Source organism: Peromyscus californicus, unplaced genomic scaffold (assembly GCF_007827085.1).
Source record: "Peromyscus californicus insignis strain IS unplaced genomic scaffold, ASM782708v3 Scaffold_6__1_contigs__length_162567912, whole genome shotgun sequence".
In the NCBI taxonomy this organism is placed as follows: Eukaryota; Metazoa; Chordata; class Mammalia; order Rodentia; family Cricetidae; genus Peromyscus; species Peromyscus californicus.
The window spans coordinates 21,707,297-21,779,385 of record NW_026294584.1 but is presented as its reverse complement, the minus strand read 5'-3'; the positions used below and the strand labels follow the sequence as shown (position 1 = coordinate 21,779,385).

The 72,089-nt window shown below is 40.8% G+C and overlaps 1 pseudogene; it reads right to left on the bottom strand.

Annotated features, from left to right (window-relative positions):
- Window positions 1-45,691: 45,691 nt before the first annotated feature.
- On the bottom strand, window positions 45,692-46,665 carry LOC128098701 (phosphoglycerate mutase 1-like; annotated as a pseudogene).
- Window positions 46,666-72,089: the final 25,424 nt, after the last annotated feature.

The window sequence follows — 72,089 nt, the reverse complement described above, 5'->3', positions numbered from 1 at the left end:
AAACACTTGCTCTGAATTGATTGAAATGATCATGATCATGTGTAATTTTAATCACTTATTTTGGTATTGTAACCCAGCTATGAGAACTCTAAAACTGTGAAACTCACAGAGACAGAGAGAAGACTCATAGTTTCTAGTAGAGGAGCAAGGAACAGGGAGGTACTTACCAATGGATATCAAGTTTTAATTACATAAAATGAATAAATCTGGAATATTCTGGACCACATCATGTCAATAGTAAATAATCTAAACAATCTAAAATTTGTTAAATGTTACTCAACAATGAATTACTGAATAATTATTTAATTACTTCATTTAAGTAATGGTCCGTTGCCTATGCAAGTAAATCTACCTCAGCAATTGAAGGACCTGACTGAACTCAGGGAGCATATTCTTGAGGGACAGAGTTATACTTCAGCATTCTGTCATAGCCAATCATCCCTGAGAAAAAGGTGAAATGCTTGTTTCTTTGTTTTTTATTTTTAGAAGATTTATTTATTTTATTTTATGTGTATTAATGTTTTACTTATGTACCACTTGCATGTCTGGTGCCCATGGAGGCCAGATGAGGGCATTGGATCCCTCAGAACTGTGGTTACAGATGGTTATGAATCACTATGTGGGTTCTAGAAATCAAACTCAGATCCTTTGCAAGAACAACAAGTGCTCTTTTTTTAAACATTCATAAATGTTTTTATTATCAATAGTAATTTCAATATTAATATTTTTTTTCTATTTTGCAATACAATTCAGTTCTACATATCAGCCACAGATTCCCTTGTTCTCCCCCCTCCCACCCTCCTCACCTTCCCCCCAGCCCACCCCCATTCCCACCTCCTCCAGGGCAAAGCCTCCCCCCGAGGACTGAGATCAACCTGGTAGACTCAGTCCAGGCAGGTCAAGTCCCCTCCTCCCAGGCCGAGCCAAGCGACCCTGCATAGGCCCCAGGTTTCAAACAGCCAACTCATGCAATGAGCACAGGACCCGGTCCCACTGCCTGGATGCCTCCCAAACAGATCAAGCCAATCAACTGTCTCATCCATTCAGAGGGCCTGATCCAGTTGGGGACCCCTCAGCCTTAACCACTGAATCATCTCTCCAGCCTTCTTCTTTGGTTTTAAGGAGGTACTTACAGGGGATGTCTTGTATAAGGAAATCTTTCATATACTTCCTGTAGGTTGAGTAATCATAGCCTTTAAAATTTTATGAAAAAAATTTCTAGTAGATTGTAGTAATTTGAATGTAATTGGCCACCTTAAGCTCATAGAGAGTGGCACTATTAGGAGGTGTTGCTTTGTTGGAGTAGATATGGCCTTGTTGGAGGAAGTGTGTCACTGTGGGGGTGGGCTTGGAGGTCTATATATGTTCAAGCCATGCTTGGTGACTCAGTTCACTTCCTGTTGCCTGCAAGATGTAAAACCCTCAGCTCCTTCTCCAGCACCATGTCTACCTGCACATTGCCATGTCCTGCCATGATGATAATGAACTAAACCTCTGAAACTATAAGCCACCCAATTAAATGATTTCCTTTATAAGAATTGCTGTGGTTATGGTGTCTCTTCATAGCAATGGAGACCCTAACTAAGGCAGAAGTATATCTTCATTGGTTCAAATCCCATTCCTGCTACCAACTTCTGTCTTAGAGTCTCTATTGCTGTGAAAAGACACCATGACCACAGCAACTCTTATAAAGGAAAACATTTAATTGGGTGGCTTACAATTTCAAAGGTTTAGTCCATTATCATCACAGCAGGGAGCATGATGGCATGCAGGCAGTCATGGTGCTGACTACATCTTGATCAGAAAGCAAGAGGAAATGGTCTCAGACACTGGGCAGTATCATGAGTATAGTAAACCTCAAAGCATGCCCCACCATGACATACTTCTTCTAACAAGGCCATATCTACTCCAACAAAGCCACACCTCCTACTACGCCACTCCTTATGGGCTTATGGGGGCCAATTACATTCAAACTACCACATAAATGCCCATATATTTGGGCCTGGACAATTGCTTGACTGTTTAAATTTCATTGACAAAAAAAAAATTTCTTAACACTATTATCTTTAGATTATATCAAAACTTGGTCAAACCAACTTAAAGTAACCAACCTAGAATAACCAAAATTGTTGAATTCCACTAAAAAATGAATGCTTAAGATAGGCGGTGGTGATGCCAGCCTTTAATCCTAGCACTTGGGAGGCAGAGCCAGGTGGATCTCTGTGAGTTCAAGGCCAGCCTGGACTACAGAGTGAGATCCAGGACAGGCACCAAAACTACACAGAGAAACCCTGTCTCGAAAAACCAAAAAAAAAAAAAAAAAAAAAAAAAAAGCCTAGTCACCACATTAGTAGTTGAATAATTGTTTAATGATAGCTTTTTGCAGGAGCAGCAGCTGTAACTAAATTGTAATGACATAATTAATTACATAACGATGAAAACATCAACATTTTGGAAAGGGTTTCTCTTTAAGGTTTTTTTTTTTAGTTCTTCCAGTGATGGCTTTATCTATTCTTTTATTATACCCCACCTGGAATGATTCTTGTTTCCTGCATTAGATCCAGAGATAAAGGTTCTCATGTGTGTGTGTGTGTGTGTGTGTGTGGTGTTGTATGCATGTGTATAGGCCAGGCGTGAACACTGGATGTCTTCCTCTGCCACTCTCAATCCTATATTTTTGAGACAGGGTCTCTCACTGAATCTCGAGTCCACCATTTGGGCTGAATTAGCTGATTAGAGAACCCTGGTGTCTACCTGTCTGTACTCCCCCAGCTCTGGAGTCACCTTGATGCATCCCTACAGTTGGCTTTTCCATGTGTGCTGGGCGTAAGAACTCAGGCCCTTATGTTTGCACAATAAGCACTCTACCCCCTGAAGGGTCTTCCCTGATCCCTCAAAAGTACCTTTACTCTATAGATAGATAGCCCTGAAGGTACTTCAATGGGGTGGTTACAAGCATAACTCTTCCTGTTTACAAACAGAAGTGAGTTTTTCTCTGCATTTCCACCCATTATGGATTTCTGTAATGGTCTCCATTTGCTTCAAAAAGAAGCTTTTTGGATGAGGGGCGAGAGCTGCATGTCTCTGAGGGGATAAGGATCAAGCCTTTAGAATGCAGTTAGGAATAATACTGGTTTAGCCAAGTGACAGTACTAGGTACTTCTCTAAGATCCACTACCTTGACAGCCACAGACAGTTGGCTGGGTTTATAGTACCAGACTTGGAATTCCTCCTGTTGGGGGGCCTTAAGTCTAATTAGACAGCTGTTGTTACCACTAAGACTTAAGTCCCACTATTGTATACCTTGGGTACATCTTACCAGGCCAGCCATTGTGGATCTCAGGCTTTACAACTGGGTAGGACTATTGATTGTTTTTCTTCCTTGGCAGCTGGCACAGCCCTTTCCAGTACTCTGAGAGCTATCTTCAGGGAGAAGGCTTCCAGGAGAGTGCCAGCTGGATTCCTCCAAGTCCTATGTCTGAAGTATGTGGTGTCTTTGGCAATAGGCTACCTTCAAGTCGTTGGGAGGCAACCAAGGGCAGCAGCAATAGCCTAGATTGTTTAGGAAATCTCTTGGATCCCTATGGCCAACAACTCAAATGGAGATTTCCCGTGTCTGGCACTGTGGTTTTTGTTAGATAGTCTATGACTCTTAGGGGAGCATTGTCCCACCAAGTGGTGTAAATTCATTTCAATTATATATATAATTGAATATATATATGTGTGTGTGTGATGTATGTGGATAATATATTATCAAGTATGTATATTTATACATCACTTATATATATATATATATATTATATTTTTATGCACAAAGGAAAGCAAGCTGGAATATTGTAAACATCAAAGAGTTAACATTCAAAGAGAGAGTAAAAACAAGCCACAGAAATTCCTCTCAGCTCTTTCTTTCTAATATTCTCCTCACACAATTTCCCGTTAGTCTCTCTGACTTTCCTGAGAGATATTATTTTCCTTTCCAGTACCAATTTCAGCAGTGATGGCCTAAAAGGTTCTGGTGCCCCAAGTGAGACTAGATTATAGGACTCCATATGGGGTCAAAGATAGGAGGGTTCTTAAGGATTTTTACCAACAAAATAAAAGCGGTGGGGTTTCACTTCACTTCAAAGTAAAGACACCAATACAAGCAAAATCTCTTCTTGTCATATTGATAAAGAAGTGAAAAGATCTCATGTCAGACAGTGGAAGCTGCCATCCTGGGTAGGAAGTTGAACTATGTGTTTATGAAAATCTGACATGTATCAGCTATGTGCATGTATATACAAGTAGAGGATGTGTATATGTGCATTATATGTATACACAGACACAGAAACACACGCAGTATTTGAAGATAAAGATTTTCATGTATTCAGAAATCCATATCTTTCCATTTGGTGGGTGTTTTTCTTTTCCTTTCCTTTCTTTTCTTTTCCCACATAATTTCTTTATTGATTCTTTGGGAGTTTCATGTCATGCACCCTAGTTCCACTCATCTCCTAGTCCCCCCATATCTGTCCCTCACTCTTTCAGCATGCCCTGAAAAGAAAATTAAAAAAAAAAAAAAATGAAAACCAACCAAGCCAAAACAGCAAAACAAACCACAAACCCTCTTCTCTCCTCTGTCTTTCCAGCCTCTCCAGCACTTCTTCATTCGTCTTAGTGGCATTGGGAGCCAAGGGGTGTCACACAACCAGCCTTACTTTCATATGTTCATTGCAAAGAGTCATCGGTCTGGTTCAAGGTCTCTGGCCTTTGGCACACCATCATCACTGTACACTCACCAAAACTCCACTCAGATATCCTGCGACTTCCCTGAGTCATGGAGATCCTGTGGGTATCATTCCACAGGACCAGTCTCTTCACAGGCTCCAACAGGTCATAGATGGGGTGGATGTTAGGGTGGGTCAATCCGAGGCCCTGGATGTGGGCCTAGGTGGCCACTGAGCTGGTCAGTCTGGGCCACTGGGGCCACCCCCCTCAGTAGAATGGTGGAGCCCGCTCTTCTATGCCCATGCCATCAGGGCCAGTTCTTCCATGCCTGTGCTGAGGGGTGGGGCCACCTATCCCGAGTGCAGGCAGGGGTGGGAAGTGGGGGCATGTTAAGCGGGTAGCTTTCATGTGAGGGCCAGCTCACTGTTGCCCAGCAAGGGGCAGAGCCAGCTTTCCCAGGGCCAGCAAAGGGTGAGGCGGCTCAGCATGGCCCTCTGATTTCATCACACGTGGTTCTTATGGCCCCTGGTGATAACACGGGCCACGGACATCAACACAAATCCCAGCTGCAGCAGGACCATAGACCCAGACATGGCCCTTGGCAGAAGCTTGGGGCCAGATGATACAATGGCTCTGGATAGCAGCACAGGCCATTCAGATCAGCATGGCCCCAGAGGCAGCATGGCCCTCAGACACCAACATGGCTCCAGGTGGTGGCCTGTGGTGGGTGTTTCTTTAACACCTTACATCTCCAGGTCTCTGGGAAGTGTATTACAAGCAGGAGGTTTTCGTACACAGCACACCTTGAGTTTCTCATTGTGCAGAGATCAAGAGCAAAGAGAAACATATTAGGTTCTGAACCTATTTCTTCTTGCAGTCATGCTCTCTGAGAGTCCTGTATTCTGCTGCCCAGGACTAGTGAGCAAAGGACTAGTGGACTTCTTGTGACTCCACTTATAAAGAACAGGAATTTCTTACAATGCCAGCACCTAGGAAAACCCAAGCTTGGGGGTCTAGTCATGGTCCTGTCTCTACGTCTATGAAGGTATCTTGGGATAGAATCCTCTTCAAGGGGTGAATGTCCCACCCACACCTGGCAGAAGGGAGAAAAGGACGCCAGTGCCCTGTTGGTTCCTTTGCAGCCGCATTATAACCACTCATCAGTATAGAGCTCTCATGACTTAGTCCCCAAATGCCCTACTTCTTAATGCTGATACAGCAGAGATTTCAGTTTGCACTCAAGACTTTTAGGAGACATTTAGATTGTTTCATCTTCCTGTGTAGATTTTAAAAATAAGGAAGGAGGTCAGCCAGGCAAGTTAATTATCTTTCTACTGAGTAGTCAGTGCAGGGAGATAATATGAAAAAAAATTATTACAATATTCTTATTCTGGGACCATTAAGGAATGCCAATCAATTATTAATTAATACTTCTATAGTCTTTTGCATTAATTAAAACAGACTTGTATATTCAGGACTAAGATTTGCATGTGTACATGATTTAAAGACTATCATAGTGCATCTTTTTCTGTTTATTTGTGTCTAATACCAGTGGTGACTAGAATCTGTTGAACCTAAAGATGTCAGACTCAACAGGGAGATGAGTCTTTTGTAAACTGACACACAGCCTCTTTTTAGGAATAGCTGCAGCTTCTCACCGGAGGGGAAACAGTGCCAGACTCCACTTCCTAATCCTGTGGATTTCTAATTAGCTGTAGAATTCTTTCCATTCCAAACGGCCCTAGGCACTGAACAACAGCAGTGATCCAAACTGGTTTTTAATTTTTGTAAAGTTATCTCAGTTGAATTCTTGTTATATTGTGAACCTTTGCCCAGCTGTTTGCCAGAAGCACTTAAGTGCTGCCTGTTACTTTTTGGGTGGTTAGTTCCTGAGGCAAAATGAAGGAAAAAAACATGAAAATTCTTGTACTACTTCAGGCTAATTGCCTGTGTCCTGAGGCTTCCTGTTCAGTTTTGATGGATCTGATCGTCTCATCCAGGTGGGTGTCACCTGAATGGAAGCTATGTTACGGTCAGTGGAGTTTTTGGACATAGACTTCTATGACTATGTACAGATGAATGTGAGTTCAGTTTATGATTTTATTTATTTAATAACACAGCAGTCAAGAAGTAGAACAGAGCCAGCAAAATCACATGTGGGTGAGAAAATCTTGAACTACCCTCAGTATGGTTAGGGTAATTTCCATGTCTCTGAAAAATAAAAAATCTAAATATTTTCTTAATATTGCTAATGTCTTATATTCAAGGAAACTATGGGAAAAATAACCACAATTTAAAGAGACTTTGCTCATAGTTCTTATAGGAGATATTTCTGTTTGGGGGGAATGACACTTCATAATTTTAAAATCAAAATAGCTACATGCTGGCTTTAGTACTGGGCCAGGAGCAAATAAATACACAGCTGGGTGTCTATGCAATCAATTTAAGATAACTTATCATGTTGTAGATAATTATGAAACCAATAGATATTTTCATAAAACAGATAGAGTTTATATTATCCTGTAGAGAGGGAAGCATTATAAGAAGGTTCTGAGCCATCTCTTCGGACATTATTAACCCTATCAGCCCAGAAATGCCCAGTCTGCTCTCCTGTTAGGATGAGAACTGAAGCAGGCAGATGATCACAGACTCTTGCCTCCCTGAGCGGACAGTCTACAGATAGAATAGCATTCAAGTGAAAGCTGCTATGAGCGACAGTGGTTCTTCAGGTCTCATAACTTTGCTGGAACTCAGTCAGTTTAGAATAAAATGGCTCAGCTATTGACTTCTTGAGGAAGTAAGCCATGGCAACAGAATAGACGGTAGTTTGGATTATGTTGAGCCTTTAGCGTTTGAAGGTTTCCACCAGGTGCGGGCCACTTCCTCGGGAGGGCTTGCGTGCCCTCTGAGCTGGATTTCACATGTGCATTTTGAGTATTCAGAATCCTCTTTAGTCTCCACGTAGGTAGTGAGGATGCCTCTGATTTGAGCCCCAGGCAGGTAAGCAGCAAGACCAGGGCCTGGTGCTGTAACTGCCCCATCTTTTGATATTTATTGCACATGTGAGCACTAGCTTCCTTTCTAAATAGGCGGGAGGATGGAGATCGTTTCCAGGACACCCCACTGCTCATCTCTGTGGACACTGGCATTGACAGAACATCACAGTGCTGTCAAAGCCACTGGGAAAACTGGCTGGCACTGCACAGGGAGCAGTAGGCACAGGAGAGTGTAATTGAATTTGTCCTTCGGTCTCCTGAAATCTCAGCTACCTGAGGTCTTCACTGTTCACTTTTCCCATTTCCTCTCTCAAGAAATCAAACCGGAGAACCACTTTAAAGATGTTCCTGTTAGTACCAATTCCTTTGGTGAAATGTGTAAGTTTTTCAGATATAGAACCTGCCCAGCATGGAACTGGGTGGTGGGGTAGGAAAAGGCAGAGAAATTATAAGGTATGTCTTCACCCTTCCTGAGTGTTGTGGATAGTCATTTGGGTAGAAAATAGTGACAGGCGAGTCTAGCAGAAACCCTGACTGAATCAAAAATTACACAGGAAAATACACAGGACCAGAATCAATTGTTTTTCTAGCATACGTGAAAAAGATGTGAAGTGAGACGTCACCCAGCTTGACTATTAAACAACAGCAAACACAAGAAAATCCACCTAAACCTATCCTTAAGAGTGAACTAAAAACAAAATACAGGAGGAACCCCACACATGAGTACAGAGTCCTCTCCTCCCCTTCTCTAAGCCTGTCCCAGTTTCCAGGAAAATCAGAGTAGCTTGTCTTTCAGTCAGTCCTACAGCCAAGCTTACAAGCTGGTCCACTCCACAAGAGGAAAGCCCCTCTGGTATGCGGTGGCAGCATTTAATCCCCTTAGAGGTGGAGCACAGCAGAGCCGACGGCTTGGCAAATTAACCGTCATCATTTGGTAGAGCTTTCTGAATACCGCCTGTCTGTCCATTGAGCCTCTACTGGGACTTTGGGAAAGGTCACCCTTCTGAAGATCTTTTGCTGTGGAGTAGGGATGCTGAGCATGTTGCTTCTAGAAAGTGAACTTGGAGCAGGGATGTACCATCAACTCAATCCCTTCTGCCTTTGTTTGTCCCATTGGGGGCTTACGGTTGTTGCCATTCTGCCCTAGAGTTAAGCTCTGTCCCAGATCTGCTTGGGTTCTAAAACAAACGAATCTCTTGGTCTTAAGATTCCTCTGAAGTCCTAGTTAAAAATATGGATTCCTTGGTTTTCCCATCCCTCTGGAGTTTCTCCCTCAATCACCAGGTCTAGTTGGAGCCCAGTTATCTGTAGTTTTCTGTGCCTCATTGATTCCTTTTGACTCAGTCATTTGTTTAGAATATATTTCTTAAGCATGTGATATTTACCGGTCACAGATCTAAATGCTGAGGTACCATTAGCAAACACAACAGACAGGATTTTCTGTCAGTAGGCATCAGGTCAGTTTGAGAAGCCTTTCACTGTACCAGAACAATGGTTCTATTTATTAAGTTGAAATTCAGATCAACTGTGTTCTCCTCCATCCTTCTACCACAGTTAGCTAGAGGCATGTGGACACATGAAAGAAGTTTCAGGATGTTCGCTCTTGAGGAGAAGCCAGAATGTTTAGAGTACAGAGTACAGAATTTTATTCCAGGCATAAAATGCCATGAATCCTCCCCTCATTCTCACTGAGAAAATGACAACACCCTGAGAACCTCAGAGAGAGAAAGATCCTCCTGGAAATGTTAGCTACCTGTGTATTACTCACATACGGGAGCTGGCAGAGGTCTGCTAAGATGGGGCTTCAGCCTCGCTGCTGGAGGGCTAGTCAGCCTCCCCCTGCCCCCGAGAGATTTCTTGAGTCCCCTTTTGAAGACCAGTTTCTATTTAATTATATTCAGATACTTTATCAAGACAATATAATATTTTAATTATCTATAATGCTCCTACAAATCATTTATTTCAATTTTTTAAACTATTGCACGGAGGGTCTTGATTACTATTGTTTCACACTCATTGGCTTCTTTTATTTTAAAAACATGAGTAGAAATTTCAGGCAGGTGAAGGAAGGGGCAAATGATTCCTGTGCTTTCAAGTGTCTGCTGCTTTAAAAACCTGTCTTTCCTTAAATAAGGAACCTGCATAATTGTTGTATTTTTAGTCCTTAAAAACCTGTTTTTGCAATTGAAATCTTCATGCAATCAGGATAATCAATTGCAAAATTAATAAGCTGAGGTGTTCTTCAACACAGCTTTTTCCTGCTTTGAGAAATGTGGCGAAAAATACCTCCATGTGTGGTTCAGTCCTAAAAGACTTGGGTAACAAATTCTGAATTGTGTGGCCTCACTTTGAAGTTGCTGATGACGCTCATTTTTCTGCCATTTTCTTAAATGTTTTCTGTGCCAAATTCAGCATTTAAGATGGGCAGAGGGAGAACTCAGGAAACTCTTCGGGAGGGAAAACAATTTCTGAAGGAATTTGCATAAAATTTCAGTATAAACTCTTCCTTCCTTAAAAAAAGAAAAAAAAAGAAATGCCAATGATGAGTTCAGGAAACACGAGGAGACTCAAGATGTTCACCCTTTACAAAAGAGACATGCTTCCTTTGTTCTAATATCGGAAAAAGGTAAAAGAGTTGTACAACAGATAGGAAATTCTGATCATCAAGGATTATAGCTTCCTGTGTGTTGTGTGAGCATGGGTACTGGCAGCTGGATTGCTGGAAGAAATGCAATTAGTTGTATCTGGGAAATGACTGTTTTGATCTTTTCCAGAATAACATGCTACATGGAATGTCATGAAAGGGACAAGAGAGGATTTTAGCCCTTTCTAGCAATGGCTTGAATATTTAATTTCTTTTTTATCATGTGATGTAAAGTGAGCCAGTATCCCTTCCTGGATATTCAACAGCCTTAACTCCCAGCATTTTGCTGGCATGCCCCTTGTAGGTGAGATCTCCCTGTCTGCAGTCATCCCAGGACTGCAGCCAGAGTCTACAGGGGAGAGGGTGTGTGTATACGACAAACCATGGTGTCAGATGGGACTTCCATGTTGCTGTCAAAGAGGACCCGTTTACTTCCATCTTTCTCTACATCAAAGCAACAGAACTCAAAAATGGTCAGGGGTGCACTTTCTGTTCCCCCTCAGTCTTCTTTTGCTGTTCACATCACTGACCTGATCGGGGTTAGATGGTTACAGGTAGAACAGTTTATAAAGGCAAATAGTACTGAACTGTGGAAAACCCAAGTCAAAACCGAGCATGCCTAGAAAAGCTGACTTTCATTTCTTCTTTGTTAGAAAAAGAGAGAGAGAAAAAAAAATCAACCTCAAGCTCAGTTTTTGTTAATGCAGACAATATAAAAATGTTCATTATCTAAGTAAATATTTGCAACAAATACATCTAGTTCTGTTTCATATAGTTGAAATCTAATATAAAATTATTTCTGTTTAATACCAAAGAAAACCCACCAATGGATAACACCTTTTAAGAAAATAGCCCTGTTCTTTTTTTGAAACTTAAATTTTTTTTTATTCAACAGTGTACACTTATCACCTTTTTGATCTACAAATCTTTCGTTTTCCTGATAAAATAAGTAAATCTGAGTATGGCTGCAGAGTGTAATTTTGCATTTTTAAAATACTGAACATTACATAAGACAGTGATAAAGGAAGGTCATCAGGCAGCTGATACTTCCTGGGAATCCATAACATCCAAAACAGCTTCAGTAAATGCCTAAGCAGTCAACTATTTAGCAAAATGGTAAATTTCTGGTCACTGTTCTTCTGTCGAGAAATACCTACTTTTATTATTTTTTAAACTGAGCAAAACAAATATTGAAACAATTTTCACAGGGAGAAGGGCCAACATTGTATTACCAACCAAAAACTATCTTTTGATGTCTTTCAAACTTATACACTTTATACCTTTTAGTGAGTTTCTTTCCTGAATTTGTTAACAAGGAAAACTATAACTATTTAGTCTTCAACTCCCTCAGAGACCCGAGAAGGAAATAATATTTACTGAGAAAGCAGGAAGTGTAAACAAGTAACTTCCAAAAAAATGTGAGAAATGACAGAAACAGCTGGCTGCCTGGACAGTCACCCAAGGTTCCTCTGCAATTGGGGCATCCATCTTCAGCCTACATGCCTAGCATATCTAACAGACTTATCTGTGAAGCAGGATTTTCTGAAGGGCCTTCCTACTCTGTCTTGGCAAAGTTTGGCAGTTCTTTCTTTTGTGTCTTGCTTGTCCATTTGGACAGCATACTGTCAGCAGTCAAGGCAAGGACACTTTCTTGCCCAGTGGCTAAATTTTGCCAAAAAGAGAGTAAACTCCATATGGAGTTTTCTTCAATGCCCACCATCTTCTCTGAAGTAGATTGGTGCTGCCAGAAGCAGACATGTCTCATTGTCATTAAAAAAAAAGAAGAAGAATCTATGATATTAAAACATCTTAAGTGCCATATTCTGTAGATCTCTGAAGTGTTTGAAGATGACCAGTCTATCTAAAATATACCTCTGTTTGACCTTGAAAACATACCAAACCTGACTACAAGTTTGATTGTAACAGGTGACTAACTACTAACCTGCATTTCTTTTTATTCTAATTAGTTGGTAATAATAGCTTTCAAGGGCTAGAAATTTGCATTACATCATTAAATGAACTGTATAGGTACAATACCTTGAACAAGATTAGAAATGTATGTGCAGTATGTTCTAACAAAAATAATCTCAAACTTGTATCAGTATACAAAATCTGTATATAATATATAAAAATCCAATCCAATGTAAAATATTTAAAACTAGTAGTTGCTTTTTAAAAGTAGATTCAATAATCTACCTTTTTATCTTATCATATCTATATTCTCCTTTTTTTCTTTTCAGAGTAGATTCAATAATCTACCCTTTTATCCTATTATTTTTATATCTTTTTTCAGAGTAGATTCAGTCATCTACCTTTTTATCTTATCATGTCCATATTCCCTTTTTTCCAGAGTAGATTCAATAATCTACCCTTTTGTTCTATCATTTCTATATAATACATTTCTATATCATATCCCCTTTTCTTCTTTTAGAAAGAGATTGACTATGACCATTAACAATTTTTAACCAACCCTTAAACAAAGACAAACATCCATTATCCCTTTTTTGGGAATGTGGGCATAGTTTTCTAGGTTATTTCCTACTGATTAGGGGCATTGATAGTCTTATGGGGACACAAAGAAAATTTAGGATTATGGTCAAATCCTGATTGGAGTAGTCTGTGAGGCTGTATCATCTCAGTTAGCCATCTCAATATTGTCCTGAGCAGTTTGTAATGCAAAGGCAATCTTTAGGTGTTGTTAGTCAGCTTAATGGCATTATCATTGTCCTGATGCCTGATGGACTCATTGTTGCTACCAGTATGTTGTAAGACTTTACATAAGTGAACTACTGACAGATACCACAGGGTACTCAAAACCATCCAAACTGTTTGTGACTACCTGAATTCATAAGGCTATGCAGTATAGACCCCATTTTGGATCTTTTACTAGATTTGGTTATTAACTTTCTCTACGAACAGAAGAATTTTTGCTGTCTTTTCAAAGTCATCAGCATACTGTTATTCTTTTTAATCTGTCCATTTAAGAGTTTCCTGTTTATTCCTCTGAAAACATCAGAGTAAAAATAATATTTCTCCCTTTCTATTTCCTTTCACATCCACGAGGCAGACTTGTTTTTCATGAGCAGTGAAGACACAGTATACAATGAAATCTAAGCACCGTGTAGACAGACATCCGAGTTTAACAACTAGCTGCTATAAAAATAAATTATACTGTATGACTCAGGGAAGTGGTTAATAATTCTACCTTGTTTACATTATGCTTAGAAAGCAGCCGAGCTTAATGAGATCAGATATTAAGGTGACGGTGTATCTTGGAATCATAATGTTTTTGAGCTCTGCCAAAACTGTGGGCAGGTTGAATGTGGGATAGTATGTTCAATAGAGGAAGTGAAGAGGGCCTTATGTGGTATAGAAGTTATGCATTTGTTATCTAAAAAGTAGTATTAGGTAGTAGTAAGTTCTTGAGCTGCCTCTGAGAGCACATAAGTTCAATATAAGTGAGGAGAGAATCTGTATCCATGGAGGTATATTTGAGAACTAGGAATAATAATAATAATCAACAAGCATCCAGGCCTATAATAACAAGTGACCAGATTAAAAAAAAAAAAAACATATTGTCACTTCCTCAAGGCAAGGAACAGTGTTTAACATTCTAATTTTCTGTACAGTGAAGTTTGTTCCTACTTCCTGAACTCTTTGGATAGCCTAGCTACAATGAATTGGGACACTTGGGTTTTTACTGAATGACTCACAAGCATTAAACTTTTTACCTTTGCAATTTTTCACAGTCACAGGGAAAGCTACAAAACTGATTGTTATTGGCTGATTTAGTTGCTACCAACCTAGATGTTGCTAACAACAAAGAGCATTTATTGAGCACCATTACCTCAGCACAACAGAACCTCTAATAGCAGATTCCTGGTGGAAACCTTTGCAGATTCAAAAAACTAACCACTTGGGAGGCAGAGACAGGTGGATCTCTGTGAGCTTGAGGCCAGCCTGGTCTACAGAGCGAGTTCCAGGACAACTAGGGCTCTTACACAAAGGAACCCTGTCTTGAAAAACAAAAGCAAAACCAAAACTTACTTCATGCTGGATATGGTGGTGAACAACTTTAATCCCAGCCCCTGGAAGGCAGGGCCAAGCAGATCTCCATGAGTGTGAGGCCAGCCTAGTCCTAGGGCAGCCAGAGCTGCATAGTGAGACCCTATCTTGAAAAAAAAAAACAAAACAAAAAATTAATCTCATATTGCTTCCTCTTTTACCCTATACCTAACGTTTGTAAAGTGCTACATGCAAAAGAAGGAGGACGGGGGAGGGGAAGCATGAGGAGGGGGAGGAGGAGGAAGAGGAGGAGCAGCAGAAGCCAAAGCAGTTAGAAGGCAGAATCCATGAGGTAGAAAAATTGCCCATGGTACACTAGAAGAACAGGACAGTTGAGTACATTGCGTATATGCTGCTGCCACATCAGACATGGATACGGTTTTAAGTGGAAAGGCACGGCAGGCATCAAGCATATCCAGCTTCACCAAAGAGAAGCAGATTCAGCATCAATAAGACAATGGCAACAAGAAAAACATTTCGCCAAGATTACTTGTTAATGAGAGACAACATGAGGCTGTTTGGCTCTATGTCTACAGCTGGAGGGAATGTATTTAAGAATCACATGTTATTATAGGCCTGGATGGTTATTGATTACTATTATTATTCCTAGTTCTCAAATATACCTCCATGGATGCAGATTCTCTCCTCACTTACACTGAGCTTGTGTGCTCTCAGAGGCAGCTCAATAGACAAATTCTGGACTCAGCATTGAAAAAAGTTTCATGCCTCGAGCATGATGCTGTTCACTGAGTATAACCCAACAAGATCTGATGCTACATGAAGCCTTGTGGGTTAGTATCCCAGCTCTTTCCATGGGATGAATTCAAGTAAAAGGAGCAAAACAAAGCGGTGTCTTGTGATCGGTTTATTATTCCTTCAATTCTTATTGTCATTGACCATAGAGGTTTCAAAGAAACAGGGCCGCCAATTATTTGACTCAGTGGCACTTACTGACAAGCCTGCCCACCTGAGTTCAATCTCCAGATCCCCACGGTAAAAGGAGCAAACCAATTTCTGCAGCTCCTCTGGCCTACATACATGCGTCATGACACACCCCTACTCATACACTCTCTCACACACAATAAATAGATACATTAATTTTTAAATTTTTTAAAAGTATCAGAGAAACATCACAAGCTGTTTCTTCTGTAGTATAGGAACACTGTCTGTTCGGGTTACTATAAAATTATGAATCACCCCAAGACTTTGTGGCTTAAAACAAACATCCTTATAGTTTCTGAGGGTCATGAATTGGGGACAGGCTCAGCTAGGTGGCCTGTCTTTGTGTCTTGCATGGCTGTTGACAAATTGCCATTGGTGCTGTTACAGCGGCTTGGGACATCTGGGAAGCAATCCGTCTCTTTTCATTTTTCCCTCCCTTCTTCCCTTCCCCTCCTTTCCTCTCCCCTTTCCTTCCTTCCTCCCATCAGTTTTTAGATTTATTTCATTTATGTGTATGCATGTTTACCTGCATGGCTTTCAGACAGCAGAAGAAGACATTGGATCCCCTGGAACTAGAGTTACAGATGACTGTGAGCCGCCATGTGGGTGCTGGGAACTGTACCAGGATCCTCTGGAAGAGCAAGCAGTAAGTCCCTAACTGGGACATCTCTTCAGTCTCTAGGTTTACTTCATATATGTATAGTATGGTTTAGAAAACTGTACAGGACCAATGGATGGGCATCTTTGAAAAATACTGCCAAAATCTTTTACTATAAAATAGTTTTCTTTGTTAAATTGGTGATAGGATATTTTAAGTAAAAAATAATGCATCTTGTTAGTATATAACAGAGGTGAGTTACTATGGTAAAATTCATTAAATAATGCAAGAAATCTAGTATATGTTTGACCATTTGAGGCAAGATCTCTTATTTATTAGTAATGTCTTCCCCCATGGAAGTTCCAATAAGTACCATATCATCAGTAGGCCTTTGTGTTTTCTTCTGTTTTAGGCTTGTTAGATCTACATTCTACACCTCTGGTTGAAATGGATTCATTATTACTATGGAAGTCTAAAGGGATAAAGAATAGAAGCATTTATGTCATTTCATCAAAAAGAACCAGGAAAAGGGTAAAAACTCGTGTCAACACTGAGGTGATAGACAGAAGAGATACTCGTGTCAACACTGAGGTGATGAAGAGATGTCTTATGCCAACCCAATGAAATAAAGAGGGGCATTTCTAGCAGTTTTACAGAGCAGTAGTGAAGCACAGCTAAGAAAAAGATTTGGGAAGCAATGTCAAAATACGTTTTTCCATGTCTGCCAAGTGGCAGATGTAATTATGGTGCATGGATTGCCTTGTCCATGTGTCCGAATGTGGCCTTTGTTCTTGGAAGGAGAGGGCATAAGCATTCATCAAACACTCTCTCTAAGTGTGTTTTCTCTCTAGTTGTATGGGGATGACTCCTGCTGATCTCCTGCATTCCTACTGGTCCTCTTCTCCAGTGGTAGAATACATTTTCTTGGTGGCTAGCAAAGTCAGCTAAACTTCCACAAGAGACAAGATACACCAGCTTTTGTGATCATTTTGTCTATTAAAAAACATTTTATAAGCAAGTGTGAACAACAACTCTGAATATGGAGGACTTCAAACCTTGTAGGCAAATGCTTCGGGGAGCCTGATGCAAATTCTCAGAAATCTGCAATGGATAGGCAGTGCACACTGGAGAACTAATGAGCGAATGTGATGGAGCAAGCTGGCACAGGGCAAAGCAAGAGAACAATGGCTTTCACAGGGATGTAGGGAAGCTGGTTCTTCACAGATGGGTTCCCTGCTGTCTAGAGGGAGGGTGGGCTCCTATTACACAGCACTGCACAGCATTTAAGTTGCAAATCACTTCTTTAAGATTAGTAAGGGTGACAGACTGAAGCTTTTAATTGAAGAGGAGCACTACTCTGAAACTTCAAATCTATGGCACATGTAAGGATTGTTTATTGTAAAGCCTTGGGGACACGTCACGACTAGAGACCACACAGTGGTAATACTTCTCAGTACTCAGATGAAGCTGACCATTTACTGCTCACACTCTCCCCTGCCTTTCCATTCCCATTAAATAACTCCTGACTTTGAAGATACTGTGGAGGAACCAAACTCCAACTGGTTTTTTAAAAAAGCAGATTAGAAATCTAGCAATTATTGCCCAGATAAAGAGATAAGAAAAGTTTCTAACAATCCCTTAAGTCAAATTATTTGCTTGGGAAGAGGCTCACCTGTAAGGCAAGCACAGCATGATACTTTTGTAAAGTCCTCCAACTCCCTGCTAAAAGAAGCCGCATTTAAGCAATTATCCATTTATACCATTTCCACCGTCAGATAACTGCACACCCAGCAACACTCTGTACTTCTCGGAGGAAATCTGAAAGAAACAGATTTTCCTAAAATGGATCTCAGTGATATTTTGGGTTAAACACAGTGCTTCCATTGTTTCTGTAATTTAGAGTCGTTACTACCAGTGAGCAAAGAAAAGCAATGATTTCAGAGCCTTCTGTAAGGCAGGTAATATAGATGGCGTTTTACATTCTCTCATTGTTCCTGGCCAATGACTTCCACTGAGCTAATCAGCCTTGGAAAGAATCCCCACTCTGCCTGTGTACTGGGCATCAGAACTGTGGCATGAGAGAAGAAGCAAGCCACCCTTTGAATAAATAATGTGTCATGGATTCTCGGTCCATCAGGGAGATAAAGCCCTAGATGGAAAGAATGAATTACTCAGGAGGGAAAAAAGAAAAGTTATAAAATGCAGGACTTTGAAACCAAACTCTTGTCTGACTTTATATGCCTGACTTTATGTGCTGTTTCTCACTGTGAGCTGTCCGCTCAAGAAGCACTTTGTTTTCCAACTGTTTCCAAACAGCCCGGAAACTAAGAATTAAGTCTGGCTTCTTCTGCCCATCTCTTAAACCCAGTGGGCTCGTCCCTCGGCTCAACACCTGCTGTTGTAAATCCACAAGTGGCCTCCATCTTCTGTGCCAGCAGATGTGGAGATGCAGAGAAGCACCTCAGATGTTTGTGCTTCTGGGTCTCGTATGGGGGCAGCAGGAAGGGGAAAGAAAATGGTCCTGGAATTCCAAAGGTCACTGCCGCACCGAAATAATGAAAATTGCCCACATGTTGAAAAAAAAAAATACAACCCCCAAACCTTCAGATGTGATCACTGGAAAGTCTGGCAATCAGACAAAGAACTAACCAGGCTAGAGTTTCATTCAGACTTTAAAAAAAGAAAGATAAATAAAAGGAAGGTGTGTCAGAGTAAGACAGAGATAATTATTATGTTTCCCTGCCTCCAGGCTACCACAGCTAACAAGTTTAAGCATAAAATGGAAGAAATATTTACCAGTACCAACAGTGGTGAGTCTTATCTCACCTCTACAGGGATTCAGTTCTGAAAATAAACTTTGGGATTTGTTGACTAAAAAAAGTAGAGTAATATATATATAGAGAGAATAGTATATAGAGAGTAATATATAGAGAGTAGTATATATAGAGAGAGTGATATAAAGAGTAGTATATATATAGTAATATAGAGAGTAATATATACATAGGGGGGTATGTATACATGTATACACACGTATTTTATTATATATAACTATATTATATTACATATATATGTAAATACATATCTTTATAACAAAGGAAGAGTGGGACTTGAAGCTTATTTGAAAGTATTGATTATATCTGAGCTCTATTTTGTTCATGACCCTTTTTTTTTAAGGGCACCTTAATGTTCTCTTTATTTTTATTTAATCTTCCTTTTACGTTCATGAACACTCTTTGACACGGTCACAGGTTTCAAATTGATGTTTTCGATAACACATCAGATGTACTTGACCCCTAATCACTCCCTACTTCTTGCTCCCGTCCCCACCTCTGTCCCCCTTCCTTTCACAGTCTCCCCTTTCATTTTCATGTCACCTGCAGGTGTGTATGTGTGATTTCAGAGATGAGAGAAAACACGCAATGTTTGTCTTCCATGCCTGGCTTCCTTTGCTTGCTCTGATGACCTCCATTTTTTCCATTGCCCTGAAAATAACATACTTTCGCTCTTCTTCATGGCAGGACTCTACTGTGTATGCCTAATACCTTTGCTTTGTCCATTCATCTGTTGATGGACACCTTGTTGGATCCCATAAAGGGCAATAATGCCGCAATAAGCATGGATGAGCAGGAGCCTCCGCAGTGTGCTGCTTAGATCCCTTTCAGTATTTTTTCAGGAACAGTGTAAGTTCTAATTTTATTTTTTGGAGGAAGCCATGTATTGGGTTCTACAGTGGTCATGCCATTTACATTCCCACCACCCAATATATGGGGCTTCATTTTCTCTCCATCCTCACCAGCATTTGTTGTTTTTTCTTTTTTTAAAAAATGAAATTCTGAAAATATATATGTATTATGTATACAGTGTTCTGCCTGCATGTGTCCTTGCAGGCCAGAAGAGGGCACCAATTCTCATTACAGGTAGTTATGAGCCACCATGTGGTTGCTGGGAATTGAACCCAGGTGTTCTGGAAGAGTAATCAGTGCTCTTAACCACTGAACCATCTCTCCAGACCTGTTGTTTTTTTCTTAAATAATAACATTCTAACAAGGGGGAGAGGAACTGTCAGCGTTATTTGGGTTTGCCCTTCACCAGTAGCTAAGGATGTTGAGTGTTTTTTCATGTATCCATTGGCCATCTCTACTTTATCTTTTGAGAGATGTCTGTTTATTTCATTTGCTAATTGATTGCCAGGGGTTGGGTGGTCTTTTTGTTTGTGTGTTTGTTTGTTTTGAGTTCTCTATATATTGTAGACTCCCTTCCATACTGTATGTGTAGATAACAAAGATTCTTTTCCATTCTCTAGGCTGTCCCTGAATTCTGTTTATTGTTTCTTTGGTTGTGTGGAAACTTTAATTTCTTGCAGCGTCTTCTGTCAATTCTTTCAGTCATTTACCATGAAGCTATTGGAGTCTTCTCCACAAAGTCATTATCTATGGCTCTATCTTGAGGTATTTTCCTCAAGCAGTTTCAGGGTTTCAGGCCTTACATTAAGGTCTTTGATCCATTTGAGTTGATTTTTATATAGGACGAGAGACACGAATATAGCATCATTCATGGACTAGTGGGTATCCACTTTCCCTGGGACCATTTATGGAATAGGCTTTCTCTCCCATGTATATTTTTCCATCTTTATAAAACAAAAACAAACAAGCAAGAAAGAAAACAAAACTGTCGACTATAGTTCTGTGAGTTTATCCCTGAGTCCTCTTTTCTTTTATTATCATCATCATCACCATCATCATCATCATCATTGTTATTATTATTATTTTGGTTTTTTGATACAGGGTTTATCTGTCTAACAGTCCTGGCTGTCCTGGAACTTACTACGTAAACCAGGCTGACCTGAAACACACGGAGATCTGCCGGCCTTTGCTTCTGAAGTGCTGGGATTAAAAGTGTGTGCCGCCACGCCTGGCTGAGTCCTGTTTTCTGTCCCGTTGGTGTATGTGTCTGTCCATGCCAGTACCATGCTGTTTTTTGTGGCCATAGGTCTGTAATATAATTGAAATCAAGCATTGCAATACTGCTTGCTCTGTTGATTTTTGCTGAGGAAGGACTTGACTATTTGGGATTTTTGTGCTTTAAGAATATATTTTCATTCTGATGTCTGCTCCCTACTTTTCACTGGAAAGTTCTAGAATTTTCTGTACAGTGATACTAAATTGTAAGATACACAAAAATGACCTTACACATAAAATGCATTTAAAAAGTTTTGTTTTCCATGTAAAATGTATCTGGCAGGTAAAGTCACAACCTCTACTTTATAATCTTCCATTTTGGGGTGTTTCACAAGAGAGCTGGAGGCAGCATAGGATAGTAGAGAGCCCAAAGCAGGGAAAGACTGAGTAAGAAGTGGGATGTACCCCTGCTACATGCTTTGGGATTGGTTATTTTCCTTTCTTATTCATTCACTCAACTAGTCACATAGGCACCTGGGAAGCGCCAGGTTGTGTCTCTGTGCCATAGTTACAAGGGAGACCATTGGCATCCCACATTTACAGAGCTTTCAGGAAATTTCATCTGGTATATTTGGTTTGGGGAGAGCAGAAGTACAGCCATATCTCAGGACTCCCAGAGAGGTCTCTGGCTAGGATGACATCATGGAATCTCCCCAGATAGGAAGATAAGACTCAGAGGCTCTTGAAGGGGTCAGCCAAGGAGCTGTGAGGGGCTGCCAAAAGACTACTTTAGACAGAAACAGCTCTGTGTATGAAGAACTAGAGAGAAGTGACTTTCTGTAGAGTGTATATGTATATAGAGTGTATATGTACATGCATATGTACAAAGGATGATATAGAGTTTAGGACTAGAATCTTCAATGAGAACCTGCAGAGGTGATTTACCATGGATAATATGGGAGACAGTGTTCTCATTCGACTATCCTCCCTTTAGTCCAAAATGTTCATGGAAGAGAACATAGGTGACGCCCCAAGACTCTACTTAGAGTAACAGGGTGGCTTTCTTAGATTAAATCAGCTTGCTAGGGGCTATTTAGATTGCACATCTGGGCTTCCCCAGCCTCAAATGCATCTTGCAAAATATGCATATGTTTTAGTGTGGTAATTATAGAAGTTTGTCTGTGCATAAAAAAAAATCCCCTGGGGATTTTATGGAAATGCTGGTTCTGATTCAGCAGGTCTGAGGAGGGCTGCAATTCTGCATTTAAAGGACTCAGGTGACTATGATTCCTCTGGTTCAAGAGCCCCACTTCAAATATGGGGTTCACTTGTTAGAAACAATGTCATGTAGTGCAGGCTAGCCTCAAACTCACTCTGTAGCTGAATATTACCGCAAGCTCCTGATCCTCCTGCGTTCATCTTGTGAGTGCTAGGGTGCAGGTATGCACCACCACAGAATAATAAGGACTTTATGCATGGACAGAAGGCACAACTCAGAGCCACCGATTTACCAATGGTCAGTATTTGAATTACTTAAAATACATTCTTGTGTGTGTGTCCAATGGCCTCTCCTCTGTCACACACACACACACACACACACACACACACACACACACACACACACACAGGTGTACTTAATTTGAGCTTATCCTGCTGGCTGTGCACAAATGACTGACAGCCTATCAAGCACCAGATCAACTCTTCTTGTTGTCAGTTTCACAGCAGGTCAGAAAACTTGTCATGCCATCCCCACCCTTTCTTAGGAGCTCCTGAACTTCTCTTTTCTCTTAGCTATGCCCTAGAGTACTATAGAAATGTCAGAGCAGGACACTTAGACATCTGGTAACTTCAAAGTCCAAGAGACCCATCTGATGCCATAGCTCTTTCTTCATGCCATGAGGCTTAAGGTATAGTAAGGTTTCTTTTAGTACTGGGATGGTCTAGTGTATTCCAGAACATTTGACTCAGAACCTCCCAGTAGGCCAGACTCCTGAATGTTCATGGAGGTTTCAATGGCACATGTGCATTGCTAATGCATGTGAAGTCCTTTTATTTTCTTTCCCTCTTTCATAAGATACAACTGGTTCGTTGTCATCAAGTAATGGACTTCAGTGATGGTCCCTGCTGAAATAAATCAGAGACTTCTTGTGCTGTAAAATTGCCAGCCTTGCTTTCTCTTGTTCAGCTATTCTCCCTTAATGATCAGAGCTAAAATAATTTCCAACTGGTCTCTCATCTTCATAAGAGCCCGGTAGTCTAGTATTCTTCAATGGAACACAACTCCTGTAATTATAACCAAATCTTTGCCAGAATCTCAGCTACATTCATTGTGCAGCCAGGCATGGTAAAGAAATCTGGAAGGCACCACAGACGACTTGTAGTTACCAACAGTGTTGCCAGTTGTTAAGCCAAGTCTTCACATTTATCTTCTTTGTTAGATCTACTTTCCAGAGTATTCCACTATAGCATCTTAGTGACCACAGCAATTAAGAGTCACAGCCCATTTTATCTGCAGTGCCTCAAAGTCTCCCTCAATCAATGCTTTCACAAGTGACAGTGTGAGTGATGGTGAGAGCATGGCATGGCAGAGATGACCAGTGCTCACTCTCCCTCTGGTGTGGGCTTTTCTATGGAATCTTCAAATACAGCATTCTAATACCCAAATTCCATTGGGGGGTCCTGTTGGTCATGCCTCATACCTTGTATTGATTACCCTCTTGGTCAAAGTTCAGTAGATATTGGAGCATACTCATAGTTCTAAAGATGGTTTAAGGAGGACTAATCCAGTCATCTTAAGAGATGCCTATCAATCCATGCACTCTGGAAAGAACCTTTAATTTTTTCTATTAATCATGTCATATCTCCTTTCACAGGTATGTTTTATAAGCCACCTGGAATTCCCCCTTGTAAATCATATAGAGTTATTTCCATAGAAGAAGCCAGTTTACTCCCAACTTTGATGAAAATCTATTACTTCCTGACTAATTTGTCATATAGCAAACACACACACACACACACACACACACACACACACACACACACACACACACGATACACACATACCACTGTCTGTTTCTACATGATAGCATATGTTTTAAGCTTTGGTAGGTGACTTACATACTTTATGTTGATCCACACATGTTAAATTCTATTTATTAAATTCATTAAACAACCCAGCACACTCAATTACTAATAGATGATTTTAAACTGTCACCCAGAAGGGTTAGTCAGAGTGTCTTTAGGGATTCTGTTTTATTCAACAAGGTAAACAAGTCAAAGACAGACTGGACTCATTTCTTACCTGTAATTTTCTTTCTCTACTTTTCCCCCCACATACAAACTCTCCATCACTCATCTCAACAAATATTGCCCAGTGTTGTTGAATGAATGGTACCACCTCCCAATTCATGTCTTGCTGTCCTACCCATATTGCCTCATGTGATTATATTTGAAGATGGGGCCTTTAAAGAGATAGCAAAGTTGAAAATGAGGTCACCAGGGTGGGCTCTAAGCCAATATGATTATGAGCATAAACTCTGAACAGAGGATATACAGAGGCAACACCCTGTGAAGACTCAAAAAGCAAAAACAAAAACAAACAACAAAACCAGCAACCTACCAGCAAAGGAGAGAGGCCTCAGAAAACTAACACCTTGATTTGGGGAATTATACCTACAGGCTTTGAGAATTATGGGGAAATAAATTTCTGTTATTTCAGCCACCCAATCTGTGACACTTGGTGATGGTGAGTTATCAAATTAACACAAATAGTCATTAAAAGAATAATGGATTGGGATACAGGTCACTCTAGAGTGCTTGCCTAGCATGTACAAGGACCTGGATTCAATACCCAGTAACTGAAGAATATTAAAATTGACTTCAAAGTGTGTCATGGCTAATCTTCATTGTCAACTTGACAGGGTTTGGAAGCACTCAGTGACACACCTCTGGGTATGTCTGTGAATGTTTCCAGAGAAGTTTAAGGGAGGGAGAGGCCTTACTCACCTTGACTATGAGTGAACCATCCCATGGGCTGTGGGTCTATATTCAATAAAAAGGTGAAATGGAGGAGCTGAGCAATTGTAGGTGGACTTTCTCTGTCCTGCCAGTCAGCTCTGCTCCTCTAGCTGGCTCTCAAATAACCACACAGAGACTTATTATTAATTATAAATGCTTGACCAATAGCTTAGACTTGTTACTAAATGGTTCTTTCAACTTAAATTAACCCATATTTCTTATCTATGCTCTACCATGCAGAGGTTCCTTTTTACAAGACGGCATATTCATCTCATACTTCCCCTGTATCTGGCTGGCAACTCCCATCTCCACCCTTCTTCCCAGCATCCTCTCTGCCCCCAAAATCCTGCCTAGCTATTGGCCAGTCAGCTCTTTATTAGCAACAAGAACAACACATCTTCACAGTGTACAAAAGGATTATTCCACAGCAAGCAGTAAACCAGTACTTATCTGTCCCTGATTCCTGACCTCAAACCCAATGTAACCTGCTTCCTGTCTCCACTTCTGCATTCTTCCATGATGGACTTTATCCTGAAGTTTTAGCCAAAACAGACCCTCCCCCTTAATTTGTTTCTTAACATTTATTTAATCACAGTGTCAGAAAAGTAATTAATGCAAGGAGTGAACTAAATTTTAGCCTGAGTTTCATACCCAGGCACCTTAATCTGGCCTTTCCTTTTCCTTTTGCTTTATTAATAAATTAATTTTCCCCAGCTCAATTGCATTTTCCCTTCCCTATCCCTTGTCCTCCCAGTCTCTCCCCTAAACCTTTGCCCCCCCCACATCCACTTCTCCTCCTTTCTCTTCAGTAAAGGACAGGCCTCCCATGTGTATCAGCTAGCCATGGCATATCAAGTTCCAGTGAGACTAGGTAACTTTTCTCCTATTAAGGCTGGATATGAGGCAACCCAATAGGAGGAAAGGGTCCTAAAGCAGGTAACAGAGTCAGAAACAGCCCCTGCTCCCACTGTTAGGAGTCACACTGAAGACTAAGATACACAACTGTAATGTATATGCAGAAGGCCTAGGTCAGTCCCACAAAAGCTCTCTGGTTTGTGGTTCAGTCTCTGTGAACCCCTATGAACCCATGTTTATTGATTCTGTGGGTTTTCTTTTAGTGTCCTTGCCTCCTCTGGCTCCCATAATCCTTCCTCCCCCGCTTTCCTGAATTCCACCTAATGTTTGGCTGTGGGTCTCTGCATTTGTTTCCATCAGTTGCTGGGTGAAGCCTCTCTAATGACTATTGTGCTAGGCAATGATTTATGAGTATAGCAGAATGTCATTAGGAATCATTTCATCAACTTTTTATTTTTTGCCAGTTGTGTTTGGTTCTATCCCAGGTCTCTGGGTCATCTAGCCTCTGGGTCCTGGTGCTCCAGGCAGTGTCAGGGGCAGGCTCTCTCTCATGGTATGGGTCTTAAGCTGGACTAATCATTGGTTGGCCACTTCCATAATTTCTGTGCTACCTTAACCCCAACATATCTTATAGGCAGGGAAAATTGAAGGTCAAAGGTTACATGGCTGGGTTGGGGTCCCAATATCTCCCCTGGAAGTCTTGCCTGGTTACAGGAGATGTCTGATTCAGGTTCTGTATCCCCCATTGCTAGGAGTCTTATCTAGGGTCACACTCATAGATTCCTGGGAGTTTCCATTGCTCTAGGTTTCTAGCTCATCCCAGAGATGCCCCTGATTCTAGTTGTTTTTCTCAGTACTCACTCCTTTCATCCTGCCCCCCTCCTGATCCCTCCTGTTCCCACTCCCCATCTCCCCATCCAGACCCCTCCCGAATCCACCTGTGATATCTATTCTATTTCCCCTTCACAGTAAGATTCATGTACCACTCTCCCACCCTCCACCTCTGTTGAGACTTCCTTGTTATTTAGCTTCTTTAGGTCTGTGGGTTGTAGCATGGTTATCTTTTACTTTACAGCTAATATCCACTTATAGGTGAGTACATACTATGTTTGTCTTTATGGGTCTGGGTTACCTCACTCAGGATGATATTTTCTAGTTAAATCCATTTGTCAGAAATTTTCATAATGTCATTGTTTTTAACAGCTGAGTTATACTCCATTGTGTTAATGTACTGTTTTCTTTATCTATTCTTTGGTTGAGGAGCATCTAGATTGTTTCCAGTTTCTGGCTATTACAAAAAAAAAGCTGCTATGAACATAGTTGAGCAAGTGTCCTTGTGGTATGGTAGATCATCCTTTGGGTATATGACCAGGAGTGGTATAGCTGGGTCTTGAGGTAGATTGGTTTCCAATTTTTGGAGGAACTGCCATACTGATTTCCAAAGAGGCTGTAAAAGTTTGCGCTCCCACCAGCAGTAGAGGAATGTTCCCCTTATTCCATATCCTCATTAATATAGCCCTTTCAATTATATGGATTCACTTTTGTCTTCTTGTTAGTTTGCTTCTGAGGATTGCTGTTCTGATTGTCACATGAGTTTTGATTCTTTCATGGATATTCATCTAGCACCTGGGGCTCCAATGCTCCAAACTAAGACATGCCTTCTTCTTTTTAAATTCTCCTAGTATTCTGTTGTAGCTATGTTGCATAATGGCCATGGAGAGACCCAAGAGTCACTCTAGATCTCTGTCTCACAATCTCATGCATCCCAAATACAGATCATCAATTTATCTTGGCCAATCTCTGATTCCCACCCCAATCACCACCTTCTTGGCTCAAACTCTGGTGTTCTTGCCTTGGCTATGCTAAAGACTTCTAATTAATATTCTAAATTCCATCTCTTAACTCATTGAGAGTCTACCCTGATTATCATCTAAAAATGCATCTAAAAAGTTAAATAATAAAAGTTATTATATAACTTAAGTCTCTGATGGTTTCATTATTTAAATAATAAAGCTTTAATAGTTTTGCAAGACATTCAAGGCCCTTCATAATCTAGACTAATTTACTATCTCTACATCTTCACAAATATACTTCTCTCTTGCCTTTTATCCTGTCAACCAATTCACATCTTTTATAATAGGAAACATACTTTTCACCCCTTTATGATTTGGGTGATATTAATTTTCACCTATAATGTTCTTTACTCTTGTTTTACTAATTAAAACTATATATCTTACAAGGCCAGATAAACTATTTTTTTTCATGAAACTTTCATTGGTACTTATAATTAAAATTGATAGTCTCATACTTTGTGGCCCACCAACCCACATATGGAACTTTCTGAGTTTCCTTTGAATTTGTTGCATTTTGTTCTAGTTTTACATCACTGAATTTTTCTAGCAAGTGGTAAGCTGTGAGGGTTCACTTTCTACTGCAACCCACTGTATTGAATAAGAATACTATATGTCACTTATAAACACCCACTGCATTCGATAAGGATATTGTTATAGGTGGCTTATAAACATACAGATGAATGAAAAGAATTTTCCAAGTATTAATTCTACAAGAGTTATGGGTTTAGAAACATGTTGTCAATTTGAGTCTGTTCCTTTTGTGGAGACTATGGCTTACATTTTTTTACAGGTTATAAAGTAGCTCTTAGAATATGTTATGTGAAATCCAAATTAATCAAAGGCATGACAATTAAATTTCTCTTTGAATGTCCTCAGAATAAAAATTCAGACAAATCATTTAAAAAGAAGAATTTTGATTGCATTTGCCAAATCCAAAATATTTTTAGAGATATTTTATGGAGAGTGCCAGTTGTCTTGAAGCTCAACCCAGGATTAAGGGGACAGCAGAATCCATTTTCTGAATTCAGAGGAGGAGCTGTTTGGACTTGATAGTGACCTTATCATTTAGCATTTGAGAAGTGGCCAACACTAAAACACTAAACCCTTGACCATCCTCATCTTCTTTCCCAGTTATCTTGAAAGTCAAGGATGGTATGAGCACTGCTGGTTGGTTGGACAGGATTCTGTGTTATGATGAATGATCTAACCATTCCATACTCCCATACCCCCATACCTTTCATGGTAGAGTTTGCCATGGTGTTTTTTTGGTTTTTTTGGGGGGTGGAGTTGTTGCTTTTTTTTTTTTTTTTTTTTGAGACAGGGTTTCTCTGTGTAGCTTTGCGCCTTTCCTGGAACTCACTCTGTAGCCCAGGCTGGCCTCCAACTCACAGAAATCCACCTACCTCTGCCTCCCAAGTGCTGGGATTAAAGACATGCACCACCACCACTCAGCAACAATGCTATGGTGTTTTGTTTCACTTTTGTATGTTAGTTTCTGATCCAACTTGGTTACAGAAAATAAAGACCCTTACAATTTAAATATCTAATATGACTGCTCTGGTTGTTTTTTGAGGACTCCCTGAAAGTACTTTGGAAAGCCTTCACTCTTCAGAGATTACAAGTTGACAATTTCTAATTTAGTAACACTAGTTCATTCAGCTTCATGGCCAAGGCAGATTTACTTTGCTCTCATGGTACAAAGGCTGAAGGTTTCTACTTCACAGCATTTCACAAGGCACTTCCATAGCATTCCTGAATCTTGACAAGGAGGACCTTTCTTAGTCATGGTTAAATGGAATTCAACAAGAAGATTTGACAGGAGCTCCACTGTTTGGCATCCTCTCCTTACCCGTTGCCAGAGGATTCAATTTCTCTACTCCAACCTCAACCACAGAATGAATAAAGAAAAATTTGCAGTGACAATTCAAATTATGTTATTTTCTCCCACAATCCTTACAACATCACCACGGAGTAGATATTATTATTAGGCCAAACCACATGTAATTGCCATGAAATAGGTAAAACAGAGTTGATGGTTGCACTTTTATAGGTTTAAATTCTATTATTAATATCTCCATTATATAGAAGAGAATGATTACATTTAGAGGTCAGATCATTTGTGTGGGTTGTGGAGCTAGGTAGCAAAGGCAGACTTGCCATTAGAGACCTAGGTATACCTTTTTGTAATGTCTGACTGCTCTCTGCCATGCTGAAGCACATAACTGGACCAAGAGAAAAAGAAGCACACCTTTTTTTCCCATCCTCATCGATACAGGAGAGAAAGAGATAGGTAGCAATTCTTTGCTGTAGTCATATTTGTGACTCATGAAAACAGATCCAGACTTGTGCAAGCATATACATTCGAGTTTCCTCCCTACGAGCCTTAGCTATGCTCACTAAACAATGGTATTACATTTCTTGAGTTGTGGATAGACAGAGACAGTGACGGTTTTAAAACACGTATTACATTAATCCACCAAAGCTGTGTGTGACTAACTAGAAGATCCTTGCTCTGACTTTGTGTTGTCATCTATGTTTTAGCTGTTAGGTTGTAAGACACTTGGGCATAGACATCTTTGTCATTTCCCTCCCAGTCAATGTTAGTGTGCTCACTGACATTTAGGGTAGTAATGTCAGCCTAGAAGACTGACCTAGAAGTTGGACCTACAATGGTCTAACTACAGATAAAAATATTACAGTCCAAATGAAAACAAACATAACAGCGCAAACAAAGTTATATACACAGAGTCTAATAATGACCCTGTTGGGAGTTGGGCCCACTGTACCTCATATTACTCTTTCTACTATTATCCGTGGAGGGCTGCTTTTCATTTCTTTCTTTATCAGCCTGGCATCTTGGGAGCTACGATCAGCCTCTCTACCCATGCCCTAGTTCAACAAGAATACAGCAGTTGATTTATGCATAAGAAATCTAACAGAATATAGAAGGTCATTCATGGAAAACCAAGGAGATGTTTAAACAGTGGTGGTCATGCAAATTAATGTGATTGCTGGCCCAGGTCCTGAAAGAAATTATGTTGAGCTGAATAGCAACCAAGCTATGGGAGAGTTGCATTTTTAATAAAGTTTGAAAGCATACATTTCACTCTGGTACCTATTATTTTTCCTGTTATTATTGGGCGTCTCTACTAGTTGCATGAAATTAATAATGTATATAATAGGTCCATAAATATTGGTTCATAAGGGAGAGGGTGGATATAATAGTAAGTAGCATGGTTGGAGGAGGTGAATATTTATCTTCACTGTATGAGTAGACAATGTGAAATGACATTGGAATATAATTTTTTTTAAGTTAGGCAATGGATGGAAGCGTTCTTTGGGGCTAGGATCTTTATGTCTCTCTCTCTCTCTCTCTCTCTCTCTCTCTGTTAACAGTTGTTTTTGAAGGTGCCAGTGGATCAACTGTCTTGAAGCTGATGTTTCTCTGCCTTTGGCAGTTCTGCCCCACCTATTCCAACAATGAGCTACTTGGGTAATTGATCTGGTGAAGTTCAGGAATTTCTGGACTTGGATAATGAAAAACAGGAAGTGGTGCAAGATGCCTTTGGCTGATCCCTCTGAAGTCTCACCTTCCTTCCCCCATCCATTAATTCCTTTGTCCCATTTCTTCCTATCACTGAGTGCTCAACTTCCACAAGAGATGGCAATTGGAGCCAGTGAGACTTCTAAATCCCAGTAAGCTGCTGCTACAGTTAAAATCTTCTGGTTTTATTACCACTTACTCTTTGTACACACAGGGTAAAACTGATCAATAATACTAAGACAATCTCTGTGTTGGCTCAACCATGAAAGATAAAAAGCAAACCAGACATGATGTTCCTACAGAAGTCCAAACACCTTCCATAAGGTGACTTTTTGAAGAGTGTAGGAAAGTAAACATACACCATGAGGGAAAAATATAAAATGAAGAATCATAGACCTACCTTCCTGCTTAAGAAATAGAACACAGTATTGTCTCAGAATCTTTTTTCGGTATGGGTCCTTTCCAGTTCCAATAACTCTTGCCTCTCAGCAGTAACCATAACCCTGAATAGTATATTATTAATTACTTTCTTTTATGGTTGCATAATATATATGTATAGGCAAGAAATAAATTATTTCATTTCATAAGTTTATGATCTTCACATAAATGTAATCATACCTATGTGTGTGTGTCTAAGACTTTGTTTTTGTAATTTAGTTTTTTAAAAACATAATTTTCTTGAGACCAATCTATGCTGTTGTGTATATCTAAGACTTTCTTATTCTTTTTTTTTTTTTTTTTTTTTTTTTTTTTTTTCGAGACAGGGTTTCTCTATGTAGCTTTGCGCCTTTCCTGGAACTCGCTTTGGAGACCAGGCTGGCCTCGAACTCACAGAGATCCGCCTGGCTCTGCCTCCCGAGTGCTAGGATTAAAGGCGTGCGCCACCACCGCCCGGCTGACTTTCTTATTCTTAAATGTCACATAGTATTCTATCATTTATAGTTATTCTTCTGTTGATGCCACCTGGACCGGTTCCATTTGTTCCAGTAATGTAAACAATGATACTCTAAACATTCATGCTCTTTGTATTTCTGGAGCACACACATAGTTTTGCAAGTGTATACTGCCAAGGAAAGAAACCTCAGGTTATAGAGGATACCCTGATTCAGTGTGCTGGGTGATGTCAGATTCTTCCTAAAAGGCTTGCATGAATCTACATGCCCAGTTGCTTATGAGATGTGGTATTAGCCATGAATATTCTGGTTCTTATAAATATGTTAAGCATGAATTAGTATTTCACTATAACTTTACTCAGTCATAACGAAAATTATTTCCTTCATATTTTTATGAGTCATCCACATTTATTGTTTGAGGATCCTAATCAGGTGTTTTTCTCATTGTTTTATTGGGAGGTTAATTTTATTTTATTTAATATATTTTGAAAATTATTCTTTGAGAATTTCATACATGTGTACCATGTATTTTGATTATATTCTCTTCTTATTTCTCTAATATCCTCCCCAATGCTCCCCTTCCAACTTTATATCCTCTTTTTTTAAAAGTTCACTGAGTTCATTTAGTATATATTGTCTTTTGTTGATTACATTTGAGAAAAATTCAGTGTGTTATAATAAATAAATATAGCAAGTGGCTATGTCAAAGGTCACTACACAAATCAGGGGCATATAGTATATGGTGATATTTCATTTGTACTGAAATGTGATTTTATTTGTATGTTAATAAATAAAGTTGCCTGGGGGTCAGAGCTAATAGCAAGCCATAGCAGAAGCCGGGTGGTGGTAGTGTACACCTTTAATTCCGATCACATGACAAGCAGATCTCTGTGTGTTCAAGGATATAGCCAGCATGGAGACACATGCCTTTAATCTCAATACCAACCATAGAAGACCTGGAGGTCTGTATAGACAGGCAGTGACAAGGAGGTCATGTGGTTGGGTTTACAACAAATGAGAAGGCAGAATAGAAAGTCAATAAAAAGACAGATACACAGGAAATAGGTCTCTTTCTGAGGGGAAGGACGGCAGCGGCAGCAAAGGGTAAGAAAGGTTTTTTTAGAATCAGCTCTTAGCTACTGCTCTGACCTCTTGGGCTTTTAACTTTGCATTTGTCTCTGTGTTTCTTATTTAATAAGACGGTTACATCTACAATAATATTTAGTCATTCTGATGCTTGGAAATATAATGAAACTTAATCCCCGTTTAAATTGTTTAATGGTTGCTAATAATTGTTTATTATTACAGTTTTGGTTGTTTTTCATAGGTTCATACACATGAGAAAATGTTAACTTGTATAATTGAATACATAAGTTTGTTACAGGCCAATTATACCCCAATATAGTTGTTTTGAACCTCCCCAAATAGCTGTATTTCTACATTAAAACTCTCTCTCTATGTATCTACACATACATATACAGGTATCAATCAAGGATGTTTCTGTCACACACAAGTGTGTTATGTACACACACATTATATATAATATATATATATATATATATATACATAAGCATATAAAAATATATAATCTAACACAATGAATAGTCTAAAATTTGGGGAGTTGTCTCATCTTGGTGAATAATGCATTTGATGACTTTTCTCACATCATTTGTTTTGTCTGTTTTGTCGTCTAGTTTTGCTAACCTGGAGACCTAAAACAGTGAATAGAAACACTGCTAGCTGATACTTTATTTTGTAGCTGATTTTGTTTGTTTGTTTGTTTGTTTATAGAGACAGGTCTCCTTACATAGCCCTGGCTAGCTTGGAGCTTACTATGTAGACTAGGCTTTCCTCAAGTTCACAGAGATCTGCTTGCCTCTGCCTTTGTTTACTAAGACTTTTTAAAATAGTGTGTTATTTTACAATTATTAAAATACTATTTTTCTCTAAATTCACTTTTGTGATGATGAACTATATCATTACATTTTATTATGTCAAAGCGAATTTGCATTCCTGGAATGAATCCAAATTGTTAATTTTGTATCATCTTAAATTTTTACAACTTCTTTATTTTACGTATACTAAGAGGTTTTCTGTATCGTGGTAATAGGTTTCTCCAGCAACAAGATAAGTCAGATCAAGGCAAACTGAAAAAGTGAAAGAACAGGTTTATTTAAGCAAAGCAACTCCCAGGTGAGTTCTCCAGTCACAGAAATCGAGGCCAGAGAAGTCACATGCTCAAACTAAAGCAGGGAGCTTATACACCCTACAGGGGAAGGTGATAATGTGTCCGACACAAGCTGGGTTTGTGCCCAAGCATGGTCAAAGACTGAGCACTTTAGGTGGGGACTTAAGCTGCTGGCAACTTCAGGGGAGGAGCTGAATGCAGAACTGGGCTCTTTGGCACCTTTTCTTTGTTGGAGATTCTCTGAGAGGGCGGGGTTTGGAGAGAGAGAGACGGGGCTTCTCAGACCGTGCAGGAGTGAGCTGGAGGTTCCAACCAAACATGTATGAGTGTTTGTACGCGTGTGCAACACATGTATGCCTGCTGCCTGCTGCCTGTGGAAGCCAGAAGAGAGCATCAGATCGATCACCTGGAACTGAAGTTTAGAAGGTTATGAGCCACCATGCGGTTGCTAGGAACTGAACCCAGGTCCTTCACTTTTAAATTTATTGTTGCCCCCCCCAACCTATTGCTGTCCTTGATCTACTAATATTTTAATTTTTCTATTGGTTGGTTGGAACAGTAATTCATAACTTTTCATGATTCAATATAAGGAGAAAAATATTTACTTTATAACATATTGAAACAATTGGAGAGATATTCAGAAGTGTCTACATATACTGTTGAAAGTATTCATAACAACTAGTTTATTATAAGTAAAATAGAACAGAAAGAATTAGTCTCTCAAACATAAAATTCTAAATTTTATATTAATATTACCTTATAATATTAGAAATATAAACAAAACATTTTAAAATTATTTCATCAGATTTTTCTTTTGAGTCAAATCACCATATATCTTTTCTAATCAAGACTTAAAAAATATAATCTCTTAAAATTCTTGATCATTATCACCAACAAACTTCATATAATTTAATGATTAAAAACTTACTTTTTTTTACAATATTATTTAAAGAATCTAATCACTGCTCACTTTCTTTCCTTGGAAAATATAATATTAAAGATTTTGCTATTTTGTGGAACTGCAAAGACAATTCTAATGGAAACTTAATTTGTGAGCTGTGCAGGCATTATGGTAGCAGTCACTTTGAAAGGATGTGGGAATGTGCTTTTAAATGGACTGGTCAGCTACAAGCAGGCAGACTTGCCCTCTGCAAGGGGCTCATAAGTATCTCTCCAAACCCATGGCCCCTAGGACCTCAGGATTTGCCTTTGGTTGAAAACAGTGCATTTGCTTACGATCAAGTTAGATTGGATTATAGTGGGTTCTACATCCAAGCACAGAATCTTTATAGGAAAAGGAGACATGTATAGAGGTTATGTGATGATGGAGACGAGACTGCAAGCCAAAGGAAGCCAAGGATTGCTGGAGACCTCCAAAAGGTTAGAAGAAGCAATGAAGGATTCATCCCCAGACTTTAGCATGAGCATTATTTACCCACTGATACCACGATCCAGAGTTCTCACCCCTAGAACCAGAAGACAAAATTTCTGTTTTTGTTTTTTTTTTTTGTTTTTTTTTGTTTTTTTTTTTTAAATTTATTTTAATTTATTTTGCAATACAATTCAGTTCTACATATCGGTCACGGATTCCCTTGTTCTCCCCCCTCCCGTCCCCCTCACCTTCCCCCCAACGCCCCCCCCCCATTCCCATCTCCTCCAGGGCAAAGCCTTCCCCACAGACTGAGGTCAACCTGGTAGACTCAGTCCAGGTAGGTCTAGTCCCCTCCTCCCAGGCCAAGCCAAACAATCCTGCATAGGCCCCAGGTTTCAAACAGCCAACTCATGCAATGAGCACAAGATCTGGTCCCACTGCCTGGATGCCTCCCAAACAGATCAAGCCAATCAACTGTCTCACCCATTCGGAGGGCCTGATCCAGTGTGGACCCCTCAGCCATTGGTTCATAGTTCATGTGTTTCCATTCATTTGGCTATTTGTCCCTGTGCTTTATCCAACCTTGGTCTCAACAATTCTCGCTCATATAAACCCTCCTCATTCTCGTTGATTGGACTCCCAGAGATCCACCCAGGGCCTAGTCATGGATCTCTGCATCCAGATCCCTCAGTAGTTGGATGAGGTTTCTAGCACAACAATTAGGGTGTTTGGCCATCCCATCACCAGAGTAGGTCAGTTCGGGCTGTCTCTCGACCATTGCCGGCAGTCTGTTGTGTGGGTATCTTTGTGGATTTCTGTGGGCCTCTCTAGCACTTTGCTTCTTCCTGTTCTCATGTGGTCTTCATTTACCATGGTCTCCTATTCCTTGTTCTCCCTCTCTGTTGTTGATCCAGCTGGGATCTCCCGCTCCCCCAAGCTCTCTTTCCCTCGACCCTCGCCTTTCATTACCCCCACTCATGTCCAGGCTGTTCATGTAGATCTCATTCCATTTCTCTGTCATTGGGCGATCCCTGTGTCTTTCTTGGGGTCCTGTTTTCCGGGTAGCCTCCCTGGTGATGTGAGTAGCTGACAATTCATCCTTGTTTCATGTCTAGTATCCTGCTATGAGTGAGTACATACCATGTTTGTCTTTCTGAGTCTGGGTTACCTCACTCAGGATGATTTTTTCTAGATCCATCCATTTGTCTGCAAACCTCATGATGCCATTGTTTTTTTCTGCTGAGTAGTATTCCATTGTGTATATGTACCACATTTTGTTTATCCATTCTTCAGTTGAAGGGCATCTGGGTTGTTTCCATGTTCTGGCTATTACAAACAATGCTGATATGAACATAGCTGAACAAGTGCTCTTATGGTGTGGTTGAGCATTTCTTGGGTATATGCCCAAGAGTGGTATAGCTGGATCTTGGGGGAGATTGATTCCCAATTTTCTAAGAAAGCGCCATATTGATTTCCAAAGTGGTTGTACAAGCTTGCATTCCCACCAGCAGTGGAGGAGAGTTCCCCTAGCTCCACATCCTCTCCAGCATAAGGTGTCTTCAGTGTTTTTGATCTTAGCCATTCTGACAGGCGTAAGGTGGTATCTCAGAGTTGTTTTGATTTGCATTTCCCTGATGATTAGGGATGATGAGCAATTCCTTAAATGTCTTTCGGCCATTTGAGTTTCCTCTGTTGAGAATTCTCTGTTTAGTTCTATAGCCCATTTCTTAATTGGACTGTTGGGCATTTTGATGACTAATTTCTTGAGTTCCTTATATATTCTGGATATCAGTCCTCTGTCAGATGTGGGGTTGGTGAAGATCTTTTCCCATTCTGTAGGCTGTCGCTTTGCCTTGTTGACCGTATCCTTTGCTCTACAAAAGCTTCTCAGTTTCAAAAGGTCCCATTGATTGATTGTTTCTCTCAGAGTCTGTGCTACTGGTGTTCTATTTAGGAAGTAGTCTCCAATGCCAATGCGTTCAAGACTACTTCCTACTTTCTCTTCTAGCAGGTTCAGAGTAGCTGGATTTATGTTGAGGTCCTTGATCCACTTGGACTTAAGTTTTGTGCACGGTGATAGATATGGATCTATTTGCAGCCTTCTACATGTTGATATCCAGTTTTGCCAGCACCATTTGTTGAAGATGCTTTCTTTTTTCCATTGTGCACTTTTGGCTTCTTTGTCAAAAATTATATGTTCATAGGTGTGCGGATTAATGTCAGGGTCTTCAATTCGATTCCATTGGTCCACATGTCGGTTTCTATGCCAGTACCAAGCTGTTTTTATTACTGTAGCTCTATAGTAGAGCTTGAAGTCAGGGATCGTGATGCCTCCAGAAGTTGTGTTATTGTACAGGATTCCTTTGGCTATCCTGGGTTTTTTGTTTTTCCATATGAATTTGAGTATTATTCTTTCCAGGTCTGTGAAGAATTGTGTTGGTATTTTGATGGGGATTGCATTGAATCTGTAGATTGCTTTTGGTAAGATTGCCATTTTTACTATGTTAGTCCTGCCTATCCATGAGCATGGGAGATCTTTCCATTTTCTGACATCTTCTTCAATTTCTTTTTTCAGGGACTTAAAGTTCTTGTCATATAGGTCCTTCACTTGCTTGGTTAGTGTTACCCCAAGGTATTTTATGTCATTTGTGGCTATAGTAAAGGGTGATGTATCTCTCATTTCCTTCTCCACTTCTTTGTCCATTGTATATAGGAGGGCTACTGATTTTTTTGAGTTGATCTTGTATCCTGCTATGTTGCTGAAGGTGTTTATAAGCTGTATCAGTTCCTTGGTGGAATCTTTGGGGTCGCTCAAGTATACTATCATGTCATCTGCAAATAGGGAAAGCTTGACTTCTTCCTTTCCAATTTGTATCCCCTTAATCTCCTTATGTTGTCTTATTGCTCTGGCTAGAACTTCAAGTACTATATTGAATAAGTATGGGGAGAGTGGACAGCCTTGCCTCGTTCCTGATTTTAGTGGAATTGCTTTGAGTTTCTCTCCATTTAATTTGATGTTGGCTGTTGGCTTGCTGTAAATTGCCTTTATTATGTTTAGGTATGTTCCCTGTATTCCTGATCGCTCTAATACCTTTATCATGAAGGGGTGTTGGATTTTGTCAAATGCCTTTTCTGCATCCAGTGAGATGATCATATGGTTTTTTTCTTTGAGTTTGTTTATATGGTGTATTATATTGACGGACTTTCGTATGTTGAACCACCCTTGCATCCCTGGAATGAATCCTACTTGATCATGGTGGATAATTGTTTTGATGTGTTCTTGGAGTCTGTTTGCCAGTATTTTATTGAGTATTTTTGCATCAATGTTCATGAGGGAGATCGGTCTGTAGTTCTCTTTCTTTGTTGTATCCTTGTTTGGTTTAGGAATTAGGGTAATTGTAGCCTCGTAGAAGGAGTTTGGTAATGTTCCTTCTGTTTCTATTGTGTGGAACAATTTAGAGAGTATTGGTATTAACTCTTCTTTGAAGATCTGGTAGAATTCTGCGCTGAAACCATCTGGTCCTGGGCTTTTTTTGGTTGGGAGACTTTTAATGACTGTTTCTATTTCGTTAGGGGTTATTGGACTATTTAAATAGTTTATCTGGTCTTGATTTAACTTAGGTATGTGGTACCTATCCAGAAAGTTATCCATTTCTTTTAGGTTTTCCAGTTTTGTCGAATAGAGGTTTTTGAAGTATGACCTGATAATTCTCTGGATTTCCTCAATGTCTGTTGTTATGTCTCCCTTTTCATTTCTGATTTTGTTGATTTGGATGCTCTCCCTCTGTCTTTTGGTTAGTTTGGATAAGGGCTTGTCTATCTTGTTGATTTTCTCAAAGAACCAACTCTTTGTTTCATTAATTTTTTGTATTGTTCTCTTTGTTTCTATTTTATTGATTTCAGCTCTCACTTTGATAATTTCCTGGCGTCTATTTTTCCTGGGAGACTGTGCTTCTTCTTGTTCTAGAGCTTTCAGGTATGCTGTTAAGTCTCTAGTGTGAGATTTCTCCAACTTATTTATGTGGGCATTTAGTGCTATGAATTTCCCTCTTAGTACTGCTTTCATAGTGTCCCATAAATTTGGATATGTGGTGTCTTCATTTTCATTGATCTCTAGGAAGTCTTTAATTTCTTTCTTTATTTCTTCCTTAACCCATTGGTGATTCAGTTGGGTATTATTCAGTTTCCATGAGATTGCAGGTTTTCTGTAGTTTTTGTTGTTGTTGAAATCCAACTTTAGACCATGGTGGTCTGATAGAACACAGGAGGTTATTCCAATTGTTTTATATCTGTTTAGATTTGTTTTGTGGCCAAGTATGTGGTCAATTTTAGAGAAGGTTCCATGGGGTGCTGAGAAGAAGGTATATTCTTTTTTGTTAGGATGGAATGTTCTGTAGATATCGATTAAGTCCATTTGAGTCATGACATCAGTTAAGTCCTTTATTTCTCTGTTAAGTTTCAATTTGGGAGATCTGTCCAGTGGTGAAAGTGGGGTGTTGAGGTCTCCCACTATTAATGTGTGGGGTTTTATATGTGATTTAAGCTTTAGTAATGTTTCTTTTACATATGTGGGTGCCCTTGTGTTTGGGGCATAAATATTCAGAATTGAGACTTCATCTTGGTGGATCTTTCCTGTGATGAGTATGTAATGCCCTTCTTGATCTCTTTTGATTGATTTTAGTTTGAAGTCTATTTTGCTGGATATCAGGATGGCTACACCTGCTTGTTTCTTAAGACCGTTTGATTGGAAAGTCTTTTCCCAGCCTTTTATTTTTAGGTAGTGTCTATCTTCGAATTTGAGATGTGTTTCTTGTATGCAGCAGAAAGATGGGTCCTGCTTTCGTATCCATTCTGTAAGCCTATGTCTTTTTATAGGTGAATTAAGTCCATTGATATTGAGGGAAATTAATGACCAGTGATTGTTCATTCCTGTTATTTTTTGGTGGTGATGTGTGGGTACTTCTATACGTTGGGGTTTACTGCTGTGGCTTTATCTGTTGCCTGTGTTTTCGAGGGTGTATCTGACTTCCTTAGGTTGGAATTTTCCTTCTAGTGCTTTCTGTAGGGCTGGGTTTGTGGATAAGTATTGTTTAAATCTGGCTTTGTCATGGAATGTCTTGTTCACTCCATCTATGGTGATTGAAAGTTTTGCTGGGTATATTAGTCTAGGCTGACATCCATGGTCTCTTAGTGTCTGCATTACATCTGTCCAGGTTCTTCTGGCTTTCAAAGTCTCCATTGAGAAATCGGGTGTTATTCTGATGGGTTTGCCTTTATATGTCACTTGGCCTTTTTCCTTTGCTGCTCTTAATATTCTTTCTTTATTCTGTACGTTTAGTTGTTTAACTATTATGTGGCGAGGGGACTTTTTTTGGGGGTCTAGTCTGTTTGGTGTTCTATAAGCTTCTTGTATCTTCATAGGCATTTCCTTCTTTAAGTTGGGAAAATTTTCTTCTATGATCTTGTTGAATATATTTTCTGTGCCCTTGAGTTGGTATTCTTCTCCTTCTTCGACCCCTATTATTCTTAGGTTTGGTCTTTTCATGGTGTCCCAAATTTCTTGGACATTTTGGTTCATGACTTTGTTGGCTTTAGTGTTTTCTTTGACTGATGAATGTATTTCTTCTACTGTATCTTCAACGCTAGAGATCCTCTCTTCCATCTCTTGCATTCTGTTGATTATACTTGCATCTGAAGTTCCCAATCGTTTTCTCAGATTTTCTATTTCCAGCATTCCCTCTGTTTGTGTCTTCTTCATTTTTTCTATTTCCCTTTTCAGGTCTTGGACTGTTTCCTTCATTTGTTTCATTGATTTTTCTTGATTTTCTCTCAGTATTTTATTGTTTTCTTCCAGGACTTTATTGATTTCTTCTAATTTGTTTACCCTTTCCTCTAGTTGTTTACAGCGTTCTTCACATTTTTTTGTCTTTTCCTCTACACAAGCCTCTAGCTTCTTCATGATGTCATTCATAAGGCTGTTTTCTTCTGCTTCTTCCAATTTCTGATGTTCAGGTCAAGGTGTTGGAGGAGGGCTAGGGCCTGGTGATGCTGTATTGCCATTCATTTTGTTGTATATGTTTCTGCCTTGACGTCTGCCCATCTCCTTGTGGTTCGTTCCTGGCCTTATCCGCACACTTGGTTCAGCCAGACCAGTGTTCCAAAAGGGAAGTCCGGAGCAAGATGGGAGCTGGGGGCCGGCCTCTAAGTCTCAGGAAGAGGCTTGGGGCTCAGGGGGATGGGAGTGGGGGCAGGGTGTGGAGACTGCAGGGTCTGCCAGGGGTCTTGGAGAAGGGGATCTTTCCCGGTGGGGCTAGCAGGGAACCTGCCCGGTGGCCAGAACCTGGGGCCAAGTTGGGCAGGTCTTCCCTGGAGTGGCTGGTGCCCAGGGATGGGGTCTGGGGCAAGGAAGGGTACTCACCAGTTTTCCAAAAGGGAAGTCCGGAGCAAGATGGGAGCTGGGGGCCGGCCTCTAAGTCTCAGGAAGAGGCTTGGGGCTCAGGCGGATGGGCGTGGGGGCAGGGCGTGGAGACTGCAGGGCCTGCCAGGGGTCTTGGAGAAGGGGATCCTTCCCGGTGGGGCTAGCAGGGAACCTGCCCGGTGGCCAGAACCTGGGGCCAAGTTGGGCAGGTCTTCCCTGGAGTGGCTGGTGCCCAGGGATGGGGTCCGGGGCAAGGAAGGGTACTCACCAGTTTTCCAAAAGGGAAGTCCGGAGCAAGATGGGAGCTGGGGGCTGGCCTCTAAGTCTCAGGAAGAGGCTTGGGGCTCAGGGGGATGGGAGTGGGGGCAGGGCGTGGAGACTGCAGGGTCTGCCAGGGGTCTTGGAGAAGGGGATCCTTCCCGGTGGGGCTAGCAGGGAACCTGCCCGGTGGCCAGAACCTGGGGCCAAGTTGGGCAGGTCTTCCCTGGAGTGGCTGGTGCCCAGGGATGGGGTCTGGGGCAAGGAAGGGTACTCACCAGTTTTCCAAAAGGGAAGTCCGGAGCAAGATGGGAGCTGGGGGCCGGCCTCTAAGTCTCAGGAAGAGGCTTGGGGCTCAGGCGGATGGGCGTGGGGGCAGGGCGTGGAGACTGCAGGGCCTGCCAGGGGCCTTGGAGAAGGGGATCCTTCCCGGTGGGGCTAGCAGGGAACCTGCCCGGTGGCCAGAACCTGGGGCCAAGTTGGGCAGGTCTTCCCTGGAGTGGCTGGTGCCCAGGGATGGGGTCCGGGGCAAGGAAGGGTACTCACCAGTTTTCCAAAAGGGAAGTCCGGAGCAAGATGGGAGCTGGGGGCCGGCCTCTAAGTCTCAGGAAGAGGCTTGGGGCTCAGGCGGATGGGAGTGGGGGCAGGGCGTGGAGACTGCAGGGCCTGCCAGGGGCCTTGGAGAAGGGGATCCTTCCCGGTGGGGCTAGCAGGGAACCTGCCCGGTGGCCAGAACCTGGGGCCAAGTTGGGCAGGTCTTCCCTGGAGTGGCTGGTGCCCAGGGATGGGGTCCGGGGCAAGGAAGGGTACTCACCAGTTTTCCAAAAGGGAAGTCCGGAGCAAGATGGGAGCTGGGGGCTGGCCTCTAAGTCTCAGGAAGAGGCTTGGGGCTCAGGCGGATGGGAGTGGGGGGCAGGGCGTGGAGACTGCAGGGTCTGCCAGGGGTCTTGGAGAAGGGGATCCTTCCCGGTGGGGCTAGCAGGGAACCTGCCCGGTGGCCAGAACCTGGGGCCAAGTTGGGCAGGTCTTCCCTGGAGTGGCTGGTGCCCAGGGATGGGGTCTAAATTTCTGTTGTTTAAGTCACACAGTCTGTGATAATTTGCAGTGTTAGTCCGAAGAAACTAAACACCTACCCTGAGTGAGAACAGATAACTATATGTCCCATAAAGCTTTGTGTTCAGGAGGCCCTGCCTGTTTCCTCAGCCTCCACACCCTCTAACCGTGACAAATTAGTTTGCATGCCATGCTTCTGCAGATCCAAGATTATAATATAATGTCAGATGGTTTGCTGTCTGCTATGGTCAGTCCACAGGTAGCTGATGAAGAGAATGTTTAGGTGGTAGCTCTCCTCTTGAACTGCACTCTGAAAATTAGATGGCATTCTCACTCTCTTGTGGACTATGGAGCTACTATCCTTCTGCTCCAGTCTTCCTTGGAGAGCCAAGATAGGCTGTATCTCAACAGGAGTGTTTACCCATCCAGAGGCTCAGCTATCTCAGGCCCTGCTGATTATTCCACCTGCAGACAGGCTCCTGGTGCTTGTTGGTAAACTCAGCCTTTGACTCAGTCAAGCTTGCTACTGTGTGTACCTGTGTACAACTGCCCCTGGTGTTTTGTTTTTTTAATCAATGTGGATTTCTGCTCCCTCATTCAAACTTGGACTTCCTTATTTTTTCCATAAATTAGAAAATTTAGGGTTATTTTATCTAGCTTATTTCTTTGTTTTGCACCAAAGGCTTTTGTAGGAACACTTGAGAAAAATGAAGTGAGGCTGACTTCTGTGTTTATGTTCACGTGGTCTCTGTGTGCTCCTGTGCCTTGATAGTAGACCTGCTACTGAGATCTACTTATGAAGCACACTGGAAGCTTTTCCTCCAGGCTTACCAGAACTTACAAGAACTAGGCTGGGAGAGTTTTCAGTCAGGACACATGGTGGCCAAGTATGATCATGCATTTACATAATCTTTAAAATTTAAACTATCATTAGGTTCACTTGGGTTCAAATCCCTGCCTGCCACTACTTCTTAGTAGTGTGACATGAACAAGCCATTTATGTTCTTCACCTTCAAAATCTTCATTTGTAAAATAATATTGCCTTCTATCACTGAGCCATGGTGAGAGTTAGATGAAGTGATCCACATTAGGGACTTGGCCCATCTCCATGTGCTGGATAAATGTTAGGCATTGCTATCCTTGCTACTGTTGTTGTTAAGTAGCACAAGCCATAGATAATTAGTAGGAAGAGAAGCTAGGTTGCTCTCTGATCAGATCTGAGACCTGCTCCACAGGAGAAAATCTATGTCTGGTACTATATATCCCATAACAAACACATGGCTGAGGAAGTCAGGGGTCCTAGAGGAGAATTTAATATGTTGTTCAATTGACACAGTATTTAACAGCCAATTAATTGTGTTTGTATTTATAGGCAAATTCTACTCTCAGAATTAATCAGATAAGCCTCTCTTTGCAGTGAGTATCAGTGAATTCAGGGACTCATGGATTTTCAAGTGATGACTGACTGCTCAGTCTTAAACAAGGTATTTATATCCTCTGGGAATGTCATGGAAGAGGGGGCAGAAAGAACGTGGGAGAATGCAGTCTTCTGGGTATGACACAGTCATTACATCAATGGACTCAGAGTGGCTATGGTTATCTGTTGGGTGATATTTTGTTTGTGTTCTGACAAATAAATCTTGCGTGGAGATCAGAGGGCAGAGCTAGCCACTAGTTAACTATAGCAGCTGGGCAGTGATGGCTCACACCTTTAATCTCAGTACTTGGGAGGCAGAGACAGGAAGTTGTGTGGGGGGGGACAGGATCTTGGCCCTTTTGGTTGGAGGATCCGGAGAGGTAAGAAGTCACCGGTACTGCTCTTCTGTTTCTCTGATCTTTCAGGTTATTACCCCTACATCTGACTCCTGGTTTTTATTGATGAGATTAACTAGATTTACACTTTAGTTTTCTGCAGTGGAACAACACAAGACAGGTCGAATCAGTGATCAGTCATGAATGGGGAGGAGCTGAAGGGGCTCTACCCCTCCCTGGTGAACTCTTGGCCGCCGCTGGATTCTGGGAGAGGGGTTGTCATTGACATCTGTTGTGTGTTCGCTGCTGAGTCCACCAAGCTCCAGTGGGTAGTTCCAAATCCATGGCCACTCAGAAGGACTTGTTTAAATTTAGTGGATCACAAAACAATAAAGACATGAATGTGAGGAAGGGGTTGGTAGTGAGGAAGAGGAGAAAGGCAAAGGGTGGAGGGTAAGAGTAACCAGAATGTGTTATAACCATGAATGAAATTACTGAAGAATGAATTTTATTAATGAAAAGGTCCCTCTCTGCTGCTTTACTTTGCATATCCCTTTCTGTTGGAGTTTTCATGGCTTTTCAATAAAACCTAACTCCTGGCACTCCACTTCCCACAATGGATAGGGTTTGAATATCTATTATTCTGCTCCACTTTTTTTCATACACTGCATAAAATATAACTGGGGGACAATTTCTTCATTCCTGAAGGGCAGTGCTCTGGCAATAGTCTTCTTCAGGCTCTCACAGGAGGGCAGCTGGTCCTTAGTAGGGTCTGCATTCCTGTGATCTGCTGTGGGATGTTCTGTATGGCAAATGTGTTGCTCTGATTGGTTGGTAAATAAATCACTGATTGGCCTGTGGCCAGGCAGGAAGTGTACGCGGGACAAGGAGGAGAATAAAGCTGGGAAGTGGAAGGCTGAGTCAGAGAGACACTGCCAGCCGCCACAATGACAAACAGCATGTGAAGATGCCGGTAAGCCACAAGCCATGTAGCAAGGTATAGATTAATGGAAATGGATTAATTTAAGCTATAAGAACAGTTAGCAAGAAGCCTGCCACAGCCATACAGTTTGTAAGCAATATAAGTCTCTGTGTTTACTTGGTCGGGTCTGAGCGGCTGTGGGACTGGTGGGTGAGAGAGATTTGTCCTGACTGTGGGCCAGACAGGAAAACTCTAGCTACAGTGATCCTTACAGATGTTGCTGTAAAAGGGATGATCAGGCTCCATTGGAGGCCCCAGGGTGGGGGCATCATAAGATCTTTAACTGTGCTTCACCATGCTTAGCAGCAGTTTTTGCTTATTGAGACCAGTCAGACCCCCATAGTGTCGCTCACTGAGGCTCCAGGTCCTAACTACTGGCAGCCACATCTGGTCAATGGCATCCAGGACTGTCAAGAGGGTCAGGATTGCTCTCTTTTACACGGAGGTGAAGCAGATGTCAAATTCATAGCCAGCATCTGGCAACGCCTGTCTGCTGTGTTTCGCTTCACTGTGCCTCACCTCCTTGTGGCCCACTGGGCTCAGGTCAGCGTCATACCAGCCTCTGAAGCAGTTCTCCAGGTTCTAGGCTCTCTTGCTGTGCTGGATCAGCACTATATTGTGGGTGGCCATGGCGACAGGTGCGGGGGGGGCGGATGCGGCAGGGCAAGGATGTCTTTAGAGTCATGAAGACATAATCCACAAGACAATAAGCAAAAAATAAGTAAGGATTGAGAGGGTGAATAAATATTATTGTTATTACAATTTTACACAAGAAGAAACTCACGAGCATACTTCCCATAGGTCATATACGTATATATTTTTCACACACACACATAATGTATATGTATACACACACAGACACAGACACAGACACAGACACACACACACACACACACACACACACACACACACACACACACACACACACATATTTGGTTTTTCGAGACAGGGTTTCTCTGTGTAGCCCTGGCTGTCCTGGAACTCACTCTGTAGAGCAGACTGGCCTTGAACTCACAGAGATCCACCTGCCTCTGCCTCCCAAGTGCTAGGATTAAAGGTGTGCACCACCACCTCTCAGCAGTCATATAGATATTTGATAGGAAGATTTGTACCAGCTTTCTAAATACAAAACTTTGACTCTTAAATGAAAAGGTCCTGAGCATCAGTTAGTGAGTAAGGTGTGCCTGGGAGCCTGAACCCAGCACACAGCACAATAGGAAGAGAAGAGGAACAATGGCGATTAGAGCAGAGACCATGAATGACAGAAAATGGGCTTCAAGAAATCAGGGGGTATTTAAGAAGTCATTTATTAATATGCTCTCAGCAAGTAATGTTTTACTATGGCAGGACGCTGTAATCCAAGAATAATACAAAAGAAGTTACGTACAATAATACAAAAGAAGTGACCACTGAGATTCTGAGCTTCCCAGGGAGGCTAGAAGAATTTAACTGTCTCTTGCATGGAGGTATTCATAGTTAACTAAGAATCACCTCTTTTTTTTTTTCCTTTTTTTTTTAAAAAAATTTCTCTTTTTTTTATTTTACAATACAATTCAGTTCTACATATCAGTCACGGATTCCCTTGTTCTCCCCCTTCCCATCCCCCTCACCTTCCCCCCCCAGCCCACCCCACATTCCCACCTCCTCCAGGGCAAAGCCTCCCCCACGGACTGAGATCAACCTGGTAGACTCAGTCCAGGCAGGTCCAGTCCCCTCCTCCTAGGCCGAGCCAAGCGACCCTGCATAGGCCCCAGGTTTCAAACAGCCAACTCATGCAATGAGCACAGGACCCAGTCCCACTGCCTGGATGCCTCCCAAACAGATTAAGCCAATCAACTGTCTTACCCATTCAGAGGGCCTGATCCATTTGGAGGCCCCTCAGCCATTGGTTCATAGTTCATGTGTTTCCATTCATTTGGCTATTTGTCCCTGTGCTTTATCCAACCTTGGTCTCAACAATTCTCGCTCATATAAACCCTCCTCTTTCTCGCTAATTGGACTCCCAGAGCTCTACCTGGGGCCTAGCTATGGATCTCTGCATCCAGATCCCTCAGTCGTTGGATGGGGTTTCTAGCATGACAATTAGGGTGTTTGGCCATCCCATCACCAGAGTAGGTCAGTTCGCGCTGTCTCTTGACCATTGCCAGCAGTCTGTTGTGGGGGTATCTTTGTGGATTTCTGTGGGCCTCTCTAGCACTTTGCTTCTTCCTATTCTCATGTGGTCTTCATTTACCATGGTCTCCTATTCCTTGTTCTCCCTCTCTGTTGTTGATCCAGCTGGGATCTCCCGCTCCCCCAAGCTCTCTTTCCCTCGACCCTCGCCCTTCATTACCCCCACTCATGTCCAGGCTGTTCATGTAGATCTCTTCCATTTCTCTGTCATTGGGCAATCCCCATGTCTTTCTTGGGGTCCTGTTTTCCAGGTAGCCTCCCTGGTGATGTGAGTAGCAGTCCAATCATCCTTGTTCCACATCTAGTATCCTGCTATGAGTGAGTACATACCATGTTTGTTTTTCTGAGTCTGGGTTACCTCACTCAGGATGATTTTTTCTAGATCCATCCATTTGTCTGCAAACCTCATGATGTCATTGTTTTTCTCTGCTGAGTAGTATTCCACTGTGTATATGTACCACATTTTGTTTATCCATTCTTCAGTTGAAGGGCATCTAGGTTGTTTCCATGTTCTGGCTATTACAAACAATGCTGATATGAACATAGCTGAACAAGTACTCTTGATTGAGCATTCCTTGGGTATATGCCCAAGAGTGGTATAGCTGGATCTTGGGGGAGATTGATTCCCAATTTTCTAAGAAAGCACCATATTGATTTCCAAAGTGGTTGTACAAGCTTGCATTCCCACCAGCAGTGGAGGAGAGTTCCCCTAGCTCCACATCCTCTCCAGCATAAGGTGTCTTCAGTGTTTTTGATCTTAGCCATTCTGACAGGCGTAAGGTCGTATCTCAGAGTTGTTTTGATTTGCATTTCCCTGATGATTAGGGATGTTGAGCTATTCCTTAAATGTCTTTCAGCCATTGAGTTTTCTCTGTTGAGAATTCTCTGTTTAGTTCTATAGCCCATTTCTTAATCAGACTGTTGGGCATTTTGATGTCCAATTTCTTGAGTTCCTTATATATTCTGGATATCAGTCCTCTGTCAGATGTGGGGTTGGTGAAGATCTTTGCCCATTCTGTAGGCTCTTGCTTTGCCTTGTTGACTGTATCCTTTGCTCCACAAAAGCTTCTCAGTTTCAAGAGGTCCCATTGATTGATTGTTTCTCTCAGTGTCTGTGCTACTGGTGTTATATTTAGGAAGTGATCTCCTATGCCAATGTGTTCAAGACTACTTCCTACTTTCTCTTCTAGCAGGTTCAGAGTAGCTGCATTTATGTTGAGGTCCTTGGTCCACTTGGACTTAAGTTTTGTGCACAGTGATAGATATGGATCTATTTGCAGCCTTCTACATGTTGATATCCAGTTATGCCAGCACCATTTGTTGAAGATGCTTTCTCTTTTCCATTGTGCACTTTTGGCTTCTTTGTCAAAAATTATATGTTCATAGGTGTGCAGATTAATGTCAGGAACTTCAATTCGATTCCATTGGTCCACATGTCATTTTTTATGCCAGTACCAAGCTGTTTTTATTACTGTAGCTCTATAGTAGAGCTTGAAGTCAGGGATCGTGATGCCTCCAGAGGTTGTGTTGTTGTACAGGATTCTTTTGGCTATCCTGGGTTTTTTGTTTTTCCATATGAAGTTGAGTATTATTCTTTCCAGGTCTCTGAAGAATTGTGTTGGTATTTTGATGGGGATTGCATTGAATCTGTAGATTGCTTTTGATAAGATTGCCATTTTTACTATGTTAGTCTTGCCTAAGCATGAGCATGGGAGATCTTTCCATTTTCTGGCATCTTCTTCAATTTCTTTTTTCAGGGACTTAAAGCTCTTGTCATATAGGTCCTTCACTTGCTTGGTTAGTGTTACCCCAAGGTATTTTATGTCATTTGTGGCTTTTTTTCTTTGAGTTTGTTTATATGGTGTATTACATTGATGGACTTTCATATGTTGAACCAGCCTTGCATCCCTGGAATGAAGCCTACTTGATCATGGTGGATAATTGTTTTGATGTGTTCTTGGAGTCTGTTTGCCAGTATTTTATTGAGTATTTTTGCATCAATGTTCATGAGGGAGATTGGTCTGTAGTTCTCTTTCTTTGTTGTATCCTTGTTTGGTTTAGGAATCAGGGTAATTGTAGCCTCATAGAAGGAGTTTGGTAATGTTCCTTTTGTTTCTATTGTGTGGAACAATTTAGAGAGTATTGGTATTAACTCTTCTTTGAAGATCTGGTAGAATTCTGTGCTGAAACCATCTGGTCCTGGGCTTTTTTTTGGTTGGGAGACTTTTAATGGCTGTTTCTATTTCCTTAGGGGGTTATTGGACTATTTAAATAGTTTATCTGGTCCTTGATTTAACTCATGTATGTAGTACCTATCCAGAAAGTTATCCATTTCTTTTAAGTTTTCCAGTTTTGTGGAGTAGAGGTTTTTGAAGTATGACCTGATGATTCTCTGGATTTCCTCAATGTCTGTTGTTATGTCCCTCTTTTCATTTCTGATTTTGTTGATTTGGATGCTCTCTGTCTTTTGGTTAGTTTGGATAAGGGCTTGTCTATCTTGTTGATTTTCTCAAAGAACCAACTCTTTGTTTCATTAATTTTTTGTATTGTTCTCTTTGTTTCTATTTTATTGATTTCAGCTCTCACTTTGATAATTTCCTGGCATCTATTTTTCCTGGGAGACTTTGCTTCTTCTTGTTCTAGAGCTTTCAGGTGCGTTGTTAAGTCACTAGTGTGAGATTTCTCCAACTTATTTATGTGGGCATTTAGTGCTATGAATTTCCCTCTTAGCACTGCTTTTCATAGTGTCCCATAGGTTTGGGTATGTGGTGTCTTCATTTTCGTTGATCTCTAGGAAGTCTTTAATTTCTTTCTTTATTTCTTCCTTAACCCATTGGTGATTCAGTGAGTATTATTCAGTTTCCATGAGATTGTAGGTTTTTTGTAGTTTTTGTTGTTGTTGAAATCTAACTTTAGACCATGGTGGTCTGATAGAACACAGGAGGTTATTCTAATTACTTTGTATCTGTTGAGATTTGTTTTGTGGCCAAGTATGTGGTCGGTTTTAGAGAAGGTTCCATGGGGTGCTGAGAAGAAGGTATATTCTTTTTTGTTAAGATGGAATGTTCTGTAGATATCGATTAAGTCCATTTGAGTCATGACATCAGTTAAGTCCTTTATTTCTCTGTTAAGTTCGATTTGGGAGATCTGTCCAGTGGTGAAAGTGGGGTGTTGAGGTCTCCCACTATTAATGTGTGGGGTTTTAATATGTGGTTTAAACTTTAGTAATGTTTCTTTTACATATGTGGGTACCCTTGTGTTTGGGGCATAAATGTTCAGAATTGAGACTTCATCTTGGTGGATCTTTCCTGTGATGAGTATGTAATGCCCTTCTTGATCTCTTTTGATTGATTTCAGTTTGAAGTCTATTTGCTGGATATCAGGATGGCTACACCCCGCTTGTTTCTTAAGACCATTTGATTGGAAAGTCTTTTCCCAGCCTTTTATTTTTAGGTGGTGTCTATCTTTGAATTTGAGATGTGTTTCTTGTATGCAGCAGAAAGATGGGTCCTGCTTTCGTATCCATTCTGTAAGCCTATGTCTTTTTATAGGTGAATTAAGTCCATTGATATTGAGAGATATTAATGACCAGTGATTGTTCATTCCTGTTATTTTTTGGTGGTGATGTGTGTGTGCTTCTCTTTGTTGGTGTTTACTGCTGTGGCTTTATCTATTGCCTGTGTTTTTGAGGGTGTATCTGACTTCCTTAGGTTGGAATTTTCCTTCTAGTGCTTTCTGTAGGGCTGGATTTGTGGATAAGTATTGTTTAAATCTAGCTTTGTCTTGGAATGTCTTGTTCACTCCATCTATGATGATTGAAAGTTTTGCTGGGTATATTAGTCTAGGCTGGCATCCATGGTCTCTTAGTGCTTGCATTACATCTGTCCAGGTCCTTCTGGCTTTCAGTCTCCATTGAGAAATTGGGTGTTATTCTGATCAGTTTGCCTTTATAAGTCACTTGGCCTTTTTCCTTTGCTGTTCTTAATATTCTTTCTTTATTCTGTATTAGTTGCTTAATTATTATGTGGTGAGGGGACTTTTTTTGGGGGTCTAGTCTGTTTGGTGTTCTATAGGCTTCTTGTATCTTCATAGGCATTTCCTTCTTTAAGTTGGGAAGTTTTCTTCTATGATCTTGTTGAATATATTTTCTGTGCCCTTGAGTTGGTATTCTTCTCCTTCTTCTACCCCTATTATTCGTAGGTTTGGTCTTTTCATGGTGTCCCAAATTTCTTGGACATTTTGGTTCATGACTTTGTTGGCTTTAGTGTTTTCTTTGACAGATGAATCTATTTCTTCTACTGTATCTTTCAATGCCAGAGATCCTCTCTTTCATCTCTTTCCTTTCTGTTGGTTATACTTGCATCTGAAGTTCCCGATCATTTACTCAGATTTTCTATTTCCAGCATTCCCCTCTGTTTGTGTCTTCTTCATTTTTTCTATTTCCCTTTTCAGGTATTTGGACTGTTTCCTTCATTTGTTTCATTGCTTTTTCTTGATTTTCTTTCAGTACTTTATTGTTTTCTTCCAGGACTTTATTGTTTGTCCTTCTAATTTGTTTGCCCCTTTCCTCTATTTGTTTACAGCATTCTTCCCATTTTTTTTTGTCTTTTCCTCTATACAAGCCTCTACCTTCTTCATGATGTCATTCGTAAGGTTGTTTTCTTCTGCTTCTTCCAATTTTTGGTGTTCAGGTCTAGATGTTGGAGGAGGGCTAGGTTCTGGTGATGCTGTATTGCTCTTCATTTTGTTGTATGTACTTCTGCCTTGACGTCTGCCCATCTCCTTGTGGTTCTTTCTTGGTCTTATCAGCGCCCTTGGTTCAGACAGAGGCTGACAGATTCAGGAAGTCTCTCTCTCTTGTCCAGATGGGAGCTCTCTTGTCCAAATGGGAACTCCGGGGCAGGATGAGAGCTCTTGTCCAGACAGGAAGTCTGGGGCAGGATGGGTGCTCTTGTCCAGAAGGGAAGTCCGGGGCAGGATGGGAGCTGGGGGCCGGCCTCTAAGTCTCGGGAAGTGCCTGGGGTCTAAGGCGGATGGGCGTGGGGGCAGGGCGTGGAGATTGCAGGGTCTGCCGGGGGTCTTGGAGAAGGGGATCCTTCCCGGTGGGGTTAGAAGGGAACCTGACCGGTGGCCAGAACCTGTGGCCAAGTTGGGCAGGTCTTCTACGGAGTGGCTGGTGCCCAGGGATGGGGTCCGGGGCTGAGCCAGGACACTCACCTCTGGTCCAGAAGGGAAGTCCGGGGCAGGATCAGAATCACCTCTTTTTGAAAACACACACACACACACACACACACCACACACACACAACACACACACACACACACACACAGAGAGAGAGGAGACAGAGACAGAGACAGAGAGACAAAGAGAGAGACAGAGAGAGAGACAGAGAGACAGAGAGAGAGACAGAGAGAGAGAGAGAGAGAGAGGAGAGAGAGAGAGAGAGAGAGAGAGAGAGAGAGAGAGATTGAGACTTCTGGCTGGCCAAGTTCATTCTTAAACTCAGCAATCACCTGTGCCAATAGGCCCACGTCTGAGATACTTTTAGGAATGCAAAGGTGATTAGAATTGGGCTTACATATAGCAGACCATATATAATCCAGAGACTTGGTAATTTTTGTTTATAGTTTACCACTGACATCATTCTGTGCATTGATTTCTTTGATTACAAGTTCCTTTCTCCTTCCATTCCCATCTATTTTACTTCTCAACTTTTAATAAAAGAAACTTTCAGCTACTGATAAAGGAGAAACATTTAAATTTGCCTCTGGATTTACTTGATCTTGTGGGATTACCCATGAACTGCTCTGCCAGTTACAAGGTATCTGAACAGGGAAGGTCTCTGCTTCAAGTACAGCAGGTAACCTAATTTTATGTAGATTTCCTTTCTCCATCATAGGGAATGGAGTTGATAGCTCTCATATTACTTCTAAATATTATCAAAGGCTATTTGTAATGTGGTATAGCAATATTCAGTACCCCAACAGTAGAGAATACATACCCTCACAGAAATTAGGGATGGTTGGGCGGGTTCCTTAGGGAAGGCAGAGGGAGGTAAATACAGAAGGAAGGAGATGGTTAAAATAACAATAAGAATGTCTGGAAAAGCCACAAGGAATCATAATATTAACTATTTACCAAAAACCAAACCCCAAACCATAACAAACCAAATCAAACCAAAACCAAAAACCCCTCAAGCCTATATATAATACATGTAACTCTAAGTATAATATACATATATTTCAATATACTTTTCATATCTGGGCTGATGGTGCTTTCTCCAAGAGTTAAAGACCCCCTAACAAAAACCCCAATATAAGATGTGAGAAGCACTCTTCTGAGTTGTTGGCCTGGGATATATAAGAGACTTTTAAAACATACAGCTTGTTGCTGTTGCCATTGGTTACCACCCTACCCCCACCCCACCCAGAGGTGGAAAGTTAAGTTCCTATTGCTGAAGACACCAAGCAGTTCAGAAACAAGTTCTTAGAGACCCCTAAGATGGAACTGACTTTAACATGCCCTCCCCGAGGATTAGTTTTCATGGTATCAGAGGATGCCATGCAAGCTTCCTAAAGAGGGAAGCAAACAACAGTTATATCTAGGTATGATGCCTTTGAACCACATCAATGACCAGCATGGCATGATAACCCTAAGGGTACAGCAGTGATACGCATGTATGTTGGTAGTAGCCAACAGCTTTCTAACTGGACTTAAGACTCACTCAGCATGAAGGATACTATGATTGGTACTGGAGACCTAGCTAACTACTCAGGGCTAGTGAAATCATGGTTATTGGAGGAGAATCTACAACCACTAATTTACTAAACCAGTACAATCCCTAACAATTGTCTTAGTTAATGTTTTATCACTATGAAGAGACACCATGACCATTGCATAAAGGAAAGCATTTAACTGGAGCTTGCTTACAGGTTCAGAGGTTTAGTCCATTGTTAAATATGGCAGGAAGCATGGTGACAAGCAGGCAGACATGGTGCTGGAGAGGTAGTTGAGAGTTCTACATTTAGATTGGCAGACATCAGGAATACAGAAAGAGAGAGAGAGACACTGGGCCTGATTTGAACACTGGAAACCCTAAAGCCCACCCCCAGTGACATACTTCCTCCAACAAGGCCATACCTACTCCAACAAGACCATACCTCTTAATAATACCACTCCCTGGTGACCAAGCATTAACATCTATGAGCCTATGGGTCTCATTTTTATTCAAACCACCATAACAGTTTATAAATATTTATCCTTGTACCCACAGATAAGTCTTGATGCCTCATCAAGGAAACTTCTGTTGGCAACCGATGGAGACCACTACAGAAAACAATCCATCAAACTGAAGAGGAGTGGAGCCCAGTCCCAGTGGATACATATACAAAGAACAGCTATGCCTAAGGCTCAGGAAACACAGCAGAAGAAAGGGCAGAAAGGTTGTAAGAACCAGGGGATGAGGGAGTTTGTTGTGAGATTGTGTCTCCTAGCAACATCAGAAGCTACACCCATAAGGTCTCACCATCATGGCTGAACAAAGGGATCTGAACAAAGACAACTCAAACTAACATGTCAAACTGGTTGGGAAAAAGCTCATGAGGCCTCAACCCTACACAAAGAATTATAGGTAATAACTGAGTAAAGCTGGGAATGGGAGAGGTGGCCTTCCCCCAAAAAGAGCACACCAATTGATTGTCCATTGCCAAATGGACAGCTCTGAAAATATGCATCCAAGTAACACTATACAGACTGAACAGGTTATATTTGGGAATATATATGAGTATATACATGCACAGTCAATAACAATTAGTAAAAAGGAGAGGCCATGAATTTGAAGGCGATTGGAGATACATGAGAGGGTTTGGAGATACATTGTAATTAAATTATACTCTCAAAATAAATAAATAACAATCATACAAAAATAATATGTTTAACTAACAAAATAGAATTCCATGCCAAAAAAAAATAAAGGAAGAAATGAGGGATAAGTTGAAATTCTGATTTTATTAACTTGAAGAACTGATTTGACAAAAGAGGAAGGAAGGCTTCCTTTCTTCCCCTAACCCTTTATTACAGCTCTTTAAATCCAGCAATTAACAAGCCACTCCTTGCCTATAAGTCCTAGCTTCAGGCTCAGGAGCTGTTATTCTTGAGTCCACAGCACCTCTTTTAACCCTTTAAATACCTTTAAGTTCCTCAAGTGTGAAAGTGGGTACAATTGTAGGTTTTATACAGTTAAAGATTCATTATGGTCAAGGGAAAAAAGCATAAAGGTGACTAATGTGTGACCTCACAGTAGTTAAGTATTAGATAAACGTTGATAAAAATCTGTGACCATATAAACCAGTTTCTATCACTGTAACAATAAAATAAATGGTCTGGGATTTAAAAGTTTCCATATTATCAGGTTCTTTATTTACATCTGATAGTTCCTTGAAGAGCAGACACAGACTTTAGCAATGTTTCCTAGGAATCCCTTTGCCCCAACACTCCCTCAACTGAGTCCCCTCTGAAAACTCCCCTTATTTTTCCTCTGCAGCTCCAGATAGCCCCTGTTCTCCCCTCTTCTCCTAATCATGAACCACAAAATCACATGGAACATTTAGGAAAGAAATCCAGGAAGCATTGTTGGATGCCCATTATTGAATGATGTAAAATGCACAACCCATCATGTTCCTCCACAGTGTCATGCTATTAACTGTGGTGTCCATTACAGATGATCAACCATTTATACATTGTTGTAAAGTTCTTTGGTCAGAAAATTGAGTCACTAGCTGATCAAACTCAAGGGAACTTCAGTTAGGATAGTCTGAAGAACAAGCTGTTTTTCACAAAAGTTCCTAAATAGCATCACAATAGCACTTAAGTCATGATATAGATTTGCATTGCCCCTTAAAATTTCTTGGGGGGTTACATGTTATTTCATCTGATTCCCAACAAAACAAAGCAGCAGCAACATCAACAAAAAAGTAAAAATGTATAAGAAAGCTAAGACAGGGAAATTAATGAATGAGGAGACAGGTAATAAGGAGGCAATGTTTTAGTTACTTTTCTGGTTCCTGTGCTAAGATATCACGGCCAAGGCAACTTGTAGAAGAAGGAATTTATTGGGACTTACAGTTTCAGAGTCCATGACCATCATGGTTGGAGAAGCAGCTGAGAGTTCACATCTTAATCCACAAGCACAGGTTAGAGAGAGCTAACTGGGAATGACACAGACTTTTGACATATCAAAGCCCTCCCCTAATGATACACTGCCTCCAGCATGGCCACGCCTCCTAATCCTTCCCAACTAGGGCCCAAGCATTCAAACATAAGAGCCCATGGGGCCATTCTTATTGACTTTTTTTTTTATTCATTTTACCTACCAATCAAAGATCCTCCTCTTCCCTCCTCCCGCCCCTCCAGCCTCCCCCTCCCAACCCATCCCCTATTCCCTCCTACAAGAAGGGAAGGCCTCCCATGGGAGGTACATTTAGTATAGGCAGGTCCAAGCCCTGCCTCAAGACTGTACGAGGTGTCCCAAGGTAGTGAGAACATAAGAGCTGGATCAGGGTTGAGTGGGAGAGCAATGAAAGAGATACCATGATAGAAGGAGACATCAGGGGATAGGGAGCCATTCTTACTCAAACCACCACAGACCAATAGTACTATGTCAGGTGTAATGTTGAGGCTCTCAGAGAACTGTTCAGGATTCCCCATCATCTACTGGTGATACACCAATAAGAGGTGTCAAAGGTCACATGAAGGGAGGGCTATCTTTACTCTTCCCTGCTATTGTCTCTAGGTAGGTCACTCCATTTGGTATTGATGATTATTGTCCTAGCTTGTGGGTCCTTTCCATACTTCTTGCAGTCACTTTGTGGACATACTGTGATAGTAACACTTGTCAGAACCTTTCTACAAGACTCATCGTTAGTCTAAGAAAATTTTATGCCTGTATAACCTATAACACACAGAGACACACAAAAACTAGATTCATTATTTTTTTTTCTTTTTTGTGCATCACACTTAAATGTTTCCCTTCATTGGGGAAGGAAGTTCTGTTACAAGTGCATCTTGGTCCCATTGTTTGATACAGGTTTAATTTCTCCTCAGAGCTGTCATGTATTGCTCTTCTTTTCCATGCTGCCTTTACTGCTCTGTTTCCTATGTGTCCGGTAGTGTGGCAGCCTTCTCTCTCTCTCTCTCTCTCTCTCTCTCTCTCTCTCTCTCTCTCTCTCTCTCTCTCTCCCTCTCTCTCTCTCATTGAAAATAGATTCGTCTTTCATACAATCATCCTGACTGCACTTCCCCCTCCTCCACTCCTCCCAGCTCCCCTCCAAGCTTCCTTCTCCCCCAGATCCACTGCCCCACCCCTGTTTCTTTTCAGAAAAGAGTAGGCCTCCAAGAGCTAACAACCAAATGTGACAAAACAAGATTTTCTTAGGTTGACTCCCAATAACAAAGGATTGTTAAATATATCTGTTGTGGTTTTAGAACATATGGATGCCACAGTCAAGAAAGACCTTTTATCCTGAAGGAGGAACCAATGATAAGTTTTATTCAGTCTACTGAACTCCATAGACACCAGGCACAACATGTCGATTCAGCTTCACATGGAATGAACAGACATGGAATTTAAGGATATCAAAGGTCAAGTGTATTCTCCCATTGTTTTAGTTTGTAAAGCATGTGATAAGTTCTGAAGTTCTCATGAGATTCCTACCTTCAAGCACTGGGACAGAGCCCCAGGACCTGGCACAGAGCTTAGCACACAGTATACACTACAAAATCGATGTCGCTCTTTGGGGGATGGCTAGGCCTTGGCTTTCACTTCATTAGAATTTGTTCAATATTCCAAACAACTGATTTAGATAACTTGGCTTTTGGGCAATCGACATTTCCATACCTTTGACAGATCAATACTTGATTCTGTGTCCTTTATTTAGTAGGGAAAACTGATAAAGTGAATTGTATACTACATTTGAAAGATGAGCATGGAATGTTTGAAAATCTTGGTTCAATACCTCATCATTCACTCTCAATAGTTAAGACATTGCCCAGACAGGATGGATTTAGTCTTGCTTATCTCCATAACCATAGCATTAGGACAGAACTTAGCTTCAGTCATGAATAACAGTCAGAAAAAAATCTGAGCTGGAGTCTAGAGGATGTTAGTCCTTGAGAACCTTTGAACCACATGCCCCAAACTAGAATTCACATGGATGCTCTTCGTGTATCAATGTGCCCATTTTATGTTTTTCTTTTAATCAATCAGCACTTGTATTTACTAAGTCTCCTTTGTGTATTTGGAAGTTGGCATAGCTTGATTATTTTTCATACACTTAAAAATCAAAGACGCATTTTCATGACTTTTGGGGAGGGATAAAATTTGACCGTTGAGTTATTTCCAATCCCCCTGTGATCACTGTTACAAACAGATGCAAGAGAGTGGAGAGAAGTAAGAATTTGCTTGTATGTTCCTACACGTGATGGAGACTCATCATTTCTGGTTTTCAATCCAAATTTCTTAACCAATTCTTTTTGAATTGAATCTGCAGTATAGCCAGGCCAATCCTACAGCTTCAAAACAAAGTCATTTTTAAGCTATTTGAACATGGAAAAAAATCTGAACAATTTCTGAAAGCACAAAGCAGGTATTTTCTTCAAACTCAAGTAACTGAAATAACTGAAGAGATTTAGTTCAAATTGCGAATAAATTCGCCTTTGGATTGAGACCAGGCAAGAGAAATATCAGACTCGAAGGTCAAAAGGAACATTTTGGGGAAAGTTATAAACAGAAAATAGGGATTTAGAATGGAAAAGCTGGACTCAACAATAAGATGGGGTCATGACACCTCGGCAGGCTACTTTTAGTATTTTTTTAACTCACTGTGTTAACCCAGAACTTTATTTTCACTGACTCTAATTGAGAGTAGTCTATTGATTTTGTGTGTGTGTGTGTGTGTGTGTGTGTGTGTGTGTGTGTGTGTGTGTGTGTATGTGTACATACCTACGTATATATATTTAAAGGATGAAGAAGTGGTACTTTTTACTTTTCTATTTCTTGTTTCAGATGAATTTAAAGCATATAGATACCTTGAGACCAGTCTGATCTGTGTTTATTGTTTTTCCCTACATGCACATTCCTAAAATTACTGTTTCTTTGTGGGATTAGCATGTAGATAGTATGGTCACAAATTCTTATGGGTAAATAAGTGTTCAGAGCAACACTAATCTTCCAAGTGTTAAATTTCCACAGCCTTAAGCAACTTTCCTATAAATAAACCATAATTGGAAGTAAAAAACAAATCAACAAACAAATGAAGAAACAAAAAACGAAACCAACAAACAGCAGGTAGATTATGTAGCAGGTATTCATAAGTATCTAGTACAAACACATTTAAGATTTATTAGAAAGCAGGACAACTGGAATAACTTTATTATCCGTACATTAGAATTTCAGTTTTTGTTTCTTAGAGCAGTAACGTCCTGGAGCATGGTAACCGCCATCATTTCTTACATGTTTAACAAGTGGGAGGTCTCTAGAAATTCATCTCATGTCCACTGACACTGCTGTCTTTGCCCATCTGAGCTGCTGTAACACAGCACCTTAGATTAGGTAGTGCACAAGCAACAGAAATTTGTTGCTCACACTTCTGAGACTGAGAAGTTTAAGATCAAGGAGCCTATGGGTCAGTGTCCTTCGAGCGCCCTTCCTTATAGATGTCAGCATCCGTGTTCTGTGATTATATGAAGGGTATATAGGTTTTGTCAGTCCTCTCCTAGAAAGATTAACTGCCAGGCAAATGGCTCACTTCTTAATATAATATTCTTCCATTAGAGAGTAGGTTTCAATGTATGAATTCCAGGGAAACTGTATCAGCAGGATTAAAATTTGCGTTTGTACCAGCTATGAAAACATGTCTCTAAAGCAGTTTGGTAACATGGACACAATTTAGAAGAACATAAAAGATTTCTTGATGAAGTAAATGGATGAGGACATATGGTAAGTTTTCTCAATTTGATGGGCCTATGCTATGTCATGACTCTATTTTGTCATCCCTTAGTGAGAATGGGGTAGCTTTATCAAACCACACTATTGATCACCATTCCTGCCTAATTGGTCAGTTTCATTTCCTGACAGTCCCTCAATATCATTAGCTTCCACCAAGGCCAGTGATGTGCTTTTTTGTAATTTGTCTCCATGATTGTACCTTCTATTCTGCATCTTCCCCAAATGTCTTACTCACAAGTTTCCTGGGGCCATCTAGGTTTCAAGTCAGGACTCTTATCATTTCTTGGGTGTCCTGGGTAACACTATCCTATTACCTGTCAACAAAGGTGATGACTCTCATTTCTACTTGTACTCACGGCTGGCTTGAGTGTCGTAGACCTCACTGGATTGAAACTCCCCTGAGAGTGGGTACACTGTAACTGCACTTTTGGAACCCTGATAACTGGCATAGTGTTATACATATGATATGTGTTCTTGATATATTTAATGCATAAATGAGAATGTCTTCTAGTATAAACCATAAAGCCATATTGTGCCTAGCCATACATCTTGTTATATTTCTTGTATCTATTCTTTTCAGGTATTATGTTATTAAAAAGGTTTTAATGTTAAAATTTCATTTGGATATAATATTTTATTAATTCTTTGAGAATTTCACACATATATATATATTCACCCTCTCCTCCTTTTCCCCTGACTCCTCCCCATGACTCCTGCCTGATTCTTGGCATACCCTCACTCCTTTCCAACTTCTGTCTCCCCCTTCTTTTTAAAAATCCACACTGTTCAGTTTTTGCTACCTGTATACTCAAGGGTGTTGGGTTATCCACTGAATCATGGTCAACCTATCAGGGGCTGTACCCTTAAAAAGCTGACTTTCTATTCCCTTGAAGCCATTAACTGTCAATAGCTCCTTATCTAGGGGTGAAGGCTCATGAGCACCTCCCATCCAGGAACTTTGACTGTCTGGACTTCATGCAGGTCTCATCCAGTTGCTATGACTTCATGTGTGCAGCAGTCTTGGCATGTTGTCATGTTCAGAACACACTGTTTTGCTTTGTTTCTTCCTGACTTCTGGATTTAAAATGTTTGCACCCTCTCTTCCACAGTGATCTCTGATCCTACGGGAGCGAGTATTATATAGATGTCCCATTTATGACCGAGCACTCCAATGATACTGCACTTTGACCAGTTTTGAATTTCTGCATTAACTGCTGTCCACTGCACAAAGAAACATCATCTCTGGTGAGGTCTGATTGCTGTTAATCTATAGATAGGAGATACAAGTTTAGAGGGTAATTTAATATGATGTCCATTTAGAAAAAGATAATAGTAAAAGCTTTACCTCTGTAGCCTACGAGCGACAACATCCACTCTTGTTTATATCACTGCCTCCCCCTGGCAGCTATGTGAGCTGTCCTGACTTCTGTTTGCTCTTAAATGCATCCTGGTTCTTTCTGGCTTAAACAAAACATGGATCTCTGTGGGTGATGACGCAGAACTTGCCAGAGGTCCTGGTAGGCCTTAGATGTTGCTGGAGTGAGAGGCTGGGGCCAGATTGCTGGGCAGTCACTACTAGTTGAGCATTTATCTGACATTCCCAGAGTGGAGGACATTTCTTGTGGAAGATAAATCTTAGGGAAGAGGTCTTGGGTAGGACTGTAACATTGCTGGTGCCTGTAGTGAAGGAAAGGCCATAGGACCACAACAGAATAAGCCTTGTGCCAAGGTTGGCCTTAATTTTGGTCGTTCTGTTTATTTTTATTGTGAATCCTTTGATTGGATTTATGTTTTTTTTTTTTTTTTTTTTTTTTTTTTTTTTTTTTTTTTGGTTTTTCGAGACAGGGTTTCTCTGTGTAGCTTTGCGCCTTTCCTGGGACTCACTTGGTAGCCCAGGCTGGCCTCGAACTCACAGAGATCCGCCTGGCTCTGCCTCCCGAGTGCTGGGATTAAAGGCGTGCGCCACCACGATTTATGTTTTAAAAACAAGGCATCTATTAGTCACATATTGAAAAAATAACTGCAGTTTTCCAACTTGATGACATTCACTAATGTGTTTATATGTAGTATCCTTGTTCAACCTTTATAATGACCCCTTTATGTAAATAACTCTGTAAACACTCACTTTGCTTTATGAATTCCTAAAACAAAAACCTAGGAGAATTTATCCTAGTTCTAACGCAGTTATGTTTGAGTCAACATTTCTATTAGAAAATCTACTTAAAAAAAAAAAACACTCTGTCTTGCTGGGCATGATGATGTACTCCTTTAATGCCAGCATTCAGAAGGCAAAGGTAGGCAGATTTCTAGTAGTTCGGGGCCAGCCTGGTCTACAAAGCAAGTTCCAGGACAGCCAGGGCTGCTACACAGAGAAACCCTGTCTAGAAAAACTAAACCAAACAAATCAAAACCAAACAAGACAAACTCACTCGGTCTTAGTTAGGGTTTCTATTGCTGCGATGAAAGACCATGACCCAAAAGCAAGTTGGGGAGGAAAGGGTTTATTTGGTATACATTTCCACATCACTCTTGTCTCTGAAGGAAGTCAGGACAGGAACTCAAACAAGGCAGGAGCCTGGAGGCAGGAGCTGATAGAGGAGTGCTGCCTCCTAGCTTGCTCAGCCTGCCGCCTTATAGAACCCAGGACCACCAGCCCAGGACTGGCACCACCTGCAATGGGATGAGCCCTTCCCCATCAATTACTAATTTAAAAAATGCCCTACAGGCTTGCCTATAGCCAGATCTTGTGGGGGCATTTTCTTATTTGAGGTTCCCTCCTCTCAGATGATTTAGCTGTGTTGACATAAAACTATCCAGCATGATTGACTCTTTGTCAGCTTGACACACAAACACATCATTAAGCTACAACCTTTCCTGAAACCCATCTCCAAGATCTTACATTAAAAACATAAAAACTTTGTTTTGTTTTTTGGAGACAGGGTTTCTCTGTGTAACAGTTCTGGCTGTCCTGGAACTCTCTTTGTAGACCAGGCTGGCCTCAGACAGAAAGATCCACCTTCCTCTGCCTCTTGAGTGATGGGATTAAAGGTGTGTACCACCATGCCCAGCACACATAATTTAAAAAGTCCTCAGTCTTGCAAATCCAAGCACATTAAAAGACCAGTCTCATTAAAACAACTAATCCCTTTAAAAATGCAAATTCTTAGTTAAAAGTTCAAAGTCTTTCAGTTGTGGACTCCTGTAAAAATCAACATTAAGCTAAGTACTTTCTTCAAGAGGGAAGAACCATGCCACTATCACTATCTGAACAAAGCAAAACCAAGCTCCCACAGTGTAAATAATTCAACTTCCAATTTTTTGGGGATTTACTTACCATCTTCTGGACTCCTCCAAGGGGCTTGGGTCACTTCTCCATTGTGGCCCTGCCTTCTGCATCACACACAGTTTGTCTTCTAGGCTCCTGGTGGCTCCACTTCACTGCTGCTGCTGCTCTTGGTGGGCATATCATGGTACTGGCATCTCTGAAATGCTGAGGTCTTTGGGTACAAATGGATTGCCCCTTTACAAATAGTCTCTCCTGGCCTCTCACAGTGTCAAACCTCAGCTGCTCCCCATGACTCCTTCATGCCTTCAAAACCCGTACCATCTGGGTGACTCTTATCCTAGCAAGTTTGGCTGCCAGCATGAGGTACAACCTTGGCTGCCTCTGGAACACAGCTTATTTGTGTTGACTCTCAGGAAACACTTCTCAGAAGATTTCGCCTCTATGATGCTGGTCTCTTCTTAATCACCACTAATTTTTCACCTCCGGCTCACTAGCATCAACTATCCTAGCAAAGCATAGGTTTCACTTTAGTAGTTCTGGTCTCTTGTTAATCACAGCTGTTTCTTTATCCCCAACTAACCAGAACCAGAGAATCTTAATTCAAAATAACAAGTGACCTCAATAAAGTCTTTAAAATGCCCTCTGAAACTTCACAAGCTAGGCCTCCATATTCCATGTTGCCCTCAACATTCTTACCTTCTGAGCTCCTACAGAACAGCTCACCAGGCATTGAACTCAATGGCTCTTCTTGCAAAAAATTCCAAAGTCCTTTCACAATCTTCCCCAAAACAACATGGTCAAGTTTGTCCCAGTAATACCCAACTCCTGGTACCAACTTGTCTTAGTTAGGTTTTCTATTGCTTCAATGAAACACTATGACCAAAAAGCAAGTTGGGGAGCAAAGGGTTTATTTGACTTACACTTCCACATCACTGATCATCAGGAAGTTAGAACAGGAACTCAAAGCAGGATGATAACTTGGAGGCAGGAGCTGATGCAGAGGCTATGGAGGGATGCTGCTTACTGGTTTGCTCCTCATGGGTTTTCTTATAGAACCCAGGACCACCAGCCTAGGGATGGAATCACCCACAATGGGTTAAGGCCTCCCTGATCAATCACTAATTAAGAAAATGGCCTATAGGCTGCCTAGAGTCAGATCTTAGAGACACATTTTATTAACTGAGGTTCCCTCCTCTCAGATGACTTCAGCTTGTGTCAAGTCGATGTAAACTATCCAGCACACACTCCAATTTAGCAACAAAACTAAAGTTCTACCGGTTTAAACTTGACTGAAATTCACTTTCGTTCCAAAGGAACAAAACTAAAATTATACTGTTTCTCATCTTGGCAAAATAAAAATTTATTAAAGTAAGATTATTCTGAATTTCAAGAGAGTAATTGGTTTGCATGTCTCTTCCGTAAGATGATGCTTAGCTCTGGGAACAGCCGTTGAAGAGAGGTGAGCTCTTGTTAGCCAACCAAAGAATTCCCTGTCTGAACTGAAGTTTTAGCATGTGAAATGCTCTCTGGCTCATGACAAAGAAAAGAGGAATCCTACTTTTGGACTTGAATTTGACCTAAGAGATCTTTTTGTCTTTTGACAAATGGAGGGTGAAAGCTTTTTAAAAAAATGGGTTCAAGGTCACATATGAAAGTGAGACTTGAAATCACTGTGTTTGCATTTCATGTTGGTAGGATGAAGCTAATTTTTTTATTTTGCTAACTTCAGTGAATCCTCCACAAACTCATTATAGCAGTCTGAGCATCGTGGTTCGCTTATATTGTAATACCATTTTTCTGGGACAGAAAACTCCTGCTGGTATGGAAAGTGCTTGCCTTAAATGAGATCAATCCTCATTTCCAGGTTATCAGTACCTTTCCTTTTCTGATTTTGCCAAGTTTTTTTGAGTCTAGTTTTCATTATATATACATTCATATATGTGTATGTTTGATTTTATATACATTCATATACAAATATGGCTATATGTTCCGAGCCAGCGTTTGTGAGGCAAAACTTAAAGAAGTGGGTGGTGTTATGAGTCCTATGAAGATTACCCTGCACACAAGAACTCCATGGAGAAAGGCACAAGGATGTAGACGCGTTCACCACCTTAGAAGTGTGCAGTCAGCAGAGTACCCTCTTCCCAGCAAAGCTGTACATCTGTGTGAGCGTTCTGCAGCACAGGGAAGACTGTTAGATGGACAGCCGTGGGGCAGGATGAGGAGTATGCTGTTGTCTTTCCTTTCTTACCCTCAACAGAAGTCCTACTCACCATGCAAACTGTTTCTGAAGTGCACTTGGTACTGCAGACCCTGCCACAGACCCCACTCAGCTCATCAGAATTTAAGTTTAACTAGTGATTAAATTAGAATTAGCTTCCTATCTAGTTTACTGAGTTCCCCTAATCCACTCCTTACCCCAGCGGGGCATGCGTGGCCTTTAGATAATGCAAACACTGTGATGTTTCTCAACTTCTTACAACCCAAGGATAAAGCCCACATTCTTTCAAGTGACGTTGAAGGCTGAATCCCACATCTGTGCCCTGCTAGTGCTCTCTCTGTGCCCGGTACTCATACATGACTCCGGTTTAAAGGTCTGCGTCACCAGCAACGCCTTCCTGTCCTCCCCTTTGCTGTGTGGCAAATAACAGTTTTTCCCTTTCGCCTCTCGATCCCCTCCCACTTTTTCCTTGTCACTTTAAAAAGTTCTATAAACATTATCAATAGACTTCTAGGTGTCAGTTAATGGACAAAGGTCTGCTAAGGTAGAACCTGACCTTGTACATTGGTTTGTGTGTAGTGTGCGCATGTAGGTACACACATTGGGGATGACAGAAAAGAAACATGATTCACAGTGCTTTGGTCTGACCACATCCACACGTTGAAGCAGCATGATGGTGTTAAGAGGTGTCAATGTAGGAGACTGAGATACCAGCATAGAACCGTCAAGAACGGTCTTGGTGATCTCATAAAAATGGTGTAAGTTACCAGGTGCCTTTTCTGCCTTCCAGCGTGTGAGGACCATTTTCTTCCTCTAGTGCTGTGTGGAAACAGAAACTGGGCCATCATCAGACACCACATGCTAGCTAGCCCCTTGATCTTAGACATCCCAGCTGCCAGAATGGTCAGAAGTAAATTTCTGTTGTTTATAAATTATCCACTTTTAGTGTTTTTATCTTTATTTTGACTAATTGATTATAGAGCAGTGGTTTGTGTCGCCTCCTTGGATGTAGCACTATTTATTTCTATAGAAAGTGACACATAGAAGTGAAAAACCAAAAAAATAAAAAACCTGAGGAATTAGATTGAGCAATTGCTGTAGAGGATGTGAATGTTTAAATGTAAGTGTCAGGGCCTGGAGAGAGGGCTCAGTGGCTGAGCGTGGTTGCTGCTGTTGCACAAGACTGAACTTCAATTCTCAGCATCCACATTGGGCAGCTTACAACTGCCTGTAAATCCACTCTCTGGTATGTATCCAATACCAGCCTCTCGCCTCTGTGGGCACCCAGATGTGTATGTGCACACACACATACATATATAAATAAAAATAAATAATATGCAGTGTCTCCCACAAGATCATCATATACTGGGAACTTGTTTACCAGCTGATGAGCTTTTGGGAAGTGATTGGATTCTGAGGGCCCTAATTTTTATTTATTTATTTGTTTTTTTTTATTTATCAAGACAGGGTTTCTCTGTGAAACTGTCCTGGCTGTCATGGAACTCACTCTGTAGAGCAGGCTGGTCTCAAACTCATGAAGATCTGCCTGCCTCTGCCTCCTGAGTACTGGGATTAAAGGCATGTGCCACCATGTCTAATTTAATCAATGGACTGATGATCCCTTGATAGAGTCATAATATTTTGGCTTCATTGAGAGATACTGAAAGTTAGGAGGCAGGATCTACCTAGATGAAATTAGTCATTGGGGACATTCCCTGGAAAGACATATAATGTTCTTTCTGCTCTCTCTGCTTTCTCTCGAGGTGAGTTGCTTTTGCTCTACCATGTGTTCTCTACCATCATGTAAAGACAACAGAGTCAAACCCATGGAATGAAGCTTCTGAAGCTGTGAGTCCCAACAAATCTTTATTTAAATGGTTTGTCTCAGGTTTTAGTCACAACAATGAAAAGTATGAGTAACAGAGAGCTTTGGCATTTTGGGGAAATGCTCCCCAAATGAAGTAGATCAGCTAAATCTTCAAAGTGTAGCATCATTATTAATGAGGAAAAATTTACATGAATTCAAGAGAAGGGCAAAGATGGACCATGTGTTACATTAGTCAACTCCTAACAGGAAAGTTTATGGTCAAATGCAATGCTGGAAAGTGCATGCTACACCTACGTAGCCTAGTTTATGTTTAGTTTGCCAAGACCCTTAGTCAAAGGAATTCCTTTTGTCTTTTTGGTCTTTCAAGACAGCGTTTCTCCATGGAACTTGCTCTGTAGACCAGCTGGTCTCAAACTCACAGAGATCCACCTGCTTCTGCTTTCTAAGTGCTGGAATTAAAGACGTACCACCACCACAGGGATAGTCAAAGGAATTCTAAAAATTATCAAAAGCTAAGCTTTGATTTCAGTTCAAGTAAGAGCTGAAGAATAATTTTCTTTTCGGCCATGGAGAGGGCTTAGAGTCGTGATCAGACCTACTCATACCAAAGATAATTTACCTTTTCTTTTGCCAAAGTCAAGCTTCTATAGACTCAGTACAGACAAACCCTTCTAGGACTCGTACAGCAGCAGCTGGTGGGGTTTAGTAGGGGCCTCAGTGGCCTTGCAAGTGCCTGGATGTAAGCAGTTTCTGAAAGTGTCAGGATATATGCCATTATTTGTGTGTGTGTTTGTGTTACTGTTCTTCCTTCCTTTAAAGGATGCTACATTGGGATTTACAGATCCATGTCAGTTTCTTAATTACTGTAGTGGGAAGGGTTGTAGAAAGTTTTTGTGGCATCACTATCTGTACAATCACCACCAATTTAAATCAAGTGCCATTATAGATAAGAATAATTAATAAAATGATACGGGACATAAATTCCCAAGGTGAAAACATGCAAAGTTAGGTTCACACATGGATAACTGTACTATGCTCCTTTGAGATTCAAAATGAATGATTTTACACAAAGCTTCAAGAAAAATGAATTTAATAATATTATTGTTACTGCCTTGAAAATAATTTAGCAATTTAATAGTTATAGAACTTTTTTATTCTTTTATTTTCTTTCTAAAAATTCTAGTTTTATTATTGGTTACATGAATATAAAAGAGTTTTACATTTCCTCTGACTTCTCTAACTCACAATTATCTAGAATCCATTACTTACTTGTTAGAGTTTTGAGTCAAGGGCTCACTACACTAAAACCTGCTAGGTAGCCCAGGCTCACTTCAAAATCACTACTCTCCTTCAAAATCACAGTAGGCTCTTCACTCAATAGTAAGTCTGGGCCACCATGCCTGACTATCTTTATTTTCAAAAAATAAATATGGATATTCTCTAATGTTTTTCAATTTTATTAATCTTATCTTTCCCCTTGCAAATGGACAAAACAGGTATAACTTCAATAAATTTTTTAAAGTTTCTATGAGAAACCAGGACTTAGTAGTAAAGACAGGAGTGGCTGTCTTGATTAATCAGAGTTTGATAGTAGTAGTGAGTCCAGATTCATTTCTGAGACAATGTCAACCAAAAGTGACTATCCACAGGTTGAAAAGTCTTTTGCTTAAAGCTCCAATTGAAAGGCTCTCTCTTAATATACATTGTGCTCATTTCTGGTTGAAAGGTTACTATGAATTCTCCAGCATTAAAGAGCTACAAAGGACCTCCTAACTACACAGTAAAGCGGTGACCTGTTAAAGGAGATCCTTGTACTAGGGAATTAGGTGTAACAAGAGAGTCCTTGGAATAGTGAGCAGAGCAGTGGGCTCCTGTAGGACACAAGGGGCTTCAGACAACTCTAGAAAGATTCAGAAAGCACAGAGTGAGCAATAGAGGCTGAGTGAACACAGAATTCCTCCTGTGCTTCTCTTGGAACTAGTTAATGAAGCAGAATGTGGCAACCAGCCTTTTTAAATGCATGTAGAACATCTCCAGAGGGGGGGGCGGGAAACTCAAAAAATGCTTCATAACTGAAACTTTTAAAGCATCAGCATGATGCCATGAGGGGAAAATTCCACACCCAACCTCATTTCCTTGGCTGCAGTTAAAACATGATTACACTAAAAACACTGTATAAAATGACCTTCATGCTATGTGCATCAGTTATTTGTGAAACATAACTTTTATTTTTAGACTTTGATCCTATCCTTAGGATATATCTCACTATGTGTGTAAAAATTTCAAAATATGAAAAAAATCCAGATTCTAAAACATATATTATCACAAATATTTTGGATAAGAGATATACACTCTATGTGGATGAACTACAGAGTATTAAGAGGAAACAGCAACCTGGCCAAGGGTTTGTAAGTAGCTCCCGAAAAAAGTACAGCATGTTGGGCATGTTCATTAGAAAGGAAAAAAGTGGAAATGAAGCACAAGTTCTTTAACATATGCAAGAATGTTCAACATGAGTTCTTTCTTTCTTTCTTTCTTTCTTTCTTTCTTTCTTTCTTTCTTTCTTTCTTTCTTTCTTTCTTTCTTTCTTTCTTTCTTTCTTTCTAAGACAGGGTTTCTCTGTGTCATAGCAGTAGATGTCCTGGATCTCGCTCTGTAGATCAGGCTGGCCTTGAACTCACAGAGATCCGCCTGCCTCCGCCTCTGCCTCCTGAGTGCTGGGATTAAAGGCAAGTACCACAACCCACTGGCAAACAAGAGGCTTTTCTATGAGGCATTAATGGGAAATCACAAAAGATAAGATCTTTGAAAACAATTCTCTTCTAGACTCCAGGACAGGAAAATCATTGCTCCACAATGATATCAGCCAAACTAGAAATTAAACATACAATATTGTATATTCCACACACACATGAGATGAAGCATATATATGTTTGGCTCAAGTCAAAACAACCCACTTGAATGAATAAGCCTTGTGTTGAGAAAAAAAAAAGTACAGTGTAGAGGGAGGAAAATACCTCATCATCCAAGAAGTTGACTTTAAATTGCAGAAAGAGGCACAGGAGGTAAGGTGTCGAAGTCAAGAGCCAAGTGCACGCACATACTAGTACAAATGAGTTTGTCACTATGCATTGGTGTTGTGGGAGTGACTGACTGAGTGGATCATGAATCTGGTGGTCTTCATCTTGACTTTGGATATTGAAGTTCCTCTACATTTTCTGCAACCCATGCAATCTTGAAATGTTTATTGTAGATGAGAAATTGTTGTTTGTGTCGCCATACTCTTATATTCACTCAGATATTCTTAATATTCTTTCTTCTCATTCTAGAAAGCATAGTTTTCACTGGGGTCTTGTTGACGCCTTCAGAGAATCTGCATTCTGCAGGCTTACCTAATTATGAAACCAGGGACTTGTTCCTTGTCCCTCATTTTCCCTGTCTCTCCTTTGAAGATGAGATTTGCATTCTAGTTTGACTCCCTTGTTTGAGTCCTGTGCTTGCTCATCTTCCTTTCAGATCTGTGCTAAATTCCTCTTCCAGTTTG